Raw genomic sequence first — 72,089 nt, 5'->3', positions numbered from 1 at the left:
TATGGAATAAGTAAGCAAGCAGTATATAAATTAGTTGGAAATTAGCTCCACTTTTACCAGTTGCAGTATTAAAGTATACATTTAATTAATGCATCAATAATTATAATCCAGTAATTATATGGAATAGTTCAAATTAGGTCATTTCCAACCAGCTACATTACAATTAAGTTCACATGTACATGCATTATTAATAATATGCAAATACTATAATATAGCGGGGTCATTCCTCCACGAGTATTACTTTTAAAGCTTAAAGTACATGTGACTGATATTACATGGTTTAGTTAAGTAGGACTTTAAATGAAGAATTTACACAGAATATGTTATAACAGTAGTCGTGGTACTTTTTTCCAGAGTAAAGGAATTCAATATCTCTTCCGCCACTTCCGAGAGCAGTCAGTTAACAACAGTTAAATGTATTATATTAAGGGGATTATTAGTTTGCTCAGATGGCATGCAACTTGTTTTGACTTCCTTTAAAGCACATAGTTTCCGTAAGTGCCCTACAAAGGGTCCATGAATCATCATCTGTTCAAACGAACATTAAGGCCTCTAATCTGGAAGGACATCCCTCAACCTCAAAATTAATTTATATCACCTCCTCAAATAAATGTATCTCAAAAATATGTAGCATAATATCACAGTCTGACGAATCAATATCATCAAGTAACTGGGAATTAAATCTATCTATCACTCCTGATGCTGACTCCTGGACCCAAATCTCTACTAATATCTACTTCATGACCAAAAATGCAAATTTACAACTAATACAATATAAAATACCTCACAGGATTCACTGCACTGGTCAAAAAATATTTAAAGTGGGATTCTTTACAGACATCGGTCCACATTGCACTCAAAATATTTTCAAAGCAATTTGGGATTGTATGAATCTGCTCCGGATTCAAACTGTTCAGGATTACCAAATCTGGATTACCTGTGGTCTAAATGGGACTATCACAGTCAGTGCGTTTACATGATGGTATAATTCGAATTTTGCTTTAGTCGGACTATGCTATCTTTTGGGGGATCTGCTGTTATCCCAATATACATGGCAGTGAGTAATTCGAATCATTGGCCGAAAGCATGTCATATCCGATACGATAGGCGCCGCTGTTTTCATTACAACTCGTGGTGATACAGCCATTTCCGCTTGACCTCTTCACCACCACCAACAACAACCAACAACAACAACATCAACATTTCGAGAAAGATGGCGAACAGAGAGCAAGGCGGCTACATCCTCTACTATTCTTGCATGATGTTAATAGGAGTACAGCGAATGCAAATGGCGCTATTGGCGTTGTTTGTTTGTTTTCTGCCGCCAGGCTCCGGCAGTGACAACTTATCATCTCTTTGACTTCCGGTCACGACATGGGAGGGAGGGGAGGAGGGCGGCGGGATCTCAAGCATGCGCAAAGACGCAAAGTCCAGTTCCTAATCCAATTCACCGTTACATGCCGCGATAGTCGAATTATCAACCGGATCGGATCGAGTTATCCAGGGATGTTAATCGGATCGTAGTCGGACCGCACATAGTCGAACAAAGGTGTTTACATGAAACGGATAATTCGATGTCCGACTAAGCCAGTTATTCGAATGCATGTAAACACGGTCAATGTAGCAATGTAAAGAACAACAGATAGAATAGTGAGGGGTCACTCCAATATGCTTTCTTTGAACAGAAAATAGGACTGAACGGAACAGCAAACAAACAATATAAACATCCCCCTCCATTGTCCATAGGCAGTCCGCTCACCTGACCTGCTCAGCTCACCTACAACAAATAATCAAACATATCAAGGACTACGTCTGTGTATTCACCCCTCTTTTATGGGTTAATGCCTGTTTGGCTGTTCTTGGCTTCAGCGTGGTCTTTTGTTGCCCTGGCCTTAAGATTCTTCCACCAAAATCTTAGTTGCTCTGTTGTCCTCTTCTGGCCAAACCCCATGGTATTCACATGTTGTGTGACTTCAGCCCAAATTTCCTTCTTCATTTTACTGCTCACTTCACCACCCTTGACAGAACAAAAAAATCCTACCAATGACCTATAATGGCAATGACCTATAGAGACAGTACCTACCCCGCTTCTACCATGACTGATGACCCCCTTTTCTGGCTGCAAACACGCCTGAGCAAGCACGCTTCAACACTGCTCATTGCAAAACCAGAAGCACCATTGAGCACTTAAATGGAGTTCTGAAGAGGCGCTTTGCATGCCTTAACTACTTGAGAGTGGAACCACAGAAAGCATGCAACATTATACTTGCTTGAATTGTCCTACACAACATCGCGACCAGGCGCAAAGTCCTTCTCTGTGATGACGTCCCTGATGCACCTGAGCCCATCGGAGACACTGACCAACCTCCGGCATTCTGTCAGAATGAGGGCCGGCTGGACGACCAATAAGAGATGCAATTGTTAGACACTGTTTTTGATAAGTCCATGACTGATGATTGTGTCAGTGTGATTCATGTTTTATGAACAAAGACAGTTTAGGGGATTAATTTATGGGGCCGAAATATTTATAATTTATAATTTGCTGTACTGAAAGGTTGCTAGCCTACAGAGCCTACCTACTTTATGTACTTCTTGTTGAACAATTCAAGTGAAATTGATGAATAAATATAAATACTGTAAAATGCATGATATAAATGTTGTATTATTTAACTAACCAATTTTAGTTACCTAGTTGTATTACTGATATCCACCATGAATGTGGATTCATGGTGGATATCAGTTGCTGGGATCAGTTTAATCCAGATTTTTGGGATCAAAAAGATCCCAATCGTACCAAAAAGTTTTGAAAAACCCAAACTCAAGGTTGGATCAACAACAAGATTGGATTACGTGATCCAATCCAATTTCTGAATCCTTTTTTCATTTTGAAAAAACAATTTTCAAGATTTGATCCAACCCGATAGCCGTAATTCGATCAGATTACTTTTGAAAAAATGGCCTGGGTGTTATGTCTATGTATTGTCTTTTCTCCTATAATAAAAAACTTTTTTTTTAAAGTGTCCATGAGGAAACGTCTCAGTGAGCAATTCAATTCAATTCAGTTTATTTTGCATAGCCCAACATCACAAATTACAAATTTGCCTCAGAGGGATTTATAATCTGTACACATACAACATCCCTGTCCCAGGACCTCACATCGGGTCAGGAAAAACTTCCAAAAAATAGAAAAAAACCTTTCACAGGAAAAAAAGGGAGGAAACCTTCAGGAGAGCAACAGAGGAGGATCCCTCTCCAGGATGGACAGAAGCAATCGATGTCATGTGTACAGAAGGAAACACTACAGAGTGACATAAACATTGAATGAATATGACAGATTGTATGAATAGTTAGTATACATTCATTACTAAAAATGTAATTCCCAACATTTAATTTCTTTATTTTGAAACACATTTCGTCCCAATCAAAACTTTGTTTCTTCACCTACGTATTATTTATTTGATATTTATTATTTACTTTATATCTTCCGATCAGTACGCAGGGTTTGGTCACTTTAAAACTTAAGACAAGGATGGATTCTGTTCATCTCCAATCTTAAACCTCCTGTTATAACTTTAAATGAAGACTTTGAGTTGATATTGCACAAAACATAAATAAAACTGCAGAGAAAAAATAGTTAAATGTTGTGTTTCCATCAAGAGGGAAAAAGAAGATTGAGACCGCACCTCGAGACCATACCTCACTTCAGTGAAGATGTGTGGATGTTTTGCTGTATTTTGCAGGTGTGGATTAGATCCAGTACATCCCGGCATGACCATTGTAAATACAAGTCAATTCAAATCCAAAGTGATGACATTTGTCATATTGTGAAGCAGCTCTGTCCTGATGAGGGCTCAATGTTCTCAAAGGTTTATTTTCCTCTGTGCCGACCATGCTTCAGAAACATTTGGACTGGAACTCACTTGAGCTGTTCTTGCATCTTGTGGGGTGAAAAACAAAATCGCTATCGAGACAATTTAATAAATTTATGTTCCTTCTATTATGTGATTGAGATGAACCGTTAACGTATAATTAAATTGAAAACGAAGAGTATAGAGCTCTAGTTTATCTGCTGCATTACCATCAGTTCACATTTGTGGGCATGTGGCTTTCCCCCTCCTGGCGATTGTGTGTGACCCCATAATCATTCAAGCCTTCTTTGATCCACAAATGCAGCTAATGAGTTAACAAAAACACATATTTAGCCAGTTTTATTTTACATTCTCATCTCAGAATTCTTGGACAGGGCTGCTTTAATGCAAACACACATTCAACTCAATATTGAGTGTGGTTGTGAGTCCAACAGAGAGCAGGTGGCAGCAAGTCTTTTAGGAACAACCACTGTGACACCTAGTGGCCAACAGATAACCTCCTGGGGGTGTTACTCCAGAACTCGGGTATGGATCCTGATGTGGCCATGAGACTGCACCACAGATGCACGGCAACGCGTTACGGTACAACAGACTTCAACGGGTCAAAGCCATTCAATATGTACAATGTACGGTTATGACTAATTAACTACAGGAAGTAATTTGAGCAAAATCGGTTTTGGTCAATTTTGTGACAACCCGTCATGTTTGGTCAGAGTATCAATTTTAAGTTGTCACCAGCTCAGAAAAGAACTCACCTGAGAGAAGTTTAATAAATGACTAGAATAAGCAATAACTCTCAGATTAAACCTAAATACACAGATTAATACTTAACAACTAATCCATCATAATTCATGTTAACGGAGGTTTTAGCCCTAAATGTCATATTTTCCCTGAATTGTATGTCATGTGAAAATAGCGGTACTTTATACACTGGTGTATTTCAGGAAGTTGACTTAATTCCCTCAAGGTGTTACATGTTTTGTTTTGTGTGAGATCTTTTGATCTTTCTGTTAATATGAGGACAAAAATATTAATTAGCTAAAAAAGAGGCGTTTGATATCCCCAACAAGTGGCATTGTCATGCTTTCATTTACAACATGAGAACCACACATTTACAAAAGAATATTCATCATTATTCCAATACCAGACTTTTCTATATTCCACAACGACCCCGTGAGGAGCTACATGGTCATACAGCCACACGTGTAGGACAAAAAAGATTGAAATAAAGTGAGTGGACAATGATAACAGAAATAGAACTGAGCAATTACAAATATTAAACATTTTAAAATGTATAAAGACATGTGCAAATTAATTCAGAGTTAAGTCAATGCATGTAAAAAGCTTTAAAAGGCAGATGAAACTGTCACACAAGGAAAAAAAGATACATTTTAATGCAACAAATTATATTTATTTAAATAAATAGGGATGTTTTAAGGTATATTTTGATGTATTCTGACTGTGATGATGCAAAGATGAAGACAGCGTGTTCCTGCAGTGTTTGTGTGATTCAGTGTGTATGTGCAGCTCTGTGGTGAAAATATTCTGCTTGGTCTGAAGACATTACCACCAGACCCTCACAGTCTGCCTGATAGTCTGTTCTCACGTTCTGATTTAAACCAGTTTACCAATTCCATTATGCTAAGCCCGAACACTGGTTGGGAAATGATGAACGATTATGTGAAACACATAATCTTCCTGCTGCACCATCATTGCAATATGACAGCCAAATTTCATTCATCCTATCCAATTTCTTCCTTATTTAAGGAAAGAAAATTACTGGTCCCAGTAATCAGATATGTAGCGAGTCTGTGTGCAAGAGTTAAGCCCACTCCCATTTGGCTTTCTGCCTTGCTCTGGCTGTAGTCAAATACACACACACACACACACACACACAAATACACACACACACAGGACGACAGATACACGTGTTCCACATGCCTGACCCTCCTCAGTGCTCACATCCCCTTTCACCCATTTCAAGGACTATTATTTGGCCTTGATATATTCTCCACAACATCATCCGCTAGTGATGCCAGTTTGAAAGACAGTGTCTCTTAAGTGGTTTAGAGAGCTGCATGCACACCCAGACACACACACACACACACACACACAGACTTCAAACTCTCTCCTCCTCGTCTCTCTCTTAGCCATACAAATGTTCTTTTTCCAAACAAAAAACGAATTTTCTGAAATTAGGCTAAATTAGATAAGAATGCAATGTTGTCTTTTTGGCTATGATTATCCTCTGACAAAAAAAATATATGTAATGAGGAGACATCATTTGGAACAAATATTCCTTCTCCGTCTCTCGCTCTCTCTGTGTGGAGTAAAATCACCAGCGAACTGCTGTAAACAGCGTGTAATGTATTGCTAATACACTCTGGATGGAGGTGTTTTGAGCCTATGACTGTTTGTTCTACTCCACACATGTCCAATTTCTCTCTCCAATTGGGAATGCATTATCGGCGTAATTGAAAATTAATAGAACATCTTTTCTGTGTTTAAAAAAAATGTTTATCTCTGGGAGGGGGGGGGGATAATTTATCAGGCTTCATTGTTCCTATGTGACACCTCCAGGGCCTGTTTCTACGAGAAGCCTGAAGTACCGAGAGGCTTTCTGCATGCCCGGGCCCCGCAGCGCTTTCTCTGCTTTGTCACTAATTGTGGCCTCCTCTCCACTGAATTGTGATTCGGGTAAAAGAGCTTGTTGGCTCGATGCAATGAAGCTGCCGGTGACGCTCTCACCATTATCAAAGATACTCTTGATCTTTTCAAATGCAGGAAATAGATTTTTTTTTTCAAGCCCCTCTGTTCAATCACACAAGGGGTTTGGGGAGAAGGGGGGGGCAGTAATTTGCAATGCGTCCATTAGTTCTTCATTAAAGCAAGATTAAATTGCACCTCAAATCACATCTGCCTTTTCTAGAGTAAAGGGTGACAGTTTTAGGGCCAAAACTAATTACTAGTGCCAATGAATGAGAGAGGAAAACAGGGCTGTTTTTACATGAGATAGTGTGGCCTGTCATTATATTCAGACTAATTCCACTCTGCCTGCTCTCTTAATGAGACCCGAACGTCCTCACATCTCTCTCTCTCTCTCTGTATCTCCGCTCGCTCCAAATGTATAATTTTGATCGCACTTGGAGTTTGCATTAATTATTTTTTTTCCGCAAAACCTGCTACAAGTGCCAAATTGGTGATGTTGAATTATCATTTAGAGAGAAAGAAAGGACAGACAGAGGGAGAGTGTGACAGAGGGAGAGAGAGACAGAGGGAGAGAAGGACAGACACACAGATAGACAGACAGACAGACACACACACACAGAGGGAGAGCGAGACAGACAGACACACAGACAGACATGCAGAGGGAGAGAGAGACAGACAGACACACAGACAGACAGAGGGGGAGAGAGACAGACAGACAGACACACACAGAGGGAGAGCGAGACAGACAGACACACAGACAGACATGCAGAGGGAGAGAGAGACAGACAGACACACAGACAGACAGACAGAGGGAGAGAGAGACAGACAGACACACACAGAGGGAGAGAGAGACAGACAGATACACAGACAGACAGACAGAGGGAGAGACAGACAGACACACAGACAGACAGAGGGGGGGAGAGACAGACACACAGACAGACAGAGGGGAGAGAGACAGACAGACACGTACAGACAGAGGGAGAGAGACAGACACACACACAGCCAGAGGGGGAGAGAGACACACACACAGACAGACAGAGGGAGAGAGAGACAGACACACACAGAGGGAGAGAGAGACAGACAGATACACAGACAGACAGAGGGAGAGAGAGACAGACACACACACAGACAGAGGGGGAGAGAGACAGACACACAGACAGACAGAGGGAGAGAGAGACAGACAGACACACAGACAGACAGAGGGGGAGAGAGACAGACAGACACACACAGAGGGAGAGCGAGACAGACAGACACACAGACAGACATGCAGAGGGAGAGAGAGACAGACAGACACACAGACAGACAGACAGAGGGAGAGAGAGACAGACACACACACAGACAGAGGGGGAGAGAGACAGACAGACACACAGACAGACAGAGGGGGAGAGAGACAGACAGACACACACAGAGGGAGAGAGAGACAGACAGATACACAGACAGACAGACAGAGGGAGAGAGAGACAGACACACACACAGACAGAGGGGGAGAGAGACAGACAGACACACAGACAGACAGAGGGGGAGAGAGACAGACACACAGACAGACAGAGGGAGAGAGAGACAGACAGACACACAGACAGAGGGGGAGAGAGACAGACAGACACACAGACAGACAGAGGGGGAGAGAGACAGACAGACACACACAGAGGGAGAGAGAGACAGACACACACACAGACAGAGGGGGAGAGAGACAGACACACAGACAGAGAGAGACAGACAGACACACAGACAGAGGGGGAGAGAGACAGACACACAGACAGACAGACAGACAGACAGACACACACACACAGAGGGAGAGAGAGACAGACAGACAGACACACACACACACACACAGACAGATACACAGACCCACACATACAGACATACATGCAGACAGACACACACACACAGAGAGAGACAGACACACAGTGACAGAATAGAATAACATTGAGGAAAACTGCAAATTCTAACTTTAACTCTGCTTCAACTCCTCTTCCTCTTCTTCCTCTTCGTCTGTATGAGACATTTGTGCTCCCACATCACTGTGAATCCTTTTACTTTCAGTACATGTATTATTTCATGTTTGACATCTTTAATAAAACACACTTTGTGGCAGATACAGAAAACAAAAAGTGAATGAGTCCAGTCCTCATACTATATTTAATGAATGAAATGAAGGAAAATCATACTCTACAATAGCGATACTCACCTTTATTTGCCCGCACAATATTTCAGATACGGTTTATGAGTGGGTTTAAATCAAATTTTTTTTATAACATGACCATACCAACTCTGGAGTTACTAAGTGTTTTACAGCATAATTAAATAATCTTATTTGCAACTACAAATACAAAACAAAACTTGATGCATGAAGATTGAACTTTTTCAATAGTGTTATTTATTCTGCCTGCTACGTGAGACGTTAAAAGCAGAGTTTTTGCACAGAGAAACCCTGTAGCAAAAGAAATTGCCAAAGGTTATACATTAATTGTAAAGGTTACAGGTACTGGAACCCAAAAGCACGACAAACACAGGAATGCAGGAGGAGGCAGTTTACTGTATGTTTCAGGCAGGGTCAAAACCAGGTGGTCAGTCAAACAGGGCAACAAATCCAAAAGGGGCAGGCAAAAATCTCAAGTCGGGTGAACAAGCAAACAGGGTCGTAACAGGCAGAGCAGAACTAGTACTAGGAATTCGCTGGAAAGTTTGGCAGTGACACACAAGACAATCTGGCAGAGGACAAGTGGAAGTGAGGGAGCTAAATAGTGAGGGACTAATGAGGGGATGGGCTGCAGGTGAGAAGGGCGTGAGGACCAGGTGAAGGGAATGAGGGACTAATGAGGGGATGGGCTGCAGGTGAGAAGGGCGTGAGGACCAGGTGAAGGGAATGAGGGACAATCAGGTGAGGATGACAGGATCTGGAATGACAGGAGGATGAATTTAGCTAGGAAGGTGGGGAATTCGTGACATTAATGATGAGTGATTCAAGGTTCAACAGTTGGACTTGGTTGATTAATTGATTCTTTATTGACAAAAAAAAGTTACGCTGCAATGATTTGGATAACTGATCATTTGCATAACTGATCATTTGGATAATGAAAATGGCTAACTTTCTCTCTGTCCTTATGCAATTAAGCACCGCAGCTGCCATATTGATTTGTTAGGCTACAGTCAGCTTTGTGGTCCCTCCAGTAGTTACTTTTCTTCATGTAGAAATAAGTCACACTTTGCTATTTCTGTCAGTTAAGGACATTTGTCAATATTCTGCAAGACACACTTGAGTTAACAAACTCTTATAGATGCACAACATGGCGATACAAATGTTAACATTCCCGTTCATCGTTGTAGTTTACCAATTCAAGAATGTGTCCCTGACCATTGCATAACATTCAAGAAGCAAACTACCGTTGCACTTTTCATTGGCAAACCACCCTGGTTATCAACTGGGACGGGAATGATCACAATTGACAGTAATGCACATGGCCCGGCGCCCTCCTTCCTCTCCTCCACACCTCCTCTGCTCGGATTGACAGACGCTCCTCTCCCAGCGCTGGAGGTTGAGGGCGGTTAGATTAGAGCCGAGAGCTGAGAGCAGCCGAGTCTCACAAACAGGATTTATCATGTTGTCTCACAGTGGCAGCCCTGCCCCGGATCACATGGTGCTGATGAGCCCCGGGGCGTAACATGCTTATGGCAGATACACTACGATTTACAGAGACAGGAGAAGTGCAGAGTACACCAACTTAACATGTGTGCATTTGTTAACAGTGCACAAAGTTGAGATGTTGGCATCTTCAAATGAGTCAACAATGTTGCGAGGCTTTACCTCTGCACTGTGTATAAACCTCTTAATGCACATTACAGGCTTTTCAGAGTTGCTGGCTGATTAGCCCTCACAAGGCGATTTTTGCCATCCTTAAAATATATATATATTTTTTTACATACAGTGCATTTTTCTCCTCGCAAGGAACCAAACCTCCTTTCCTTGCAGAAAAATATATATGCACTAGCACTAATTTTTTTAAGCAGAGGAATCACCCCACTGGTTTCTGCTGAAGTGAGATTTGGCTGCAGAGACCGCGCTGGTTCCAGAAATTCAAACCTCATACCATTCCAGGCTGGGCTTATCCTAAGCTTGTTAGTATGTGTGATGCCGGGACCGATAGCACCTCTACATTACCATAACGCTGCTGAATTAACTATGATCTTCCACTGCACCGGGAGAAAAACTGGCCCACAGAAGTTTTGCAATATGCTGTGCAGGATATTATGATAACATGCTATAATAAATGTTTATAATCTACTTAGTGGAGGACCAGGGTTCAAATATGTTTCTATATTAGGCTTATTAATGCGCCCACAGATTTTCTGTTCCACCGTCGCAGTGGGAGAGTGAAATATGCACACTTAACCAGAAATGGGAAAATAAAAAGTCTCAGAGTGATGATTAATTAAAGTGAAGATTGTGAAGCGATACATCGGCCACCAGAGAGCTGCATCAAACACAAGCAGTGAGGGGGGGGGGAGGGGTTAAACCACCTGGAGAGGTTTCATTCTACTATTTTACATACATTACACATGATGAGTTTTTTTTATCTTGTATTCCAAGTGAATATTAATCATACTTTTAGGTACAATGTTTAAAATAGAAAGATATTTTGTATTTCTGCTCCAGCATTATAACTCGTCCCTGTGCAGAGACCTTTGAAATAGAGTTTAGGCAAATGTTACTCAACAAATCCTTTAGAAGGAGGTGGAGTTGAGATGCGTGAGTCATACCGTATCATTTCTAAAATCTAAGCGGCAGACCTGATCAGACAGGAAAGACACAGGTGTGTTTGGTTTCCATCAACACGCTGGTTCATTTCTTATCGTACAATATCCCTCTTATTCTTTTTCTTTAAGTAGCTTTACAGTTGGGAAGCAGCATCACGTGTAATCTGTGCTTGGTTGTTCTCTTTGTTGAATCGATGGGATGATTGGAGTGAGGGAAAAAAAGAAGAAGTTTGGCTGCACAGCGTGAGATATATGCCTATTTCCTTCTCGTCGGATAGGAGGAGAAGAGCCATGTGTTCACATGGCGGAACTCTCTGACCGGACACCTTCTTGGCCAGGCGCTCTAGAGATGCTGCATGGCATATTTCTTTAGAAATAGCCGCCACTGTGTTGAGCCACACTCACCGGCTTCTCGCTGCGGCTCCATATTCACCGCACAACATCAATCTGCTCATCTAAACCTCGGCATGACAGAGAGTTTGATGACACGGTATCCCACAAAGTCAAACTATAGTTTGCCTTATTCAAAATATGCAATAAACATTATATTCCAAAAATAATAATCTGACTTCACCTCAGGATCACTGACTGTATATAAATGAATAATCAATCCCCGCAGCAGCTAACAGTCCTCCTCTGACCTGCTCCTTTTATCTGACTGCCGGGTGAATGTATCTGCAGAGATACCATAAGGCCTGTGCACATTCCAGACGCAAGAGATGACACACTCCGAAAGTATTCGCATTATACTGCTCGTCTTATTTTGATAAACAGTAATTTGGTGTCATGGAGGACAGTACGGAGTGAATGGGACTTGTCTGTCTATCTGCCTCTCAGCCATTCACACCATTTGTCTGTTGGGTTAAGACTCTCCTCTCTCCCCCTCTCTCTCTCCATGTTGACACATATACATATCACACACCAGGATTAGCATGACGGTGACTGTAATAAACCTCTCTTTGGGAAAAAAAAAGAGAAGAAGAAAGAAAGAAAGAAAGAAAGAAAGAAAGAATGAAAGGGGGGGAAAAGCACCCTATTCTATCGTGGAGGTGCCCAGCCAGAAAATAGCATACTTAGACAACAATGGCGTGGTAAGTACCTTAGCAAGGATCAGCGCTGGCAGAGTGAAACACATTACAAAACAATGGCTGACTGCCTGCCTGCTTGGCTGCTTGGATGGCTGTCAGTAGCTGTGGGGCTGCCATGAGCTGCCATGCTGCCATGTGTCAGGGGAGAGAAAAGGAGACAGAGACACACATCATCATCTCGCTCCTCATCGCCTGTAACGGCGAGTCTAATCCCGCCTGCAGACGGATCTCCCATGATCCCCCTCTGCAAAGTGCTGTGTGGTGTTGTTCCACGACAACAACAAGGCGGTGGATGCAGTGATGACATGAAGGATATCAACGTAGAAGTGGTGTTATCTTTGTACCTCAAGTTTAAAAGGTGATTTATAGATAAAAAAGATGACACATACCATATTAGAGCAAGCTAGTAATTGTTTTGGTCATTTTAACCAAAAGGTCCCTTTTCTCTTTCCAGCTTCTGCTCAAGTGAAGATCTGACATCTGTATTTATTTTGCATCACAATAAACTGAATATCTTAGGTTGGTCCGGCAAAACAAGACATTTGTAAACGTCATCTGGACTTTTATTCTTTTCTGAGATCAATCAATCAGCCAGTAAATAGAGGTATGAAAATAATTGTTAGTTACGGTCCTAACGTAGTAATAATATATTTATAAACAATGACAGCAACCCTATTACATTTTAGTGAGTTTGGAGGACAGAATTGGATCAAATGGGGGCAGCTCCCATCATGCAGGAACAACAAAAGATTAATAACCCCAAAACAAATTAAAAGGCATAATCCTAATTTTTTTTAAAGACAAATAATCCGGCTGTTGAATTTTGCTAAAATACCACAAGGAGTATCCAGCAATTATTAACCACCATAAACATTTTACATTTACATTCCAAGATGTTGATAGGATCTAAATCAGGAAGTCAAATATATTCCAGTTGTATTATTGAGCCAATAATGAGCAAAGATTGTTTAATGCCAGTTAAAAGAGGAAAGGGGCTGCTGTAAGTGGGGGAGGAGGAGGAAGGAGGGCGTTACTCATGATATGAGAGCCAATGTTGGAGCATCTACTGGAAATCTGGCAGAAATCCTAATGTCGCTCCTGTCCCTCTTTTAATGCAAACCAAATGAGCCCGCACTGTAATAAGAAGCTTCCCAGAATTAGTTTCCGTTTGCAGAAAATTGCGAGAAACCCCCCCCCCCCCCCTAGTACTTTTATCTATGAATTTCACTCCAGCATAAGCAAAAAAAAAAGAAGGAAAAGCCAGACCCTCCTCCGACATTATTTGGATGACGTTCCATCAGTAGCAGCAGCAAGGAATAACATTGTGCGAATTCTATGCATGTTAATGATAAATAGGAATCCACCTGCTCACAGATAAAATGAGTTTAATTTCCCCCCCACCCACGCCCATGTGCTTGCCTGGCCTTTTGGAAATTACTTATGCACAGCTATTATTAAAATAGGGCCAGAGCAAATGAGAAAGAACGCTATCTCTGGAAAGAGTGGCTGGGTTTAGACTGCTGCTGCTGCGGCTGCTGCCAGGCCTCTCTGCTTCACCCAGTCAGCGTTTCTTCCTCACTCTTACACACACACACACACACACACACACACGCAACCACATGCATGGGCTAAAGCGTGCGTACACACACACCTCACCTCAGCTACGTTTTTATAGCCGCTCTGACCCTGTGTTTACTAAATTAACCCAAATCCCCTTTTTTGGGGGGGGTGTAATGGAATTTGAAAGCTTTTTGTGAAAACATCTATTTGCATGCGTGTCTTTTTTGCGCATGTGCTAATATCCACTTGTGAACCGAGTGTGAGTGTGCATGTGTGCATGTGTGTATGCGTGTGTGTGTGTGTGTGTTCCGGCATGCTTGTTTTGTATCAGAGTGTCATTTTGTTGTTGGAGGGGACTTTCCTTTGGGTGTACAATGTGCTTGTCCCCCCCGCATCTTCAGACTGGCTCAGGATGTAACAATTTAATGCTGAAGGCTTGGAAAATATAAGTCATAAGTGGTGACTAGAATATTTATCTATGCATGGACAGGAAGGAAGGCAGCGGCGGGAGGGGATGGGGGGGGGGCATTGGGAAAGGAGGGGAGAGCACGTAGTCCAGGCGTAGAGAAGGTAACAAAAAGAAAAGAAAGAGGTCAGAGCGGGAGTGTTGTTGTGCACAGTGTGCTGTATATTCTTTACCACCTCTGCTCCATTAGCAAATCAACAGATTTCTCTCATCTCTCTCTTTGGCCTTGAACACTTCCAGAACATTCATCCTTTTTATTCAGGCAGGCTGAAGGATGTTCTGATGGCGGGCTGCACAGCCTCTCTCTCCTCAACCTGAACTCCTGCCTCTTCAGCGCTGTGACTCAACAATGAGTGGAAGGGAGAGAAATAGAACAAATTAATGAAATACAACAAAATCCAAACTTGAACTCATTTGGGCCAACAAAGAAAGAAAAAAATAATCGAAACTGGAACTGGACACTCGAAGGTGACATCCTGACATTGTGTGAAATAAAAATAACAGCCCGGCGGCCAAGAGTTCACCTGCTGACAATAAAACTGTCAGAACTGTGTGGCAAAAACAATGTTTTTAAGCTTTGCGCATTTTATATGAAGAAAAAAAACAGTACAGTTGGCACATAGAAAGTCATGCTGAACACCGAATGAAAGAAATACAAGAAACACTGTGCCATTAGGCAGGGAGAAATAATACTAATTAAAGCTGCAAGCAGCGATGAGCTTCCTTCCTGCGCTGCTTGGGTGGGGTGCGGGCGGACGCCTCGAGGCGCGGCGCCGCCGGCGGCGTGGGCGTTGACGTTCGTCCGCGCGACGGTCCTCTCTGACGCCGGGGGTGTTGGTCGCGGACGCCGCTCGGGCCGAGAGGCGCACACGCACGCTCGGGCGTTGGATCGCTCGTCGTACACACTGATTTTAATTTGCTAGTCGGTGGCGCTTTGACTGAGTGAAAAACTGCTGTTGATATCCTCAGGCCGTGAATTCTGAAGCATGAGAAGTTTGGAGCAGATTTGAGCGAGTCCAGGGTTGCCAGCAGGGGCGCTGTGACAATTTGAACATATACATGCATCATGTGTATCCATGTGAAGTCTAGACCTTGTCATGTAAATTACATGTGAATGTGATTCAGCATAACCACTGAGCTCCACAGGAAGCATCATCAAGGTCTTAGGTCTATTCTGGTATATGTTGAGAGCGATCTGAATAATCTGAGCAGTGTAAAAAGTAAAAACATGTAACTTCCTAGTGCCACTAGTTGGCGCTAAGTCCAGAAAAAAATTAGCATATGGATGTCTTCAGGGTCATTATGTCATGATGTATGAGAAATATGGAGCAGATTCCATTATGTATGGCTGAGTTACAACAACGGCAATTGCGAATGTATGTTTCTTTCCCGAAAAAAATTAGCATATGGAAAAATTTGCATATGGATGTCTCCAGGGTCATTATGTCATGATGTATGAGAAATATGGAGCAGATTCCATTATGTATGGCTGAGTTACAACAACGTCAATTTTCATGGCGAATGGCGTTTCTTTCCAGAAAAAAATTAGCATATGGAAAAATTAGCATATCGATGTCTCCAGGGTCATTATGTCATGATGTATGAGAAATATGGAGCAGATTCCATTATGTATGGCTGAGTTACAACAACGGCAATTTTCATGGCGAATGGCGTTTCTTTCCAGAAAAAAAATTAGCATATGGAAAAATTAGCATATGGATGTCTCCAGGGTCATTATGTCATGATGTATGAGAAATATGGAGCAGATCCCATTATGTATGGCTGAGTTACAACAACGTCAAGTTTCATGGCGAATGGCGTTTTTTGCCGGTCTGGCAAACGCACATAGTTTAATATTTTTGAAATCTTTCAAAGATTGTTCAAGACAAAGGTCTCAAGACAATACTGGCCAAGTTTGGAAAGAATCGGGTTTAAGCTCTAGGAGGAGTTAACTGTTTTACAACCCCTAAAAACATGGAAAAAGGCCAAAAAGGCATATTTTGAGGGATTGATTGTAGCGCCCCCTAATGTTCAAATATTAAGAAAATGTCCTTGTGGACATAGGCTACAAATTTGGTGAAGATAGACCAAGTGATTTGGAAGTTAGGTGTCTTTACATATTAGACCACACCCCTTGGATGTTCATTGGTCCATATCTTCTGGAAACAATGACATATCAACAATCGTTCAAAGATTTATGATGGCATCGAACCGATAATGAACCACAGCAAGTTGTGTATGATTTGGACGAAGCGTTTCAGAGGAGTTATACAAAAAGTGTTTTTAACAAAATTCAAAATGGCGGAAAATCTAAGTAGGCGGAGCCTAGGTCTGAGAGGCTTTTTGTAGAGCAGGTCAATTCTGACCTCTGGACCAAATCTCAAGTCAATCCGTCATCGGCCATTTCTTTATGTACTAATACGAAAACTCAATAATATGAAAATTTTCACCAGTCTGCTTCTGCATGTGGAATTTAAGTCTGCTGTGCGCGGGTGCGGACAGTCGACGTTTCTTGCGGACCGAGAATAATCCTTTCAATAACAATAGGTTCACGAACAAGGTCACGAGGACCCTCGACCGAAGTCGACGAGACCCTAATAACTCTTAGAAAAACAATAGGTTCCTCTAATAAAGGATACAGTGACTTGTTTGCATATTGTCTTGGGACTTCCTGCTGTGTGCGTGCTTTCTAATGACTGCTCACTGGGGGGTGGGGGGCCCCTGGGGGATGTTAAGACTCGAATAAATGAGGTTCACTCTCCACTTCATGCACTCTCAGAGCAGCAATTATGTCAAAACAGTGTTTATAGTGGGGACGGGAGAAAGATCCCTCTCTCCTGTGCGTGACAGGTTTTCTTCATGCCCGAGAGCTGAAGTTGAAATTACTATGGCGCTTTGTGATGATGTCCCGACATAATGTTTCTAAATGATATATTGTAGTTTACAAATACTACGGTTATTATTATTAAAGAGTGTGAGGACTGAAGAAAAGCCCTCTGCAATTGTGTTGTCACTCTTCACCATTTGTTGCCTGAAGTATATAGTTTTAAAGTGAAAAGGAATATATGTGCATACACATATTCGGTATTTAAACCGGTGTGTCAAGACTAGTATTTGACTCTCGAGCAACCTGTAACTGATTTGAGAGGGTATGGAAAGTAGTTCGTTTTCCACTACTATCTATCTCAAAACCAGATTTGAGGATCTAAGTCAAAAGTCAATGATTTATTTTTTGGGTGCAATTACACGGCAGTAGCCAGGATTTTAGAAATACCGTGGCCAATGTAGTGCAACCCCCCAAGCCAACCTCTCTATGAAACCAGTGACTGGCTGCTTTCTTTTTTCTTCGTGTTTCGTATTTTCATTCTCAACATTTATTTTGCACATTTTCTTCAAGAAGAAAAAAACATGTTATTTCATGCCTTCCCTACTATGACACGAACATACTTTTAGTGAAGAGATATAAACAATCGCCTTTGTTCAAATTCATGGTTTTGGCCTGACACGTTTAATGAACGATGAAAAGTCTATGAATCTGCCTATTTAACAACGTGTATAACAAATCCCTTTTCCCTGGCAGCTACAGCCATATGTAGCCTAATTATGAACCACATAGGGGTCATTTCAAAGGTCAAACAAAAGAGAAAATAAATATTTCCAGCTATACACTTACTATATTTACACCTATGTATAGAGAATCCTCAGATTATGGCGATGGCTTGATTTAACTGAAATTGATCAGATTTTCTGAGAAATCTAGTTGGCATGTAGTTGTTTTTATCAATTTAGACGACGCCATCGTGTACCACGATATCTCGATCTATGATTTCATCACAATATCATTGCATTGAAAAACAATAAATTACTATTTAGAATTTTCACCCTAAAACCATATAAATGATCCTGTAAACTTCATAGTTAGTGACATGACCGACTGACATTGTGGCAACTATAAGGCAATTAAAATGCTCTTTTCACTTATATTTAGCAGACTATAGCTATTATAGATGTAAAGGTATGTGGACACTCGTACTCAACTAAAAGAACTAACTAACAAATTCCAAAATATTAAAATTCATGAAGCAGATTTGGTACCTGAATTGATAAACTATGAAACATCTCACCTGATGCAGTGTCCATGCATGGAATGATGTCTGGTTCTCTTGTTTTCTTACTGGTGTTTTAATCATGTTTGCAAAGCATTTGGGCTGTAGGATGTCATATTGCTCTGATCTATGAATGCATTTAAACCAAAGCATACAAGCCTGGCAACATGAAAGCTGAAAACATATTTTCCAGAAACAGAAAAGTTGTCTGATATTACGACCAATATGCTAATCAATATATGGATGGTAATAACCCCATTGTTATCGTAGACTGTACAAGTCACAGCTGTCTGCATAAATACTTTGGTTGGTTATCAGGATATTAAAAGGGTGCATTTTGCTTGATACCCCAAACCCCCTTGGGACCAGTTCTGGACCGCTCCAGAGAAAGAAGAAGTTTGCGTCTCCGTGCCGTATTGTGACAGCGCCGAGACGAGGGCCAGCCACAGCGGCGGCGTGAGAGTCTGATTGAATGGCAGCAGAGGACCGTACGTCTTTAAATTCCTCATTATCCACTAACCACGTCTGCTCCTATTCCATTACTTACTCCTCCGTATTGTCATGCTCCGGGAATTCAATGTAGTACCTTTTATTGTAGAAAATGAAAAATTTCATTTTCCCCTTCTCCCTCTCGCCCCCTCTCCGAACACTAATTTAAAATGTCTCATCTCCTTCCACGTGTTCAACAGTCTGATTGCCTCGGTGCTGAAGAAAGAGGCATAAGAGGAGGAATCCCCTCTCTTTGTGAAAAGGTGGGAGCAGAGGAGGAGGAGAGAATAGAGCGGGGATGATTCATGGAGACGAGAATCTGCAGCTTCATCAGAGTCGGTCAAGCAGGACAGCAGCTGCTGCAGACCTCCCGAACCAGCGGAGAGACCCACACTGTCAAGGACGAAAGGTCTTCTTATTCTTTCTCCTCCGGCGGACACTTTTTCCCTCTCAGCTTATTGCAACAGACCAGGGTCAAAATGAAGTCCTTCAGGTCTGCAGGAAAGGACCGTGATGAGGTGTCCCCGTGCCTGAGCAGCATGTCCATCAACATGCAACACGAGCTCACTCAGTCACACATGACACTTTCCACTTGTTACATGCATGCTGACATTTAAACGTTCACTAGGCCTTCTATCTTCACAGGGAGTGTAACAGTTTAGCTCCACGCCTTCCTTTTTGTAATAGTTGTTTTCATCCTGTCACACCATCTCGTCAATCCAACTCCCCTCACCTGCCTCTGATCTCTCCCTCGTTTGTCCCTCATTCCCTTCACCTGGTCCTCACGCCCTTCTCACCTGCAGCCCATCCCCTCATTAGTCCCTCACTATTTAGCTCCCTCACTTCCGCTTGTCCTCTGCCAGATTGTCTTGTGTTTTCGTGCCAAGTTCTCCAGCGTTATTAGAGTATATTCCTAACCTCTGATTCTCCGCCCCGCCCCTTTTTGGACTCGTTTGCTTCTTCGACTGATCTCCCGGTTTTGACCCAGCCTGTTTCCAACCAAAGACAGTAATCTTTGTTACTCCTGTCTGTCGTGCTATTGGGTCCACTCTAATGGTGCCGTGACAGGGAGGAAGCTTCAGGCAAGGAAACCATTGAATTAGGATGGTTGATATTAACTGGACTCACGTGATGATTTGCCACCTACGTGAGAATCGGGTGACAAGCGGGTCACCTGACCTAACGACACCAACGACTGTCGGAACTAAATGTCAACTTTCACTTTGGTGCAGGACCCCAACAGCGTTCTCCTGTGTTTGTGCACGTGGACCGTATCTCGCTCTTCATATGGAGCGGTTTGATAATGACGCCGGTGGGTTTGAATGGGCGTTGGTTCAAAGGCCGGTGCGTGGGTATCAGACGCAGCGGGGCACCGACCGAGCATCGGCATTGGACTGGCTGGCAGTGAGACCGGGTCGCAACATGTGATATTTAAAGGAAAACTTCCTCACGAGGAAAAGAAATAACCCTAAAAATAGTTAAGTTGGTCATCCTCATAATTTACTTTGAAGGAATTTCATATCTAAGAAACGCATTGTGTTAAAGGTACATCGAACACATGCTTTCTACCTCACTGTTCTGTTTTGTGTATTTTCACCATTTGATCTGGTTCCAGCCTCTCAAATTGGATGTTTTGATATGATTATTTAAAAAAACACTGGAATCATTAGTTTTTTCAAAATATATTTTACTGACAAAATGATAAATTGATTAAAAAACTGTTTTGCTTCAGCCTGAGTGGATTTCTTTCTCTCTTTCTACCTCTCATTATGTTATTTCCTTCTCTTGCTTGGACATTGTTTGCCATCCACAATATTTGAGGCATTTCCATCTTTGTATGTCTTGTTTTTTTATTCCTCATTTTATTCTCCTTATGTTTAATTCGGAATGGACGGTAAATAGATTTCAGGACAACGGTGTTAGTGATCAAAATCACTAACTCTTTCCCAAAGAGTGAGACGTTGCTGTTTCAGCCAAGAGTTACCAAAACAAATCTAAGGAAGTGTGATGTTTTTGACTTGAGATGAAACTTATCAAATGTGATATTCGTTTCAGGGACCCAGAATGTCGAGCAGCACCCCTGCTAATAACAACCACAAAGCTGCATCTTTATTAAAACCCCTATAACTTTTCAGATTCACTCACAGATGGATCGAAACATAAATTCACGTCAAATGCACTTTCTTATTAAAAGAAAGGCAGACAGCTCCATCAGGATGGGTGTGGAGGAGACGAACGTGACCTGTTCCATTTCCCGAAATCCAGTTACAGTCCACAGACACGGTGTAACACTGCCCTCCAGTGGAGAGCTTCAGAACTGCACACCTGGTGCATCTGCTTTGGTTTGGAGAAACATGAAAGTGACTGGTGGTTTTTTCCAGGAGCAGGTGAGTCCGTGTTTCTCTCAAGGACATGGTTGCTGTGCTCAGATTCTAACAATGCTTCCACGCTATCCAAGACATCATAATTCATAATGATGTTAAAACTGGTTCAAGAGGTCTTTGAATACATCGCGCCTGCTCTGCATTTCTTTCATGTAACCATAAATCACTAACCCGACGTGAACACATACAGAAATAAATGTACACTTTCCATCAGACATTTCAATGAGAACAGTGAATAAATACTAAATTGATACTAACGCTGAATGTATTGTGAATCAGGGTACATATATAAATTGGTTTCATAGACGTCTAAAAAGGATTATTAAAATCAGACTTTCGGTCAAGTCTCAAATGCAAAATGTTTGTTTTTTATTTCTACATTACACTACATTTAATTGATCGAGGTTTGCGGGATGAGAAGGCCGAGATAAACTATTTGAATTTCTGAAATGAAAAATCTGAAGAAAAAATACATTATTGCCCTTATGAGATGCCACCAGATATCAATGTGGGTTTTTGAATCAAGTATTTGCCAACTATAATTGAAAGTGAATTCAGACGGCAAACCTTATAGCAGCCATTTTTAGGAGGCATAATGGCATCAGAATAATCCATGTGCTCAGCGATGCGTCTCGCTCAGGGCCAAACACTTCCACAGAGGCTCTTCACCGGCCTCATGATGACCCGCGGAGGAAGCAGCCCGGGAGGCCAGAGGAACGCCTGCAGGATCTCCTGTCGTCAGTATAAAGATTAAGATGTCAGGCGTCTGAAAAGCACCGGATCAGGAGCCTGTGTTAGATGAAGGGGTTCTTTACTGCCTGTACATTAGTGCTTAATCTGCCCCAACAAGATAGAACCAAGCCTCTGATGATGGAACCAGTAATGATGGAGGAGGCAAGAGAGAGGTTGGCAGCTAAGCCTGAAGTAAGCTACTTTGGCGGGGGGGGACGCACACACGGCTGGTCACACAACCACTGGTGTGTGTCCAGTTATTTAATCAAATATGCAACACCAAGTAGCTTAAACCCTTTGGGTTTATTTTGCTTAGTTGAAGGATGAAAGACAACCGGAAGTGTTTAGGCCGTCCCGTGTTCGAGCAACGATGCTTCCACAGAGGAACAAGAATAACACGATAGAACGGAAATATGGAAATGTACAGGCGGCCACAAAGCTCCAGTCGAGAAGTCAAATGTTGACCATTGACACACACAAACAAACACACACACCAGTAGTAGCACTTTTATCATTAATATTGTATATATTCTGTATATTAAAGCATTTCCCCTCTGGGGATCAATACAAGAGAAGACATGTTAAGACGAAACTCTATATTTAGTCAGAAAATGTGGTCAAATTTAAAAAATAGGAATACATTTCCTAATATGTGGCTTCTGCCTTTATCTTATCTTCAAAAAACGAAACTCTTTTCATAATTTCCTCTTACTCAGCTTTCCCTAAAACGGCTAAAACAGACTATGAACGACTTGCTCTGAAAGCAGAACGTCATATGATCAGTTACAAGAGTCAACGTGTGTCCCGTGTGACAGTGTTGTGATGTTGTGGAGGGAACCAACCCGTTGACAGGATCCCAGGTTGGAGGCTTGTGAAGTCGCCGTGTGTTTCCCACTTTTGGACCCAACTTTGTTGTCAGTAAACTTTCGGTGTGCTGACGAAGGAAGCAGCGCTCGCTCTCCCCTGGACTTCAAACAGGCCTGGTGTGCGGTAGCTTCCATGCATGTTTAGGATCAATACCCTGCTGGAAAATGAATCCTCTTTGACACATATTACTGCGCCAGAAGCGGAAGGAGCAGCCAAATGAAGTGGGATTCCTCTGCCGAGCAGGTGTGGAGCTGATCCTGTGCTTGAAAGTCACTTGAAAACAGCCCCACATCTCAATATTTCCACCATCAATTTTTACTGGAGGTGTTCTGCACCTTTGCATTTACATCATCGCAGAATGTGGCCTCGAATATATGCAAACGAGGTCAAACGGACTCTTTGAGTGGTGCAACCTCCATGTGACACATCTGCCGTCTATACCTCCGCTTTTGGTATAGGAGGTAAAACTAATCTCCCAATGCCTCTGACATAACATTTTAGATCTGAATTCAATGCAGCTACCTGTTCTTGGCACACGCAATCGTAACACAGATGGCTATATTAACTTAGCTGTTATCTGGTATCAGCCGTTTAAAATCTAAATAATACAGAGCAGTAGAATCCTAAAACTAAGGAGATTATTGAATGAAACGTATGGTGAAAACAGGCGTCGATAAGAGCGAGTGATGGCTTTTTCAGTTACAAGTTATGCTGAATCTCACCCTCTGTGGAGAGAGAGAAAGACACACACTCACACACACTGCTGTTGTTGTTGTTGTTGTTGTTGCATGAGCACAGCGCTCTATCAAGGACCTAAGTGACACGGCATGTAGTTTTGACATTTCAAATGCTTTATTGATTCAACAGATTTTTCTACTACAAAAAAAAAATGAATGTGTCGGGATACAACTGGAACATCTGCATTGTGCGAAGCTCGAGTCAAAGAACTGCAGGTCAGGCTGTTTAGGATTTAACGAGCCAGAGAGAGAGCGCACACAATGGCACAAGGCAGTAAACATAAGGCAGTATCTTCTTCAACAGATCAAAGTCTCAATTTAAGATGAACACTAAACAGATATTAAAGCCTGAAGCAACTGACGGTCAGACGTGCTGAACAACGTGAAAACCCTCGGAATGGGGAGATGAAGGCAGACTTTATAATATCGGCTGTCACTGATCTGCTCTTCTCTTGAAATAAACTAATAATCACCAGGTAAAATCATAAAATGTGATCACAAAAGTTGTGAAAGTATTTACCCAAATTATAACTTCCACCAATTGTTGATGAACATTTCCACACACTGAACGCAACAGTTGCTCACAGGCCTTAGATCTACGACAAGGACTAAGACATTTCAAAGTAAAATCACGTTTTTTTCCCCCCCCAACAATAAAAAGGTACAACAACTGGGAACATTCAATCAGCTTGAGACAGTCCATCATTAATGCTTTCATGGGACAAACATCCAGATTTCACAGTCACATTTTACAAATATTCAGGCACCTTTTGGACTTTCGGGTTATTATTTTGGGCCGACTCCTTTCTCCTTCTTAAACTGGGCAATCTGATTGAAAATGTCCAGCAGGTTCGATGGGAGGTCTTTGTTCGCCCTTCCTTCTGGCACTGAGGTCAAACTGCTCTGTTTGTTGTGATTTACAGCACCGTCAGCTCTTTTACTGCCTCCTGCGTCGGACCGGCTGCTGTCCTCCACTGCTTTGCCCTTTCTGTTGTCTAGCGCTCTCCTGGCCTCTTCTACCTCTTGCATTTCTTCCCACCCTCCGCACTCATAGCTTCCGCCATCGAAGGAGTTCCTCTTAGAAGAGTCATGTCTCTCTACTTGTTTGGATGCAGAACCCGAGTCTCCGAAATATTCAGATTTGAAAGTGGATGTCCGGGAATACCCGGACTCCGCGGAGGAGCAGGATACCTTCCGCTTTCTGTTCTCGCCCGAGCTACTTCTCCTCTTGGAGTCGCTGTTTCTCCTGTCTTTCCCGTTGTCCCTACTCGTGCTCCTCACCTCCTCTCTTTCTGGGTTTCTGCCCTTGTTCCTGCTCTCCTCTCTGTCCCTACCCTTCCTTTGTCTGCGTGAGGAGTCAGACTCTTCATCCTCTGAAGCTGCAGACAAAGAGTACAGTTGAGAGATGCGTCTATCGTCAGCATCCCTCACCATGACCTCGGCCTCATCACTCTCTCCAAAATACGGGCCTCCTTTCTGGGTGAGAAAGCTGGCGGAGGTGTTGGGCGGAGCGGGATACCACTCCACCTCATCCTCCTCTTTCGCCTTCCGGTCTTTCTCGCTCTTACCCTCCTCACTCCTGCGATGTCGCTTACTTCCCCGCTCTGACCTCCTCTTCTTTTTCTTCTTTTTGGACCTCCTGCGAGAGGAGGAAGACGACATGGAGGAGTTCCTGGAGGAAGTGTCGGATGACGAAGAGGTCGATCTCTTCCGTTTTTTCTTCATCCTGTAAAAAAAGAAATTCACTGAACATTTCATTCTCATGTTAAAAAAAAAAAAAAAAAAAAATGCCGCTTTGAAGTTTTGAAATGACTTTCATGGCTTCATCTGCAGTATATTTGATATTTTCCACACTTTTTAAAGATCAGAGTCAACTCACCTCTTCTCCTCTTTTAAGATCTTACGCAATTTCTCAGCACTGATCTGGCTGGTCGTAGCTTTCTCCTGCTCCTTAGCCACCGCTTCTTCTCGCAGGCGGATCGATTTCTTTATGGTCGCCGGGCAAAGCAAGACACGACAACGGCAGGCAAAAGTCCACAAAGACGCAATCAAACACGCCATGCCCCAAGACAAGCAACGGAGACCCCGGAATCGATCGGTATTCAGCCATTCGTTCATTTATTCAGCCGTTAGTGTTGGAGTAAATATTATGGGGAGGCGGCAAGAAGAACGTCAGCGATCACACACACCAGATGACAGAATGATCGAGAAAAATACAGAGGGTCACATATTTACCGCAGAAAAAGTGGCGCGATCCAAGAGAACGGCGGTTGGCAGAGAAATGGATGGAGAGAAGTACAGGCAGAGATGTGCAGAGAAAACAAACAGCATGTGTTCCCCATACAGACAGAGAAGGTTTCAACGTTACCGTGTTTGGATCGGGGACACGGCACACACAAGTGTCCAGTGGAGGAGTCGTTGTCAATGTGCCGTTTATTTATTTTCACACCCGCAAGGCAGGTGACAAGACCAAGGCAGTTGGAGGGTCAAAGGGCAGAGTCCCAGGGTCGCGGACACACACACACACACACCAAAGCACTTCATCAGTATTACAAACCAAACAGGGTCGCGAACATTTATGCGTTCAGGCACGGAATTTGGATCGAGAGGATGTCGTTCAGAGCATCTTTGAATTTCTTTTTACAAAGTAGAGCTCATGGACAGCCCTCCACGGCGCTCGGGTCCAGATACTGTTCAGCCCCTCCACAACCCCAGCACCCCCACAGATGTTTTCACCTCTTTGACTGGTTTGTTTCCAGTTTGTATAAAGATATATTGGGTAAATGTTGGCTCACTAGAAGAGATTAGTCATCGCGAATGTAACTCCAAATATGTCATCTCGAATTCAAACCTGCTACAACGGGTTTTCTCTTTTGGGTGCAGCGGAGAGGGATGCATTTGTTGTGAAATCAATATTATATCTTTATCTTTAAGGTTGACATGGTGAACTTTTTAGTAAACAGTTGTCCATTTATTAAACCAGCAGATGGAGCAACATTGACCTTCATTTGCCGTCATGTTTCTGGACACCTGGCGAATGTGAGTCCAACATTCACTCTCCTTCTATCTTTGTTGTGGCTTTTTTTACCCACTAATGTGGGAACTAGCCGTCTCTTTGTTGCTTAGATTTGCTTCATGAACAAAAAGACAGGATCAAACATCCTCGTAAAACATCTCGATATGCATTTGCCTCATCAGTTTTTTTTTTCTCCAAGACCTAGTTAATTGATTATCGACTTTAAAAAGCTTTGGTATGGTCAGTATGGCTGCAGTTCTATCATAGCTTAAGCTGTAAGTACACACACTGCTTTCCCCTCCAACCCCAGGTGTGTGTGTGTGTGTGTGTGTGGCCTGCTCACCTGTATGGTGTCTGTGATCTTGTGCAGGGCCTCCTGCGCCTCAGGGTTAGAGTCATCCAGAGACAGAGCTCTCCTGTACAGTCCCTCTGCTGTTACGAGTTTCTCATGCTCCTCAAGCCTAAAGAGACACAAACACAATAGACCACTGAGAAATAAATCATGAACAACAAAATTCACAAATGCACGACTATTTCAGATATTTTATTTCAGTAATAAGCTAAATCCGTTGATGCTGATTTATTGGTTCCTAAACAGCATTCCTGTCATTCTGTTTATTCGATGCTGACTCAGCACAGACGTGTTCAAAATGTTTGAGGATTGTCCCGTCTCCTTAGTAAAAATAAATTAAAGATTAAAAAGGTAAATACTGCAAGGTAGAACATGTCCATGAACACTATATCTAGAGGCAGCAAAGCAGGCGTCGTCTCTAAAGTGCTGTGTAAGCGCTTACTGTTTCCCTCTCTCCACCAGCGTCTGGCAGAGGTACTTCTTGGCGTTGCGGTGATCTGGACAGCTCTTCAGGGCCAGTTCAAAGTCGGTTATCGCCTTCATGATGCTGCCTTTGTTAGCATACCTACGAATATACAATGATGGAAACGCACATCTCAAAAGAAAATTCAATCATTTCCTATCACAGCGGGGATACAATCATGCTCTGATAAGTATTTATTCCCATTTTTTTGGTATGATTTCTACTGGGCTTCGTGGTATTTCTAACTTCATTTCTAAACACTTTACGATTGAATTAAGAGATTATAAAGTCTATGTTGCTGTCTAAATGTGCAAAAAAAGACAATTATGTAAATACATATTTAAACTGCCATTTCTTGCATAATTGATCTGTTATGTAGTTCATAAAGGAGATCCCTTTCTGTTGTCGCTGGCACCAAGTGAACGACATCTTGTTATTGCAACATAGGCCAGTAAATGATGACGGGGACGACTGTGGCATCTAGAATGTTGTTCTTCATCAAGTCTTCTGAATGAATTGATGCATACTCTGTCTACTTTTACATCCAGTTTAGAACAAAAATTCCATTTACCATTTTTTTTATAAAACAACTGAAACTTTAAAAATCATTCACCTGAATAGAAATAGAGTGCTTGTGAAACTCATGCAGATATAAAACGCCTGAATGTCTTATTCTTCAAAAGCTTCCATAGGAAGTGGGCCCCGTTTAAGACCAAACCAGTTGCTCAGCATTAACACATCCAGAGCAGGTCGCAGCACATGAAATGAGAAATGGACTCACAGAGCTCCACGAGCCACCAGTGCTTCTACATTATCAGTGTCCATGTCCAAGGCTTTGTTGTATTCGTTCATGGCTTCCACATGGCGACCATGTTTGAAGTGGCCCACACCGGCACGCACACTGAAACCACAAAGACAGACGCGGAACAGGAATATCAAGTCAGAAGAAGCTCGAGGAGGAAAGACTAAATACAAAGAGGATGTTGTGTACGATACACAAATGAAATATTGTTTCATTACCACTTCAAAGCCCATGATGCGGACTGTTCCTTCCTGAGGGCAGAGGCAAAATCTTCCGCTCGAAAAAGTTTACTGTGGAGAAAAGAGGTACCGGTAAGAACTCTGTTGACACTCAATGCGGCGTCTCTCAGCCGGGTCGGCTTCCTTTTGCTAAAGGGTACCACTCTGTACCAGCCTACGTCGAAGGATAATCCTTTATACTAGATATTTCCATTCGTTGTCAACTGACGCATGATGCCACGTGAACCAAAGCCATCAAAAATGACATTAGAATATTACTTCTAAAAAAACACATAGGTTTGAAGTATTCCAACACAAACACGGGGTGTGTGCGCCAGTCAGGACACATTTTGAGTTGACCTTTTGTCACCCGCTTTAAAAGCGCTGCAATGGAAGAGGAGCGACTAATTCTGTAATTAGAAATGAGGAGTTATCTATATGCCATACCTCCTCATTTCTCGACAAAACCCTAAACACAGTAGCAGCTGGCTCGAGGGATATTGCCAGTGAGCAGACCGTCTCCGACTTGCTGTTTATTTTCTGTAGATATCATAATAATTTTTTCTTATTCTGTGGAAAAAGTACAAATGCCAGAAGATAGTCAGTACTATTCACCCATCATTTAAGTGCTCACGTCTCCAATCTGATCCCCAGCGCACGGCTGATAGGTTTGAAGTTTGTTGAGGCAAAGTAACACAAGTAAGGATGCGGTGTTCCTCTCTGCAGCCGGCCACAACACTACACGGCATTTTCAAGCAGGGAACTGACGCTGTGTGAATCCTGTCATGCTGTGGATTCAGTGCGCTTGAGGCAAACAGCCACAGTAGTGCCACTGATTTTTTTCAGAATTTAACATTCATTTGTATATTCTACTGTCCATTTTCTTTACAATATGTATATATTTTCAAATTATGGGGATTTGTTTACAGCTCTAAATCAATTCATCAATTACGACGATTAATGTTCCAGCACTTGGATATATCTATCAAGTGCTTACTTACAATTGTCTGCACATTATGTAACTTGCCTTGACATTTGCTATTTAGAGAGGCAACAATAATTTGACAACTGCTACTTTGCTTAGACTTCTCATTTTCAAAAAAGTAAGACATAGAGAACACAAGTTAACAGGTCTCAGTCTAAAAATAAGTAACAATCCTCCAAACTCCAATAAAGAAATGTTGGTCCTTAAATAAATCAGTTAGTTGACTTTTTGTATTACCTTTGGAGTCCTCTCATCATTGATGGTGGTTGGGTGTCACTAACGCCCACCTTTTCCAGCAGGTAGGCCACTACATTGGGATTGTGGTAGCCATGGCAACTCTTCAGTATACACTCGTACGTCTTCCTGGAGTCAGCGGCTGCAGAAAGGCTACGACTAAGAAAAGGGGAGAGGAGGCGAGGAGTTAGCATCGCAAAAACACTTTGGGCCTTGTGCAGGCTGCCAGCCCGAATACATTTGTTCTGTGCACATCCAGATGTATTTGGAATATAAAACTGTATCCAGATCAATTATATAGTCAGGAAAGCAACAAATAATTAACAAATTGGATCCAAACCCTATTTGGAGCTGGTTTGAAATGTGATTCCACTTTGATTTCTACGTATGTGTTTTCTAGACACTGGCCGCTCAAAACAGACCTCAAAGTGTCTTTTTTGTGTCAGTTGCTAGCAGCAGAGCTTAATGGAGAACAACAGTCCGTGGACAGACTATGATGTGCTCCAAGGGCTTAATTTTCTGTTTTGGTGATCACTTAAACGGTGACGTTTAATGAGTCACTAATTCAGTTTATCTGCATTAAATAATGAAGTGCAACAACAGGCAAGTTAGTTTCAAACAAGTTGTTTCAAACAGATATTCAACATAGTATCACTCACAACGATTTCAAGCGTACATTTTTCATGTGGTGTATTTACCTGTAGTGTATGGGCAGCTCCTCCCGAGGAACGACACCCAGTTTGACGTGCACAAAGTTGGGCAAAAGAGAGGCCTGGATGACAGAGACTGTGATTTTCTCCTGGTAGCGGTCAATATCTTTCACTGCAGCTACAGAACGAGAACGTTGACAACTCAGAAGACGTGAACACTATTATAGCCTTTGGTTATAATGCATTATAAACATATACATAATGTATTATAGTCTACTCATAGCACTGCACATTGATAGTTATAAACACTCATATATGAGATATGCAAATTATTTATAACAATCATATTAATAAAAACAACATGACTCAAGTATAATAGTTCATAATTGCATAATTGTTTTTGCAAAGATTATACTGTATTATAAATTACAAAATAACTGTTCATTACAATGTAATCATAAGTTACTAACTATTGGTCATTGGGTGCTTTAAGTGAAGTAATAACGTTCCTGAGGTATACGTCGATAAACGATATTGCAAGCTGGTTATAGGTTACTCTCATACTTTAATGTAATGATTCTCCAAAATATTCACTCTATAGATACAAGTTATTCCAACTATATATAATACCTGTAGCTGTATATAATACTTGAGGAAGGACTGACAATGGCAAAAACACGCCGAATAGTCTGGCTATCAGAGAAAGTCTGTACAGAGGTGGTTATTTAAGACAAAGCAACTAGAAACTAACCTCTGATGAAGTCCCCGATCTGGAAGTAGGACAGAGGATCATCATGGCTGCCAGTAGAGGGAATTTCTTTGATGTGACAAAGAGCCTGTAGGTAGAAAAGAAAAAGGAAATTCAACCAGTATAGTTGCACAATTTACGACAGTAATTATAGTTACACGAACTACATGCGTCATGACTTAAAACCTCAACTTCTGCAGCGCATTCAAGTTAGCAAGACCATTAAGACAATTACAGGCTTCTGCATGCACAATGTTTGACTGATTGGTTTTGAACTGCTACCAGGTTTATGACACGGCTCAAGGGCATTCAAATGATATAGCTTGTTGACATACCGACAACTCTAGGTCCTCTATATCTCTCTTCAGTCCTCCTGCTGTGCAGAGCAGAGTGAGAAAGAAGCCATAGTCTCGAATGTTGTTGATCCTTCCCACCACAATGTCTCCTCTTTCCAAGTCCCTGTACAACATGGTTCTTCTTTCTTCATACGACACTTCCATGAATAACTCCATTGGTGGCATGATGGCATATGGCTCTGGGAAAGTAGAACAAAAAAGTGAATCAAACATTTCGCATATGAACATAGAATTCTCTATATTATGGTATATCCACATTAAGTTAGTGAGATTTCAAAACACACTTTTCTCACTAAATCCAATACCGTGCGCTAAACAAAGACTGAAGCTGCTGCTCTGCCAACGTGCTGCTCACGCTACATGTGGACAGAGACCTAAACGCACCTGCAGCGTCGTCCGCCTCCTCATGTTCCTCTTCTTGAGGAGTGGTGGTCTTCCACGATGGACAGAACAGGATGTCAGCCTTCCGGGCAATGAACTGCTCCACAAGGGGGCTGTCCTGCCCATCACTCTTGCTGCACACAAAACACACATGTTTAGCGAGGCTTAACCGTTTGTCAAACTAAGTGTTGTGTCCAAAACTCCTGGCAAACAGGTGCATAGAAAGAGGAAATCGGGTAAAAAAATAATAATTCTTGCACATAGTCAATGCTGACTTTATTAAAGATACAACTTTTCGGTAATATACCTTCATCGAGAGGCACAGGCTGCTACAACCAATCAAAAGGGGCTTCAAATATCAGTCAATAACACTATCTCTGACTTATAAAAGCATTCTTAAAACGGGACTAGAGCTGAAACAATAGATCAGTAGTAGATTAGGCAAACCAAAAATCAATCAACAACGATGTTGATAAATGTATGAATTATAGCCAGTTTGAAGTTTCGTTCTCTGATTTATACAATAGTAAACTAAATCAAAGAATAAGGCTTTAAATTGCTGGTCAGGCAAAACAAGTGATTTGAAGTCGTCAACTTGGATTTATGGAACTTGTGACTCAATTGTGCACTTTCTACTGATTTAAGATTTAAGTTTATTGACCACAAAGCGACACATGTTAATTGCAAAAGTAAAAAGTAATATAAACAATTTATCAAGATCCATGCAATACAAATCAAAAACTAGAAATATTTTTAAAAAGAAAAGAAAGATAAGATATCATACCCGACAATAATTCCTCAAAGCTCTTAATTAAAACAAAAGCACAAAAAAACAAAAATCTAACTTGTTTAAATACCTTTCACACGAGACTTTGCACAGGTCAGACACCACAGCTTGGAAGTCTGGGTTTTCTGTTTGTTCACATTTCAGTTTGTTGAAAAACGATTCTCCATGATAGGTCAGACACTGCCTCAACAAGTCTCTGTCCATTCTGTATGTACAGGACTGCAGTCACATTATTCTACAAGTGAGAAAATAGAGAAGCCACTGAGGGCCGTTGGCTATGTCTGAAACGTTTTAGCATTAATAGAGAAAACGTGCTATTGGTATGGCGGTGGAGACGTGCTTTGTTCCATCAAGAGGGCACGTCGTATGCGTCAACTCGGATTTGTAAGTGCTAAAGGTCCATTAAATACACTTTAATGGCTGTAAGTTAGCTCGATAACAACGTTGCTCTGCGTCGTTTAGCTAGGCACCAACATAAAGCTAGTTAGTCATGCTAAAGCACTAGCGAGTTGAAATTATCTTCGTAACAAATAATATTCCAATAGTTTAACACATACAAGGTACCTCTGTTTCCTAAAACAACACGACTATCATTTCAATTCCATAAAGTCTCGACCACTCTGTTGTGCATCGCGCATTACTATCACACATGGACGAGTGAGCATGCGCGAGGTGTTACACTAAAACCCGTCGGGAGAAACAAATCCCACCTCGGAACTAAAGTGGACAAATCCGAACATTAATAAAACAAAATGTAATGTGTTGAAACTTTATTAAGCTATATTCAGAAATGAATCTAAATTGTATTACAAATTAATTAATTTGAGAACTAATTGTGATTAAATCAAAATATCCTACCACAATTTAGTCCGACAGAGCCTTTATGAGCCAATGCAGGAAGACATACTCAGATCTTTACTTACATAAACATAATAATACTACAGTGTACACATTATCTGTAACGACAGCCACATTCGTACCATGTGATTTGTGGGCCGCAGTCTGGAGTATCTAAATATAATGTAGAATAGGAAATTTTGAATAAACAAAATAACGAGACAGCAGATGAAGAAAATAATTGCATGGGTAAAAAAACCTGTTTGACAACCTTGAAGAGGATTTACAGTAATGTCTTTGTTAAGAGCACATTGAGTGCAGCGGCATTTCAATTGTTAAACTCATGTAAATGAAGATCATTTCTCCTCCATTTAAATTATAGTTACTTGATACCAGCTTATAAAAAAAGTGGAGTATTGATGCATCACCTAAATTATATGAATGTCTTCCCAGGCACCAATGACATGTCACTCCAGACCAGTGGGAGGAGTAATCCAAACTCTGCGACAAACACTCATTTGCAAATCACTCATCTCGTCTGTACCTGGAACTCATAATGGAAAGGAAAATCCTTTCTTTGATATTTATATATATATATTGATTGGATGTGGACAAGGTAAACTATTTGAGTAATACTTTTATGGCTTTGATTGTTTACATTTTACTTCAGTTCTGACAAAAAATAACTTGACTTTGGTGCAACAAAGATGTTGCACAACACCATGTTTAACAACTTATTCATCTGGTCTTTGTCCTTGCTTATGTGAGTGCTTGTGTGTGGGTGGCGATACAGTGAAGAGAACAATCATTATTACACAATGGGTGGTTTTTTGATCATGTCAACCACTTGAAAATACAGCTCTCTACCATGATAGCAAGCTGGATAGCTTTTTGAAGTCCTTATTTAAAATTATCCTGATAATGGAATTTCAACTAAATCAACTTATTTAATTAAATTTGTATCTTAAACAATGATATAATCTCCAATTGTCCCATTGAGTTGGAACCCAAATTGTGGTAGTTGCAGCCAAAGTAGTGCTGGCAGCCAACCATAGTTATAGTTGCAACTGTAGTTGTGGTTCTTTACAAGAGCAGTTACAAAACGTGGTCCCGAGGGGCCATGGGGGGAAGCTAGTTCTGTCACTGTGTATACCTCTGCATGTATATCAGAGCAGATCAAAGTCTGATGTATACGGTCAGGAACAGTACATTTTAGAATTAGATCGAATTTGTGATATATTATGCTTTCTTGAGTTATTGCTGTATAGACATCAATTGCCAATTACAGGCTTTCAGATGTGGGAAGTTAATGAGGATCTCACACTGCCTCTGCAAGCTGTTCCAGGCCGAGGTGTTACAATCTTAGTCCGCTGTAAATCAGAGTTCTCAAGCTGCTGCAAAAACATGAAACCAAAGTAATTTAACCACACCTGTATCAACATGGCATGCATTCAAGTTGTCTGAGCTTGCTAAACATCCTTTGGCTTGAATGTCCACATTAAAATATTGTTCCATATAAGCTCTGTTTGTTTACTTTTATATAGTTTTTTTTTCTTTGATAAGGATGCGTACCTTTCTAGAGTATTACCTCGTCTGCTCCCTTACAAGTTTTTTTTACAGGAGTTGCCTAATTCCTCTTTCTACCCACACCCGGTCCCCTGTCTGAAGCAGATGGGGTTTATAGTTAGATTAGAAAGTGCAGTTTTCATATCGTCTTTCCATAATATTAAAATGTTCTTTCAAATTATCAATTACAGGTTTTTTTTCCGTAATTGAGAAATGTGTTCATTCTCGCTAAACCTATGGAACCCATTGAGGGGTGGAGGTTCAAGAAAAACCCTGTGTTTCATTATCTGGTATCTATGATCTGGAATATGCAAATTATGTTTCTGCATCAACAGCCATATTTGTTTCAACTGGTTCGGGATAGTCGCTACACTCTTGTGCCATTTTGTCAACTTCCTCATTGAAATGTGCATTATCCGTTTATGCTTAAGTGTGGCTGTGTATATGTCTCATAACAACGCTTTACTTTTTCCTAAACTCAGCTATTATTTTCTAATAATCTGAATGTGCTAAAGGATTGCCCTTGTAGTTCCAAACCTTTGAGTTACCACATCTCCAAATCGTAATTAAAGCAATAACAACTATCTGTAATTATGGTGCTTTCTTTTATTTATTTATTTAGTGTCCATCCAGGCCCAGCTTGCATTATGGCCAATACTTCAGCTTTGGAATCACTGTTTCTGGGGCTCAGGGGGGTGGGGGGTCGTCCTGTAACCACAAGGTACCCAGTTTCATCCCCGCTCTCCCCGTAGTCGCGTGTTGAAGTGGCCTTTGAGCAAGACAGTTGCTCCCCCAGCACCACCACAACAACTCCAAGTACCACTACATCACTCGCAACTACGACACCAACAAGCAACACTACAACCCCAACTATCACAACAACGCCCTCCACAACTACAACATCTCTGAGTGCCACTACAACTCCTCCAAATACAACTACTACATCAGTAACTTCATCAACCTCGAGCACCACCACAACAATACCATATACCACTACATCAACCATAACTAAAACACCAACATAGCACATTTAAACCTCCGAAATTGGGACACGAGAAAATACATCCGCCTCTAGAACCCCAACAACAACACCACCAAGAACTACCACACCAACACCAATCACCACTGCATCACTCGCAACTACAACACCACCAAGCACCACTAAACCAACAACTATATCAACAAAACCCACCACAACACCTCTGAGCTCCCCACAAACACTTCCAATGACAACTAACCAACCCATAGTGTCACCACAACACCAATCACAACTACATCACCCACATGTACAACACCAACAAACACTACAAGACCCCCAATTATCACACCAACACCCACGACAAGTACAGCACCTCCTCAAAAGACTACGACAGCTAGTTCCTCCACACCAACATCAAGTACCTTTACCCAACTACCACAGCCCCTAGTACCACCCAACACAAAACCCCACTACATCATATGCAACTTTAGCACCACTACAACTCCAACCTCCCCACAAGCAACTACATCACACTCTTGCACCACCACAACAACACCAAGTGCCACTACTACAACATCACGACTACACACCACCACAACAAGACCAAGCACGACTACACCAACAGACATATTAAGAGTGCTTTTATCAATAAAATATTTTGACCACCTTATCAGTCATGTTTGAAAAGTTCTGAGCATATGCGTTAGCATAACCCAGCGCCAGAGCTTAAAAAGAAAGTCTCAAAAGTACAACAATTGTTATCAGGAGAAATAAAAAAATCTTTAACATTTAAAAAACTAAAATCATCACAAAACAGGACCAAACTAAATTAAACTAAAGCAAGTCTCTTCACATCAGAACGTGTCTCTTATAAAACGTTAGACATAATCGGTATATCAAGACAAATAAGAAACTTAAAAAGGGTACAATTCCCGGGAACGGGCACTCGGTAGAGCGCATACCTTCTCATATCACAAGATTGGGTTTTGAATTATGAACATATTGGCATTAGTTGCATGCCAATTGGATAAAAATTGACCACGCTATGGTAAAAAGAAGATTTTGACCTTTTCATGACCTTGACCTTTGACCCGATCGATCCCAAAATCTAATCAAATGGTCCCCGGATAATAACCAATCATCCCACCAAATTTCATGCGAATCGGTTTAATACTTTTTTAGTTATGTGAGTAACACGCATACAAATAAATAAATAAATAAATACACGGCGATCAAAACATAACCTTCCGCATTTTCAATGCGAAGGTAATGGAGGGGAAATTAACCAAAGCTAAATAATGTTGTGGTCAGCCATTCCGAACCTGCATGTATATTTCAGTTGATGAGATATGAGATAATGATTTATGTGATAAATTATACATCAAATATTATAAACATCCAGATTAACAAAATAAATTATGAATGGAGGGAGGCAGGGCCACCATCTGGACGATTGAGGGAATATTTGTTGAGCAGCATTTGCGCACAACTTCCAATCATTAGTTAATATTCCACGATGTACCAGCTGACTGGAATTTGTGAAAAGATGAGTTTTATACTATTTCATTATTATTGCTATTATTATAAATATTATTGATAATTATTGTTATAATAGCAAATAATAATGATGATTCTAGGGTTTCAGTCCTTTGGACCCCCTAATGAGGGACTCATCTTGCTTAGAATGTGAATTGTCAGCCTTTGAGAAAAGAGTCATTTTACTGTTGAAAAACATTCAAACCAAGACACAAATATACAAATCATGACCCACGAGAAAATGATTAATACAGCAGTAATCGCTTATTACTCTATAAAAACCCTGGATTGTTAGTTTAATGCAGCATGGTCTACGGTCACTGAATAATGTTATTAGTGATTTAGTTGTGCATTATTTAATTAGATTAATTAGATTAAATAAAATAATGTCATATTCATTGATTGTGTTGTTACTGTGTTTTAATTCATGTATAATGATTCCTTCTGTACACATTACATCTTTTACACCTGTCCATCCTGGAGAGGGATCCTCCTCTGTTGCTCTCCTGAAGGTTTCTTCCCTTGTTTCCCTGTGAAGTGAGGTTTTGGGACTGGGATGTCTATATGTACAGATTGTAAAGCACTCTGAGACAAATTTGTAGCCTGTGAAAACGGGCTTTACAAATAAACTGAATTGAATTGAATTGTGTATCTGGGACATATCTGTTTTTTCAGGATCTATAGCCTTTATCACCAAAGCCTTGTTACTGCCTCCATAGCTGAGGGAGGAGTAATTCACAAGTGCCACATGCATCACAGACAGCATACTTGTCTATTCCCTGAGTCGTGAGGAGTAACAGCAATCATCATGGAAAGACACATCCTTTATTGGATATTTTTGTTTGGATATTTATATTCTACGGCACAAAGTAACTATACACAAATTATATTTTTTAAATAATATGGGTGATTGTTAATTTACTTTATTTATTGTACTTTACTTATTGTACTTTACTTATTGTATCAGAGTAGACATCAGAAGTGTTAAGTACTCATAAGATAAGGATTTAGTAAGGTCTATGTTCTTGAGTCATGTTCGATAATGCTAAAATGAATACACTTATTATTAATTGTATTGTTATGAATATATGTATTCATAATATTATTATTGATACCTCTTTCCTTATGAACCAATAATAGTTGGAGTGATAATGTGTTTATTTATTTTTAGAAATTGTAAAATTCTCATAATAAAAAAACTAATACAATTCTAAACATGCTTATAATTATTTTTAAATTAAAAACAACAACGACTGAATAGTTTTCACAACAACCAAAAAACGCTGTTCATAGTACTCAGGCACGTGCACAGACATTTTGGGGGGCAGGTGCTCAAACCAAAAAAAAGGGCACCCAATGCCAAAAAAAAATTCTGCCAGAGTTGAAGCATTAGCAGTAATACACTGATGATGCTGTCCTCCACCTGCATCTCCTCTGGCAGCATCAGACCGCTAGCTTACATTTTCTTTATGAATAAAGATGAATTATTATATAGCAACAACAGTACAAGCGTTCTGATTGGCTAATGGGCGTCATGCCAGCCACATATTGCCCTCCTCGCTGGTCTGATACGGATCCGTATTGCCCTCTTACGTCATTTTCAAAATGAGCGAGATTGATAGACATCAACAGCCAAGAGCAGTGGTCCTCAAACTAAGGCCCGCGGGCCGGATACGGCCCGCCTCCACATTTGGCCCGGCCCTCTGAACAAGAGAGGCCGTATGATTTTATTTTCAGTCTGGCCACGCAAATCCTAGACTAGCCCTTGCAATAGAATGGAATAAAAACTATCTCTCTCTCTTCTCTCTTTCTCTCTCTCTCTCTCTCTCTCTCTCTCTCTCTCTTTCTCTCTCTTTCTCTCTCCCTCTCTCTCTTCTCTCTCTCCCTCTCTCTTTTCTCCCTCTCCCTCTCTCTCTCTTTTCTCTCTTCTCTCTCTCTCCTCTTTCTCCCTCTCTCTACTCTCTAATCATAACTAACGTCAGTAAACAGCTGGACGAGGCTTTGAAATCACCGAGTTTTTGTTTGTTTATTTTTTTAGGAAACGTCGGACCAGTTGTGACGTCATGTTTTCAGCAGCGCTAATGTTGTGGTTGATTTTTCACAAAACAACGTTAGGGGACAAACACCGTCAGGACCTGTGTGTCTGGTGCTGCGGGTCAGAGAAGGAGGTGCACCCGTTCGGTGGCGCGAGAAGCACTGCGCGGAGGAGGAAGTGGAGGAGGAGGAGGAGGAGGGAGGGGCGCGGCGGGGGGAGGGAGAGGGGGCTCGTGAGTGCTGCGGAGCGGGTCGGGGTGAAATTCTCACAAGAACTCAAATAAATGCCCCGTCGGATATTAAAACACATTTGGGGGGACTTGATGACAGAAAGAGTAACTTTTATTCTTAAATACGGATGAATAAAAAAATGTGTCTCCAGCAAAAAGGGCACTTTTCTCATCCAGGGCAAAAGGGCTGGTGCTTGAGCACCACTAGGGGTCTATCTGTGCACGTGCCTGATAGTACTGATTCATTTCCAAGATGACATTTATTGCCTGACTGATCTTCTGTCAAGGACGTTGGAGATTAAAAACAAGAGCGTGCATATCAAGCATCAGGTGTCACTGTTTCACTTTTTAAATGTTACCAAAAAGCTAGACGATACGTTTGAAAGTTATTTGCAGTATTAATTTAATAGCTTTGCAACATTGACATTTTAATATTGCAAAACATATTTTCATTCCAAATTAAGCTGTTTGAAACAAAAGAAAAAAGCACATGTATAACACATGTATGAATCATTCCTTATAAGTTAAACAAAACATGATGTATGGAAATAGTGAGGTATTAGATTTGATTGTTGAACATTTTTGAAAAACTGAAATTCTTGTTGTTACTCATACTGAATAATTCACTGCAATTACAGCCACAACAACATCTGCAGCGCCCACAACAACTGCAGCGCCCACAACAACTGAAGCACCCACAACAACTGCAGCGCCCACAACAACTGCTGCACCCACAACAACTGCCACACCCACAACAACTGCAGCGCCCACAACAACTGCAGCGGCCACAACAACTGCAGCGCCAACAACAACAGCCACACCCACAACAACTGCAGCACCCACAACAACTGCTGCACCCACAACAACTGCAGCACCCACAACAACTGCAGCGCCCACAACAACTGCATCACCTACAACAACTGTGGCACCCACAACAACTGCAGCGCCCACAACAACTGCAGCGCCCACAACAACTGCAGCACCCACAACAACTGCAGCGCCCACAACAACTGCAGCACCCACAACAACTGCAGCGCCCACAACAACTGCCGCGCCCACAACAACTGCAGCACCCACAACAACTGCAGCGCCCACAACAACTGCATCACCCACAACAACTGCGGCACCCACAACAACTGCAGCGCCCACAACAACTGCAGCGCCCACAACAACTGCAGCACCCACAACAACTGCAGCGCCCACAACAACTGCATCACCTACAACAACTGTGGCACCCACAACAACTGCAGCACCCACAACAACTGCCGCCCACAACAACTGCGGCACCCACAACAACTGCAGCGCCCACAACAACTGCGGCACCCACAACAACTGCAGCGCCCACAACAATGGCAGCGCCCACAACAACTGCTGCACCCACAACAACTGCAGCACCCACAACAACTGCAGCACCCACAACAACTGCAGCGCCCACAACAACTGCAGCGCCTACAACAACTGCAGCGCCCACAACAACTGCTGCACCCACAACAACTGCAGCACCCACAACAACTGCAGCACCCACAACAACTGCAGCGCCCACAACAACTGCAGCGCCTACAACAACTGCGGCACCCACAACAACTGTGGCGCCCACAACTGCGGCACCCACAACAACTGCGGCACCCACAACAACTGTGGCGCCCACAACAACTGCAGCACCCACAACAACTGCGGCACCCACAACAACTGCAGCGCCCACAACAACTGCAGCGCCTACAACAACTGCGGCACCCACAACAACTGCGGCACCCACAACAACTGTGGCGCCCACAACAACTGCGGCACCCACAACAACTGCGGCACCCACAACAACTGCGGCACCCACAACAACTGTGGCGCCCACAACAACTGCCGCACCAACAACAACTGCGGCACCCACAACAACTGCCGCGCCCACAACAACTGCATCACCTACAACAACTGCAGCACCCACAACAACTGCAGCGCCCACAACAACTGCATCACCTACAACAACTGCAGCACCCACAACAACTGCAGCGCCCACAACAACTGCCGCACCCACAACAACTGCATCACCTACAACAACTGCATCACCTACAACAACTGCATCACCCACAACAACTGCAGCGCCCACAACAACTGTAGCGTCCACAACAACTGCATCACCTACAACAACTGCAGCGCCCACAACAACTGCTGCACCCACAACAACTGCAGCACCCACAACAACTGCAGCACCCACAACAACTGCAGCGCCCACAACAACTGCTGCACCCACAACAACTGCAGCACCCACAACAACTGCAGCGCCCACAACAACTGCTGCACCCACAACAACTGCAGCGCCCACAACAACTGTGGCACCCACAACAACTGCCGCACCCACAACAACTGCAGCGCCTACAACAACTGCCGCACCAACAACAACTGCGGCACCCACAACAACTGCATCACCTACAACAACTGCAGCACCCACAACAACTGCAGCGCCCACAACAACTGCCGCGCCCACAACAACTGCCGTGCCCACAACAACTGCATCACCTACAACAACTGCAGCACCCACAACAACTGCGGCACCCACAACAACTGCCGCGCCCACAACAACTGCAGCGCCCACAACAACTGCAGCGCCCACAACAACTGCCGCGCCCACAACAACTGCAGCGCCCACAACAACTGCAGCACCCACAACAACTGCAGCGCCCACAACAACTGCAGCGCCCACAACAACTGCAGCACCCACAACAACTGCCGCGCCCACAACAACTGCATCACCTACAACAACTGCAGCACCCACAACAACTGTAGCGTCCACAACAACTGCATCACCTACAACAACTGCAGCACCCACAACAACTGCAGCGTCCACAACAACTGCTGCACCCACAACAACTGCAGCACCCACAACAACTGCAGCGTCCACAACAACTGCTGCACCCACAACAACTGCAGCGCCCACAACAACTGCAGCGCCCACAACAACTGCTGCACCCACAACAACTGCAGTGCCCACAACAACTGCCGCGCCCACAACAACTGCATCACCTACAACAACTGCAGCACCCACAACAACTGCAGCACCCACAACAACTGCAGCACCCACAACAACTGCTGCACCCACAACAACTGCAGTGCCCACAACAACTGCTGCACCCACAACAACTGCAGCGCCCACAACAACTGTGGCACCCACAACAACTGCAGCGCCCACAACAACTGCAGCGCCCACAACAACTGCAGCGCCCACAACAACTGCAGCACCCACAACAACTGCAGCGCCCACAACAACTGCCGCGCCCACAACAACTGCATCACCTACAACAACTGCAGCACCCACAACAACTGCAGCACCCACAACAACTGCAGCGCCCACAACAACTGCAGCCCACAACAACTGCAGCGCCCACAACAACTGCAGCGCCCACAACAACTGCAGCGCCCACAACAACTGCAGCACCCACAACAACTGCAGCGCCCACAACAACTGCCACACCTATAACAACTGCAGCAGCCACAACAACTGCAGCGCCCACAACAACTGCAGCACCCACAACAACTGCAGCGCCCACAACAACTGCAGCACCCACAACAACTGCAGCACCCACAACAACTGCAGCACCCACAACAACTGCAGCGCCCACAACAACTGCTGCACCCACAACAACTTCCACACCCACAACAACTGCCGCACCCACAACAACTCCCATGCCGACAACAACTGCCATGCCGACAACAACTCCAGTACCAACAACAACTGCAGCACCTACAACAACTTTGTTTACCACTACAACTGCTGAACCCACAACAACTGCAGCGCCCACAACAACTGCAGCACAACAACTGCATCACCCACAACAACTGCAGCACCCACAACAACTGCAGCGCACAACAATTGCAGCCCACAACAACTGACAGCACCCACAACAACTGCAGCACACAACAACTGCAGACACCCACAACAACTACAGCGCCCAACAACAATGCAGCGAAACACAACAACTGCAGCACCCACAACAACTGCATGCCACAACAACTGCACCCCACAACATTTGCAACTGATACAACTGTAGCAACAACTGCAGCCCCACAACAACTGCATGCAACAACAACAGCCACAACAACACCTGTTGCAACAACTGCAGCCTCCCCACACAACACCTGCCCCCACAACAACTGCAGCACAGCCTCCAACAACTGCAACACCTGTTGCAACAACTGCAGCCTCCCACAACACACCTGTTGCCCACAACAACTGTTACAACAACACCTGCCACAACAACAACAACACCGACAACAACTGCAGCGCCCACAACAACTGCAACACCCACAACAACACCTGCAGCCACAACAACTGCAGCCTCCACAACAACTGCACCTGTTGCAACAACAGCCTCCACAACAACTGCACCCACAACAACTGCAGCCCCACAACACCTGTTGCAACAACGATAGCCTCCCCAACAACTGCAGCGCCCACAACAACTGCAGCCAACACCTGACAACACCTGCCCCCACGACAACACCTGTTGCAACAACGACAGCCTCCCCCACGACAACACCTGTTGCAACAACACCTACCCCCACAACAACACCTGCCCCCCCCACAACACCTGCAGCCCACGACAACACCTGCCCCAACAACACCTGCAGCAACAACGCCTCCCCACAACACCTGTTGCAACAACGACAGCCTCCACAATGACACCTGTTGCAACAACAACATCGTCCCCCACAACAACTGCAGCCCCACACGACAACCTGTTGCAACAACGACAGCCTCCCCCACGACAACACCTGTTGCAACAACGACAGCCTCCCCCACGACAACACCTGTTGCAACAACGACAGCCTCCCCCACGACAACACCTGTTGCAACAACGACAGCCTCCCCCACGACAACACCTGCCCCCACAACAACACCTGTTGCAACAACGACAGCCTCCCCCACGACAACACCTGTTGCAACAACGACAGCCTCCCCCACAACAACACCTGTTGCAACAACGACACCTTCCCCCACAACAACACCTGTTGCAACAACGACAGCCTCCCCCACGACAACACCTGTTGCAACCACAACAACACCTCCCCCACGACACCTGTGCCCACAACAACGACACCTCCCCGACAACACCTGTTGCCCCGACAACAATGCCTGCAACAACGACAGCCTCCCCCACGACAACACCTGTTGCAACAACGACAGCCCCCACGACAACACCTGCCCCCACGACAACACCTGTTGCAACAACGACAGCACCCTACGACACCTGTTGCAACAACGACAGCCTCCCCAACGACGACACCTGTTGCAACAACGACAGCCTCCCCCACGACGACACCTGTTGCAACAACGACAGCCTCCCCCACGACAACACCTGCCCCACAACAACACCTGTTGCAACAACGACAGCCTCCCCCACGACAACACCTGCCCCCACGACAACACCTGCACCATCTACAACACCTGTTGCAACAACACCTGCTCCCCACGACACCTGCTGCCCACAATCCCAACAACGACAGCCTCCCAACAACACCTGCCCACAACACCTGTTGCACAACACCGACAGCCCCACAACGACAGCACCTCGACCTCCCCCACGACAACACCTGTTGCAACAACGACAGCCTCCCCCACGACAACACCTGCCCCCACGACACCTGTTGCAACAACGACAGCCTCCCCCACGACAACACCTGCCCCACGACAACACCTGTTGCAACAACGACAGCCTCCCCCACGACAACACCTGCCCCCACAACAACACCTGTTGCAACAACGACAGCCTCCCCCACGACAACACCTGCCCCCACGACAACACCTGTTGCAACAACGACACTTGCCCCCACAACAACACCTGCCCCACGACACACTGCAACATAGCAACAACGACAACCTGTTGCAACAACAACAACACCTGCCCCAACAACAACACCTGTTGCAACAACAACACCTACCCCAACAACAACACCTGTTGCAACAACGACACCTTCCCCCACGACAACACCTGTTGCAACAACGACAGCCTCCCCCACCACAACTGTTGCCCCACAACAACTGCCACAACAACTCCACAACAACTGCAGCCCACAACAACTGCCCCCACAACAACTGCTGTTGCAACAACTGCAGCCCACACAACAACACCTGACAACAACTGCCTCCACAACAACGCCCAACAACTGCCCCACAACAACTGCCGCCCACAAACCACAACAACTGCACCCACAACAACTGCAGCACCCACAACTGCAGCAGCGCCCACAACAACTGCCACCCCACAACAACAACTGCAGCGCCGACAACAACTGCCATGCCCACAACAACTGCGGCACCCACAACAACTGCAGCACCCACAACTGCAGCGCCCACAACAACTGCCATGCCCACAACAACTGCAGCGCCAACAACAACTGCGGCACCCACAACAACTGCAGCACCCACAACAACTGCAGCACCCACCACAACTGCAGCACCCACAACAACTGCCATGCCCACAACAACTGCAGCACCCACAACAACTGCCATGCCCACAACAACTGCGGCACCCACAACAACTGCAGCGCCCACAACAACTGCAGCGCCCACAACAACTGCAGCAAACAACTGCCCCACGACAACAACTGCTGCCCACAACAACTGCAGCAACCACAACAACTGCGCCACAACAACAACTGCCCCACACAACAACTGCCCGACAACAACTGCAGCACCCACAACAACTCCGGCACCACAACAACTGCCCCCACAACAACTCCAGTGCCAACAACAACTGCACCCACAACAACTCCCAACAACAACTGCACAACAACAACTGCACCTACAACAACTGCCACCACAACAACCCAGCACCCACAACAACTGCAGCACCGACAACAACTGCCACAACAACTGCAGCCCACAACAACTGCAATCCACAACAACTCCAGCACCTACAACAACAACTGCAGCCACAACAACTCCAGCACCTACAACAACAGCGCACACAACAACTCCAGTACCAACAACAACTGCAGCACCTACAACAACTCCAGTGCCAACAACAACTGCAGCGCCTACAACAACTCCAACACCGACAACAACTCCAGTACCAACAACAACTGCAGCGCCCACAACAACAACTGCAGCGCCCACACAACAACTGCGGCACCACAACAACTGCAGCGCCGACAACAACTGCTGCCCCACAACAACAACTGCACACACAACAACTCCAACACCTACAACAACTCCAGTGCCAACAACAACTGCCGCACCCACAACAACTCCCATGCCGACAACAACTGCACAACAACTGTACAACAACTGCACCCACAACAACACAACAACTGCACCCACAACAACAACTGCAGCACCCACAACAACTGCAGCACCACAACAACACAACACCTACAACAACTGCTCCTACAACAACCTGCCCACAACAACAACTCCAACAACCGCCCACAACAACTGCCACACAACAACTGACAACAACTACAACAACAGCTCCATAACAACACCACAACTGCCGACAACAACTGCACAACACTGCAGCACAACAACAACTGCAGCTACCCACAACAACTGCAACAACAACTGCTCCCACACAACAACTGCCCCACAACAACTCCCATGCCGACAACAACTGCAATGCCGACAACAACTGCAGCACCCACAACAACTGCCCACACAACACCTACAACAACTCCAGTGCCAACAACAACTGCAACAACAACTGCAGCACCCACAACAACTCCAACACCGACAACAACTCCAGTACCAACAACAACTGCAGCACCTACAACAACTCCAGTGCCAACAACAACTGCAGCGCCCACAACAACTGCAGCACCCACAACAACTGCCACGCCCACAACAACTGCCACCAACAACAACTGCATGCCCACAACAACTGCGGCACCACAACAACTGCAACAACAACAACTGCCACCACAACAACTGCACCCACAACAACTGCAGCACCCACAACAACTGCCATGCCCACAACAACTGCAGCACCCACAACAACTGCCATGTCGACAACTGCCATGCCGACAACAACTGCAGCACCCACAACAACTGCCGCCCATACAACAACTGCAGCGCCTACAACAACTGCAGCGCCCACAACAACTGCCGCGCCCACAACAACTGCAGCGCCTACAACAACTGCAGCACCCACAACAACTGCAGCGCCCACAACAACTGCAGCGCCCACAACAACTGCGGCACCCACAACAACTGCCGCGCCCACAACAACTGCAGCGCCTACAACAACTGCTGCACCCACAACAACTGCGGCAGCCACAACAACTGCAGCACCCACAACAACTCCTGCTCCCACGACAACTGCAGCCCCCACCTGCCCCCAACCACCTGCCCCCACAACAACACCTGCCCCCACAACAACACCTGCTCCCACGACAACAACTGCGGCACCTACAACAACTGCAGCTCCCACAACAACTGCTGCACGCCCACAACAACTGCGCACGACAACAACCACAACAACGCACCTGCCCAACAACACCTGCCCCACGACAACACCTGCCCCCCACAACAACACCTGCCCCCACGACAACACCCGCCCCACAACACCTGCCCCCACAACAACACCTGCCCCACAACAACACCTGCTCCCAACACAACACCTGCTCCCACAACAACACCTGCCCCCACGACAACACCTGCTCCCACAACAACGCCCGCTCCCACGACAACACCTGCCCCCATGACAACACCTGCTCCCACAACAACACCTGCCCCCACAACAACACCTGCCCACGACAACACCTGCTCCCACGACAACACCTGCTCCCACGACAACACCTGCCCCCACAACACCTGCTGTCACGACGACACCTGCCCCCACGACAACACCTGCCCCCCCAACAACACCTGCCCCCACGACACAACACCTGCTCACAACACCTGCCCCACAACAACACCTTGCTCCCAACAACTGCTGCCCCACAACAACGCCTGCTCCCCCACAACACCTGCTCCCACGACAACACCTGCCCCCACAACACCTGCTCCCACGACAACACCTGCCCCCACGACAACACCTGCCCCCACGACAACACCTGCCCCCACGACAACACCTGCTCCCACGACAACACCTGCTCCCACGACAACACCTGCCCCCACAACAACACCTGCTCCCACGACAACACCTGCCCCCACCACGACACCTGCCCCCACCACGACACCTGCTCCCACAACAACACCTGCACCCACGACAACACCTGCTCCCACGACAACACCTGCCCCCACGACAACACCTGCTCCCACGACAACACCTGCTCCCACAACAACACCTGCTCCCATGACAACACCTGCCCCCACGACAACACCTGCTCCCACGACATCTGCCCCCACGACAACACCTGCCCCCACAACACCTGCTCCCACGACAACACCTGCCCCCACAACAACACCTGCTCCCACAACAACACCTGCTCCCACGACGACACCTGCCCCCACGACAACACCTGCCCCCACGACAACACCTGCTCCCACAACAACGCCTGCTCCCACGACAACACCTGCCCCCACGACAACACCTGCTCCCACAACAACACCTGCTCCCATGACGACACCTGCCCCCACGACAACACCTGCTCCCACAACAACACCTGCCCCCACGACAACACCTGTTGCAACGACAACACCTGCCCCACAACAACACCTGTTGCAACGACAACACCTGCCCCCACAACAACACCTGTTCCAATGACAACACCTGCCCCCACAACAACACCTGCTCCCACGACGACACCTGTTGCAACGACAACACTTGGCCCCACAACACCTGCTCCCACGACGACACCTGTTGCAACGACAACACTTGGCCCCACAACAACACCTGCTCCCACGACGACACCTGTTGCAACGACAACACCTGCCCCCACAACAACACCTGTTGCAACGACAACACCTGTTGCAACGACAACACTTGACCCCACAACAACACCTGCTCCCACGACGACACCTGTTGCAACGACAACACTTGGCCCCACAACAACACCTGCTCCCACGACGACACCTGTTGCAACGACAACACTTGACCCCACAACAACACCTGCTCCCACGACAACACCTGTTGCAACGACAACACCTGCACCCACAACAACACCTGTTCCAACGACAACACCTGCCCCCACAACAACACCTGCTCCCACGACGACACCTGTTGCAACGACAACACTTGGCCCCACAACAACACCTGCTCCCACGACGACACCTGTTGCAACGACAACACTTGGCCCCACAACAACACCTGCTCCCACGACAACACTTGCCCCCACAACAACACCTGTTGCAACGACAACACCTGCCCCCACAACACCTGTTGCAACGACAACACCTGTTGCAATGACAACACTTGACCCCACAACAACACCTGCTCCCACGACGACACCTGTTGCAACGACAACACTTGGCCCCACAACAACACCTGCTCCCACGACGACACCTGTTGCAACGACAACACTTGACCCCACAACAACACCTGCTCCCACGACGACACCTGTTGCAACGACAACACTTGACCCCACAACAACACCTGCTCCCACGCCTGTTGCAACGACAACAACAACACCTGTTGCAACGACAACACCTACCACAACAACACCTGCCCCCACAACAACACCTGTTGCAACGACAACACTTGCCCCCACAACAACACCTGTTGCAACGACAACACCTGCCCCCACAACAACACCTGCCCCCACGACAACACCTGTTGCAACGACAACACTTGCCCCCACAACAACACCTGTTGCAACGACGACACCTGCCCCCACAACGACACCTGTACATCAAGGTTATTAACATTTTTACTTGCTATAATCGGGTGCAGCCCTGGTTTCCTTTTTGCAATTCATATTTGTTGCAAACACTTTTATAACTGGAAATAGTTATACTTCAGTTGGTTCCTGGCTTGACACCACCTTTATTTTGAATTTAGTGTTTTAGAGTTGCCATTCACCCCTATAATACACCCCACTAATACTTACTTTCTTACTGAATCTTTGGATGTATCTTGAAGGAGGCTTTGGGGGCAAGACTGTGAACATATGAAAACTAGTTTTACCCATTTCTTTTTAGTAAATGTTTTAAAATGTAAGTAGGGAAATTAATCTCCACATGCTATGTTTTTTTATACCCACAGATGTTGCATTACTGGCCCTACAGATGAAGATATCTCTCGTTGGAGATGTTAGCAATGAAATCATCATCAAACATGTCGAAGAGGTATGTAAAACAGAATGTGTAAATTCGATGTTTTGTGAAGGCTTTTCAAGCTAAATGTATGTATGTAACATATACACATGATTAAGGCTGGGCGAGGGGAATGAGATGAATATCCTGATGTGTATTTTCTTTTTTTCTCTCACTTCAGTTTTTTAGAAAGCAGCTCAAGAATGGAACAGTTTACAAGATCAACGTGACAAACATTCAAAGGGTTAAAGTTCTCCAATAGAAGCTTCATGTGAATGTTTAAAGAGAGCAATTTAAGGTTAAGCTTGTAGAATTATTTCAACTTAAAGTCAATTGACTGTTTACATCAATTGTCTATTCCTATCTGTAAAGAGTCTTTCGACAGTTTTAGCATAATACCTCAAATATTGTTGTACTCTCCTGCAACAGTTTGGGACCGGGTTGCTTTTTTTTACAATTAAACTCGGAGAAATATAATGTTTTTTAAAAGGACCGGATACACCCGTCTGTGCTTAAAGTTCACTTTATCGCTGCAGACGAGCCTCACGCGCCGAACCCGCTGGGCTGGAAGCGCATTTCAGGGACAAAGTATGGGTCTTAAAACATATTCAACCTACTCAATCAACTCAATCTGTCACTTTAGGGGGAAATGACAACTTTTTTCAAGATGGCCGATAAGGTCGCCACAATGGTGGGGACGGCGAGTGAACAGGGGAATATTTGGCCTTAAAAGTACATTTCAGGCAACAACTCTGCCGGTAATATGGATCAAAATCAAGGCAGAATAGCCAGAGATCGCCAACAAAAGCTCTGAAAACCCTGCTTCCATTTCCAACGTCATATCTTTTTGATTTCTGCAATGACAGCGACCAAAACTAAGTTATGGAGCAGACCGGACATAACTAACACATGTCGGGTCACCGGCCTGTTGCAGATAAACAAGCTCAGGGCTCCCACTAATTCGGTGTAATGGTGAGATGTATTTTTATGCACTTAATGCCGGTCATATAATTTTATTACGTCAGATTTATTGCCGGTCCTTGAAAATATTGTCTGACACGAAACCGGTCCGTGGCTCAAAAAAGGTTTGGGACCGCTGCTCTACTGTGTATACAACCAATAGCTCAAAAGTACCACCCTAAAAGTTGTGTTTATTTTTCAAACAGAGAGGCTATGATTTGAGATTCAATCCCATCTTCTGCATCTTTATTGTCAAACTCCTTGGTCAACATGAGGATTTTTACTACATAATCCCTGAAAGGTATTCCCAAGAGTTGAATGTGCATTGAGTGTGCAAAGTCAAATGAGAAGCTCAAACCAAGCAATATGATCTGTCAAACAGGTTTTAACGGTGTAAATAATTTCCATTCTCTGTAACTGGAGCAGCAGCTACCAGGAAACACTCCACCCTGTCACAATGAATCAGGAAACGTCTCACATACACATTTGTATGACAACCATTGAACCGTGAAAAGGAGAAATGAATGGTCTGTCAGAGGTTGCTGATCAAATGCACATGTTCATTGAATATAAATATGTTTACATTGTGCCATCAATAATGAATTATTGAATGTATCTTCACCATATGAAAGCACTACTTGTTTGTTGTGTGCTATAAAACAATGCCTTGCAATATTTCAATCCAATAAAGGAATTCTATCAGACATTCTCTGTGGAAGTTCATTTTAAATTTTTGTTTTGTTATGTTGATGAAATGGGTTTGAGTTATTAATTAACGATTAACACTGAATTTAGGCCAGTATGTATCAGTCATTTCTTATTCCTTTACTGCAAGGGTTTGCATCATTTTAGTTGGGCTTTACTTTCAGACTACATGGGCATTAAATACTTTCTGGTTTTGCTTTGTTGTAACACTATATTCATGTCTTTTTTTTTTATGAATAAAGAGACATATTCAAAGAACGTATTTGTTGTATTCTTTCTTAAATCCTTAAAGAAACTTGTTAAACAGGTTTGAAGCTGTGACATCAAATTACACCAAAACCCAGCTCCTGTCCCAGTGAAACAGAATCATTACAAAACATTTGTCTTCTCGGCAAATGCTTATGGAAAAGTAGTCCGGCTTTCAGGTTTTTGCCTAAATCCTCTTCGTCAGACGTCAACCAGATGACTTTGTTGATTGATTGATTGATTGATTGATTGATTGATTGATTGATTGATAGATATATTTATTTGTCGTTTGCCAGAGTACAGGTACAAAAGCATCGAAATTACAAGAAAGGGTGGATGAAAGATTACAGCATAACATGAGGGAAGAAGAAGGCGAGAAAAAACACCAACCCCCCGACTATGCCCCGAGAGGGGTACAGTGTGGGAGCAGGAAAAAAACACCTTAGCACATAAGCACATACATTTAGACATAACTTGCAACGAGTAGGAAGGGGGGAGGGGAGGTAATCCAACAACTGGGTGATCTAAGCCCATCCATTGGGGGCAGAAGGTAACCAGCACCGACAAGCAGCCAGCCGTGTCCGGGCGCCAACTCAGCAGCGCCCGCACAGCCCCGCCCAGTCACACTGGGGTTAAAAGCAAGGCGGATGGGGGAGGGGGGTAGTGAATGCAATCAGTATTATTGAAAGTTCGTGTGCGTGTTCTGGTATGTCGCCCTCCCAGGCCACAACAGACAAAGTTCTCAGTCCGCAAGATGGTTTGCCGTTGCCATGGAGATAGCCTTGAAAGGTCCTGGGAGAAAGACAACCACAGGTGTCTGTGGATAGGGGAAGGAATGAGAGAGTCTCGCTTCAGTGATCTTCGGGGGAGTTGTTGTTCCAGTCACGGCCTTGGGCCCGTCCTGGTAGAGGGAGCCGAAAGCAGATAAGATTGGGATTGTTTGGTCTTCCAGTAGCTGCAATTCAATTTGCGCACCCACTATTCCTCCAATTTCCTCCCGTTTGCCAATAGGATTTCAAATCGATCCAATTTCATTTGCAGAGCCGTCAGCTTCTCCACGATGTTGTCATTCTGACGGTTTAATGCCAAAGTCTGAGTGCCAACAACTCTGCCCAACGTCAATCATGTCGGGCAGCCTTAGGGGCTTTTAACGGCTGTCTCCGTTTCCTTAATTTCCCGATAAGCCAGGGCAGCGCCAAATCCAAACAGCAGAAATCCTGTAATCAAAGTTCCGAATAGGTAGATGTCTTCAGCGTCCTCCACGGAGAGTGGTGCTAGGCACAAGACCCGCCACTTCCCCCACGCGTCCATCGTGTATCCAGCAACATTCGTCCCAGCAGGACAGGCAGGTTCCCCCGAACCCGAGCTTCTCGTCGAGAAGATGGTGTCAATTGCGTTTAAGGACCAGTTGATTACGTCCATGGTTTTTAGTTCGAAGAGCGATGCGGAGAGAGTCTCTCAAGTATAGAGACAGACAAGACATGACGAGAGAAGCCAAGCAGGGAGGGGAAGGTCATGGGGAGGAGAGGGGGAGAAAAGTGCGACCGCCTTCGTCGAGAGCCAGAGAGCGTGAACTTTCAGCAGCCCGATGTCTTGTTCATCGGGCTGCTGAAAGTTCAGTTTAGTTTAGAATCAAAACATGATACCAGTATTTATTCTTTATAGTCAACATCATGCCTCTTAATTATATTAATACTGATTATATTGAACCACCAAAGGCAGAAACATGTTACATTTGTTTGATTTTGTATTTCTTGTATTTAATTTCTTGTTCTACATTTTTGGGGATTGAGGGAGAAACCTTAGGTTCAGGAGAAACCCCTTTTATGAATATGAAAATGTGCGAATGTTTCATTGTTTCTTTGTGCATTAAGACCACACATCAAGATCCCTATTAGCAAACCGCCTTGTACAAACCTCTTGGTTCACTGGACCCTCCTTCCTGCTCTAGCCATCTACACAGGAAACGCAAACAAGTGAGACTTTCGAGTTAATCGAATCTGAAAGAGACTCAGGAATCCAACACTGAAACCAAACCAGCAAGTGCAAAGGCTGGCACACATCCAACTTACCTCATACTCCAGAGCAAATGGACCAAGCAAGGAATGTTCCATGCCTCCATGCAGCACAAAGGAAGGTTTTTGCAAAAGACCTGACAGCTCTCCGAGTCAATAAAATGGTCTCCAAAAGCAGTGTGTTGCTGAAAGTCAGTCCAACCTTGGAGGAAAATCTCATCTGCGTTGGAGGCAGACAAAAGCACTCCAACCTCGCAACTGCAGAAAAACCCCCACCTGGAGACTTCTCGGACATGGACCTGTACACAAAGCAATGGAGACAAGTCCAAGCTCTTGCCAACCAGTTTTAGACCCGTTGGAGCCGTGAATACTTACCAGCCTTACAAAACAGACAGAAGTGGACATTGCCACATAGAAACCTTCAAATTGGAGATCTAGTTCTGCTCAGGAACAAGCAGGATGCCTGCAATTGCTGGCCTATGGCAAGGATTATCGCCCACGTTCCCTGGAAAAGATGGACATGTGAGAAAGGTTGAAGTGAAGAAAAACTGATCAAGGCAGTGTAACAACCTTTCTTAGACCAATTACAGAGACTGTTCTAAGAGTGGAATGTTTCTCCACGCTGCAACTTTGTAGTGACTTCACATAGGTGCGGCGTGGAGTGTGTCGCCTTCAGGCTTTTTCTATATTTGTTTCGTTCTTGTATTAATTTCAGAAGATAATTAATATCAATACGATTTGTTTGTTTCCGGTTAAATCACATCGGGTTAAACTACCTCCGGTTTGGTCACTTTGGGTTGAGCAGCAGCAGAGGACAGCATGCTTCACTGAGAAGCATCAAAGAGGCAATGCCTTTTTACCAATGCATGTTAAAAGAGGAAAGAGTAAAGTACATTTCAGAATCGTACTACGACTGTCTTCCTTGAACGTTGGTTTAACTTGATGTTGAGTCAGAGTTTGGACACTCTTCACAGGAACATTATAACAATATTTTCCTTTTTCGAATTGAATTTGATCTCTTAGCCTCTGAGATGTAGTCGGAGATTTACCATCAATTAGATTCAGGATTATGACAAATAGGCATTTATTACGCTTATTGATGCGCAGTCTTACATGGATGTTGTATAACTCTCACAAAGCTAATATTCCCATTTGAAAAGCTGCAACAGGTGAATTCAGGTCATTGTCGTTTAAAAAATACAATTCATTGATTATCCAAATAGTTTTAGATCGACATATACTTTATAAATGATATCTCTCCCTAACCTCTTCTTAGTATCTTACCTGCCCCTGGCTATAGAGCGCTGCCTGATTGTACAGGGGACCTGGGTGCATGAGGGCCAGGGGTTCTAGGTCGACTGAATGGATGGACCCTGGAGGCCACGAAGGTGAAGGTGGAGGTGGTGTTCAATCACCAACCATATCACGGAGGATGTCCAACAGGTCGTCATGGTCGTCCCGGTCTAGTGTTAATAAACTCTCCAATACAATTAATTGACTAACCAAATAGTTCTAGATCGACATATCATCTATGGACTAATCCTTTCAGCTCTAAATTATATCTCTCCCTAACCTAAAAATCTGAATTAAAATGAATATGCTGTTATTTAGGCCACAACATGTCTTCTGGTATAAAATTAAAAGGGAACAGTATTAAGTATATGGAAGCTAAAATATGACGCTGCTGTCAGGCTGCACAACTTGCGGTAGATCACTAAAACACTTAAACACACTCAACACTTTATGCTGGACACTGACAATTCACTTTAATCACTACCTTGTACATACATTTTGTATTCCTCTGTATATTTATCATTGTATTTTGTGTTTTATTTTTTACTACTGCTCTAATGAGCACCCGCTGCTGTGATCCTGCAATTTCCCTACTGTGGAACTAATCTAATCTAATAGCACTACAGTACTATTCATTAATTTTTCTATATGAAAAAGAGAATGTTTCTTAAAGTTAAATATTTTAATACATTTGGAGTGGGTGAGGCTATAGTGGATTTCATATTTACATTGTGTTGTGTGTTTAGACCACAAAACAGGAGATTTCATTTTATGATTTTTGCTGGTGAAGATATGGCACAAAAAGTGGATGTTACAGTACTTTCCAGTGAGGGTGAGGCAACCTGTCCAATGACAAAATATGGATATGCTATGTACAATAATTAACAAACCAATTATGGAATTATTCAAATGGATTCTGGATTACTGAGTCTAATTTGGAGCAAAGTACTCATTAGAAATAATTTTCTTAATACAAGACCGTAATAGATATGAACAAATTACACCATTTAACACATTTCCAAAGCATCAAGTAGTCGGCCTCTCTTCAGCAACAAAGGGTTCCACACTGCGAATATAAAAAGGAAAACGACAAAGAAATATCTTTGTGAAAAATAAAGTGCTGCTAAAGAAAGATAACATTCCTCAAAAAAAAGAAAAACGCATTTATAAAAAAAAGAAATGTTGAACGAGTGATAGAGCAGACACCGACGGCGACTCGACCAGTTCGACTACATAGTTTATTTTCACCAGCTACTGAATACAGTGCAGCACACCCAAAGACAGAGAACTGGCAATACTGCAGAAGTCTAGGCACACAGCGAGCCTTGCAGCAAAGTGATATGCGTCCAGCTCCTTTGGACACTAAGGAACGATGGAGGTTTGACCCAAGACAGACGAGCACTTTCAGGATATTGAAAGCCTTCCAAAAGGCCGAGATTCCCTTTGGTCCCCGTTATGTCTTTTTGGTTGTTGTTGTTCTAGTTCTTTGAAATTTTTCTGAAGATGCTTCCTAGTCTTCGGACTGCTCTACAGGTATTATCGGCTCAGAAATAGTTAAAGTGAAGATCATCCGTTGACAGAAGCGTTCAGTCTGGATCAGGCCGACCTGACCTTAAACCGCTCCTCAGGGATGAGGCTGTAAAGGCTGAAGACTGAAGGCAGAGGAGGCTCTATTGTTTCAGAGGGGACCACGATCTCACGGATGTTACGTTTCTGCGAGACAGATTTATTTTTGGTTTTAGTAGCTGCGGATTGTGAATGCATACTTATCTCTTGCCACGGTAAAATGGATGCTATATTTATTCTACTCCGCTGCCAGGTTTTAGCACTCTGTTCCTCTCGCACAGATCCGTGTCAATATTCCTTTCATCAATTTTACTGCTAAAAAGGTAGTAGGGCCTAAAAATACATAAATGGTGGATTCATTTCTTGATATATCACTATCTTTGGGGACATAAATCTAAAACATTTTCTCTAAAAAAAGTATTTTATCTAACAATAAAAAAGTAAAATGTTGTCGAGCAAGAATAAAATAAACAACACCGTATAATGTGTGGAGCGCGAACTTCATACGGGAGATTTGAATCCTCAGATCAGTGCACTGATCGTCTGTGTATTCAGTAACTTCAAAAAGGTACAAATAAGTTATTTTACATCAGTGGCGTATTGGGACCATTTAGTTTTTTTAGGGCAGTGCCCCATCTGGTGGGGAGAGGCCGAGCTGTGCAGCATCTCCATTGCCACCGACTCTACAGTGATACCGCTTTACAGCATGATTTCGCACAGTGAACTGATCTCTACAGCAGCGGGGCGCCGAAACCAGATAGTGACGAACTGACTGTATGGTAACAGGCTACAAAGAACAGAGCAGAAGCACATACGAGTGAAAACAAAACGATTAGAAAAAAGGTAGTTTGGTTGATGCATAAACTCCTTTTCCTTCTTTAAAATATTTAAAAAACGCTCCCCTCTCCACACCGGGCGACATGGTGCCATTGAGTTGTTGGTTCTTTGTGTGACCTGAGAGGGGCAGCAGAGGATGTCATGTAGGAGAATAACACGAGGCTGTTTCTTTTGGTAAAACTGCCCGACATGTGGTGACGGTGTGAGAATTATAATTAGATCTCGTCAAACGTCGGACCATTGGTCTCCGACACTTTGAAGAAGGTGAAGACGAAGAACAGGAGCAGCAGGACAGCAAAGATGATGAACACGTAGGGGCCGCACAGCTCCTGTGCAGAGATTAAGGAGAGAGACACAATAAATCCTTAATTAATCTGACAAACTATTCAAATCTTAAAGCACCGAATGTGCCAAAATGCCGTCAAACATGTTTATTGCGTTGCGGCAGTAAGCGTCTCATCTTCCTGTACGTCATTGTGGTCCACCGCTTTGGTGCATTACGAGCCAATGAACAATGATGGATTGTGAATATATGCCATGATTAATTGCAGTAATCTGGGAAGATGTATCCAAATGTGAGGAAGGGGAAAATATATATATTTCATTACATTTATATGAGTGATAATTATATGTATATCTTCACATTTAATGATAATCCTCTAAAAATAGTTTTGTAAATTAAACTAAACTTGAGAATTGTGTCTTACTTCTGTATAACTAGTACCAAATTATGAAACACTCTCCAGGAAACCTAAGAATACAAAAGTACCCGATAACAGCGCCCTAATGTTTTCTCTTTCAACCCACCTCTACACACTGGAAGCCCATTCCTACTATGAAGTTAGCAGTCCAGCTGGAGAAACCAGCCAGAGCAAAGGCAGAGCGCCGGGCTCCCTGTGAGAACAACTCTGCTATGATGAACCAGGGGATGGAACACGGTCCCATCTCAAAGAATGATACGAAGGAGAAGATGGCCACGATGCTCAAATACAACATCCTGACATCCTACGAGCTGGTCCTAGAACAGAGGACAAGAGGGAGGTTACACACTGGTACTTACTGGGTGGGAACAACCTGACAACCACATTAGCGAAACCTACTGTTAAGAGAGACGCGTACGTGAACCGAATTCTGTCGCCTCGGGTGAGAGACGGAAAGAAAAGGCACGCCGCAGTCTTCTCGGGTAGGGGAAACCGGGGGAGGAGAGGAGCGGGGAGGGGGGGGGAACGGGAACGAGACGGGAGAGGAGAGATGGAGAGGAGGGGGAAAGGTTTGAGGTGCGAGCCGGCTCACACCGGGTACTTTATTGAGGGGAAATAATCGTGCTCTAATGACAGACGTGTAGATAACTGTCGTAAAAGCCCGTCGGCGACGCCCAGGCGCAGCGCGTCACCGCGCGCTGCTAACCTGTCGCACTGGAGAGGACGCGAGTCCACGGGTCACGATGCCCGGCCTCTCTTCTGACGAACGGCCCCGGTCACGGTCCCTCACCTTGCGCTTCGAGGGGGAACGGGAAACTCGAGCGAGGGCGAAGACCGAGTTAAGGGGGAGAGGAGGCGGAGATCAGTAACTCCCTCTATATGATTCCGCGATCGTTCGGGCCTGATGAATGACGCGCGTGCACATAGACAGTGGTAGCTGTTATTCTCGGCACGCGGCACCCCGGATGATGTCAGATCGATCTCCGCGGAGAGAAATGCTGGGTATTAAATTATCTAGTCTCCTCCCAAACACGCTCGAGGGTACAAGGCTCGTAGAGCGGCTGGCGGGACACTTATTAATATTCTTATTCTTAGGACAAACTCCGCGACGAGGACTCAAGTGTTACGAGTCCCTCTCTTGGTCCCGGAGCCAACCACGGCTCGGCCGAGAGCCGGAGGTCTACCAGCTGCAGCGATTTCTCTCGTCAGTACAAAATGTCAGTGGAGAGTGTGAGGGCTCAGAATGGTCCCTGTTGGGACTGAGGTCAGTAGGGGTAGCCGTGCAGACTCACCTCGGAGGCTGCGGGGTCCGCTCTCTCGGGTCTCCGCCTTCCGTCTCCTCGGGTGGGTCGACCGGTGAAGAAATAGGTCTCACAAACAAAGTAAGTCCACAAACCGAATGTAAAGTTTAAGACTGCAAGGCAGCCAAGTATTTTATTCAAAAAAAGAAAGAAGAAAGAAACAAAGTACAATTACAAGTCAGTTCCCTCACGGAAGCCTGACGCTAAAACACAACCACTAAAAACCTATTTTTTCTGACCTCTCAAAAACTCTCAAAAAACTCTCTTTTCCTTTTCCCTGTCCGTCACCTTTATACCCTCGGCTCCTCCCACTTTTACCGGATATCCGTCCCTCTTTGGGGTGCTGATGGGGGGTTCATCCCCCCCCCCCTCTCTTCCTGAGAGGTTCTGGAGAGACTCTCTGTCCCACTTCAAAGAGGGGGACCGTTGTCTTCTCTTATCTCTCAGGCACTTAGGGTACCCGCTTTATGATCCTTTCAGACCTGGTGAGACTTCCCGATGCCAGTGACATCAAACACACTCTAACCGGGGGTCAGGATACGGAACATATTGGGAGACATATATCACATTATCATATCAATGACCATTGATCTACAGGCAGGTTAACACACATGAATCCAGGCTCGTGTTTATTCACTTTCGTAGTAACATCCTCTCTGGCCCATTTGGTCAGGATTTGGGCTCCTGAACACACAATCACCCAGGTCTTCATCTGAATATCACAAGAGGTGCCATGGTCCTGTCGTGTCGAGCCAGTTGTAAACGCCTCCGCTGACCCCTCAGGACCTGTGTTCTGTCACACCTGGCCCTCTGCTTCTCGTCCCAGCGATGGCCTCGATGCTTTCATCTGATTTTACAGCCACTCTCCCTGTCGGCCGGCATGATGGATTCCTTGTTGCTTTCCTATTGTCGTAGTCTAATGGAACTGGGGTCCCCTTTGATCTGTTTTATTACCCACATTCCGCATTTACTTTTCCCGGCCTGGTCTCTTCTCGCTAATCCCAGAAAAATTTGCATTCATTTGTCCCACTTCTAACACCCTCTTTTGTGAATTTTGATAAACCAAGCCTCTTTAACATTCCAATTACTTTTATGCAAATGGCACTTAATCTGTTTCCCTTATTATCAGTATCTGTGTTAACCCGACTACTCCTCACACCCTCTCTCGGATTAGCCACAGATACTTAACATCACAACCTGAATTATGCCTCAACCAAACCCCTACATGTTCATAAAAAACCAAAATACAACATAAACCATTGAAAACCTTGAAATCAGTAACATAAAATGAATACCTCAATACAAGTCATATCACATTTCCCCCCCCCCCCCCCCCATGTTACTCACGCTCAATCACCTTGGTACTCCTCCATTGTCCCAGTGTCTCTTCCGCATCGTTGTCACCATATAATCCACATAGTCCAGAAATCAGGACCGCCAAATGTCTATGAGTTATGATTACCCATCAAGTCCAATATTCCGTTCGTAGACAAACTGTCCTGACCCGCTGTGCAATGTACAGCCGGGTCTCTTCATCGAACCCTCTGCACAGAGTGCAATTGAGTTCCTTCGGGGGAACCCTCTGTACGAATTACAGTTGAGTCCCCCCGGTCGAACAGTTCAGTTCGAAAAGGTCAGCACCGGGACGCGTCTGCCCCGGTCCTGCTTGTGGAAAAACAATGTGGGTGGAGCCCACACTGTTGTAGTATTGACCCTGGTTGTCAACGTCGGGTCCCCCGTATGGAGCCTCATACTGCTCGATCTCTGCTGCTCCCCTGCGGTCCTGGTAGTGCCACGTCCGTGGGCTCTGCTTCCAAGAGGCAGGTCAGCTCGGGGGATTCTCGAAACGCCGTTGGCCTTGGTGGGATCTGTGACAGTCTGTCTTGATCCCCAGGTAGAGGTCGGAACGTCACTGCATGCGCTGCTCGGTCTTCAGGAAGACGGATCACTGGTTCTGGTCACAGGATGCACATGCAGGGCTTCTCTCGATCTTTCAGATCCAGGCTTCGCTGTGTGGATGACGCGAACAGACCTGGACCTGCTTGACATTGGGATTCATGGTGCACCCATTCTGGGCGGAGGGTGTGAACTTGTCAAAGTACCGATGGGTGATGTGAGGTTAAAACAATAAACACAAAAGGTAATAATAAAGAATATATCAAAGAAAAACAGAAAGCTAGTTATAGAAACCTTCTGTTGGACTAATTAATGCAAATTTTTTTTTTTGGTAAATAAATTTTTATTATTAATATATAAAATCGAAATAATAATAAAAAATTAAAATATTAAAAATTAAAATACTTAAAAAATCAAAATATTAAAATTTAAAATAATAAAGAAATTAAAATATTAAAATTTAAAATCAAACATTACTATATCAAAGAAAACCAGAAAGCTCGCCATAGAAAACTTCTGTTGGACTAATGAATATATATAATCTCTTTTTTTTTTTTTTAAGTTTAATAAAATTAAAATAATAAATAAAAATCAGAAGACATTTTTTTTTTTGTGTGTGTGGAAATAATAAAAAAATATTAAAATATTAAAAATCAAAATAATAATAAAAAATTTATAATATTAAAAATTTAAATTTAAAAATTAAACTTAACCATTTAAACAGTCAGGGCCCTTTTAAGGCCAGGTTTGGCATGAGCAAATGATTCTGTACGCGACTTCCAATTCACGGTGCTCTCCTATTAGATAGCCGCGCCAGCATCAATGATTTACTGAAATTCTATTAAACGACATAACGTGAAATGTGACGGAAAAACTAACAAAAAGAAAAATATAGCGGGACATGCACTGGTTCAAAAGTAAACTCCCCCCAGGTGACAAGGTCACCCTGTGAGAGAAACAAAAAAAGATAAAAGGTCAAACGGGCGCAAAAGTAAACTCCCCTCAGGTGACAAGGTCACCCTGTGAGAGAAACAAAAAGGTCAACAGGTCGCCCGTCCCCAAAATTCAAAACAAAAGAGTTACCCGTCTAAACATTTACCATTAACTGGCTAAAAGTGATAAAAATTAAAAACAAAACAAAAATCCACACATTCAGTCGATCAGTCAGTTCGTTAAAATGTCTTAAAAACCTGTCAAAAATTGTTGTTTTACCTGTCATCAGGAGATCCTGTTTAAGAGAACCGCCATTCCCTAACACCCTCTCCTTCTCCTTGCCCCCTCTCTGCGCCCCTCGTCCTGTTCTTAAGGAACATCTGTGGGAGGCGCTCTCCTGTTTGTTTAGCACCAAGTTCAAATCTCACCTTCCTGGTCTGCACGAGCCGATTCCTCGGGCTCGCACCTGTTGAATGTAGTGCACTTGCTAGAGCCACTACGCCATATTTTAACATACGGAACAGTATGATAATGGTGTGTTTGATGACATAACATATCCCCTTCAGAATTTTAGCCGTGATGTATCGGGCTAAGGGTAACAAACCTAATTTATGCAGCAGACCAATTATGGCAACCAATATCACCATAATCAGAACAGGTATCAGATATTTCCGCCACCAGAAATATCCTGGGAGGTCAAAACAATAAACAAAACTGAATAAAAGTATCAAAGAAAAATAGGACGCTCGTCCTTAAATCGTCTATCAAAGTTATTTTTGAGTCGTTACAACATAACGCCCCATTACTGTTCTTAGGCCAAACGTGGTAACGCAGGGCCCATAAAAAATCAGGCGACAGGAGGGGAGGCCCTCTCTGGCCAAACCCACAGGGGGTTTGGCTGCCTTTGAGAGACAATTTCAGGTTACCCAGGCTTTTGCCTTCCCAGATTTTGTCCCCCGAGCAGCTGAGCATCCACATGGCTTGTGTTGTGTGTGTGGTCAGGTCACCGATGTCAAGTTCAAGTTCAGGATTGATGGGATAAGGACTTGCTATTCCAAATTAGTTTTGGATGTGTCTGTTAGACAATATCTTAAGTCGCTACAGCGTAGCTTTTCTTAAACCCATCGATCACGGCACATTGCTGACATCGTGATCTGACCTGTGTTGTGTGTGTGTTCAGAGCAGGGATGCCGATCATGTTTCAGAACCTTTAGAATCTTCTCATGACCCACATGCCCTAGTCCTTCGTGCACTTCAGTGACCACCTGATAGGCATCGTCAGGCGGCACCTCAGTGAATGCGTCTTCTCCCTTCCATCCCGGTGGAAATTTCAGGGAGAGTTTGGCCTCCTTGAGTCATGTCTGGGCCATTAGGTTAACTTGTCTATTACCATCATGATCGTAATCTCTAACGTCGGTGTGACTATTAACATGATTCCAATCTAGGTATATAGAACAAGTTATTTCTGCTATCCGACTCCACAAATGCGCGTGGGCGAGTGGTTCGCCTTTTACATTTGCAAAATCTCTTCATGTCCAGTACTCCAATTCCTGAGTACCTGTTTTGTGACAGTAATCTCTGTGGTTACAAGTCTTGGTTTAGAAGTGTTGTTCTTCTTAGCTGCTAAGAGGCCTTCCAAAAAGGCATTCCCACTTCAGCTGTCTGTGCCGTGCCTGCGCACCGGCTTGTTCTTTTTATTAGTGTCTCTTTTTATTTAATTTGTTTTGGTTTCACGATCTGTCAGTTTTATTTTGAACGTTAGTAGTTATGTCGCAACTGATTAAAACGGTCAAAAATATAATTTGCAATCAATGGATCAACCTGAACAAAAACACTTCATAAGAATGAAGTCAATAAATCAAATCAAAGTCAATTAATCAAATCAAACTCGATAAATCAAATTAAAGTCAATAATGTCAAATTAAACTCGATAAATCAAATCAAACTCAATAAATCAAATTAAAGTCAATCAATCAACTTCAAGTCAATAGATCAAATCAAACTCGATAGATCAAATTAAAGTCAATAAATCAAATTAAAGTCGATAAATCAAATTAAAGTCGATAAATCAAATTAAAGTCAATAAATCAAATTAAACTCAATAAATCAAATTAAAGTCAATAAATCAAATTAAACTCGATAAATCAAATTAAAGTCAATGAATCAAATTAAACTCAATAAATCAAATCAAAGTCAATAATGTCAAATTAAACTCGATAAATCAAATCAAACTCAATAAATCAAATTAAAGTCAATCAATCAACTTCAAGTCAATAGATCAAATCAAACTCGATAGATCAAATTAAAGTCAATAAATCAAATTAAAGTCGATAAATCAAATTAAAGTCGATAAATCAAATTAAAGTCAATAAATCAAATTAAACTCAATAAATCAAATTAAAGTCAATAAATCAAATTAAACTCGATAAATCAAATTAAAGTCAATAAATCAAATTAAACTCAATAAATCAAATCAAACTCAATGCATCAAATTAAACTCGATAAATCAAATTAAAGTCCTTCGGTTATTTTAATGTAAACTATCAACTAAATTAAAGTCAATAATGTGTGTTCAATCGAACACTCACCTCCTAGGAGGATCACACCTGTTCAAGGTCGTCCAACTCGCTTCGGAAATAAAAGGAGGATATGTTATCCTATTCTAGGTTCCTGTTATATTTTCCTGTTTAACTAGGACGTCTGAGTGTCCATAAACTGCTATATTCGGTGAGGTCGTGAGGATGAGGCATGATGCATTTGACAAGAGCCTGTTTGGGAAGAGGGGGGGAAACAATGAAAACAAAGCTCCAGCATGTAACACACTGCAGCCTCTTATAGGGATTTAGTCAGATATTTATTTCCACATGTCCTGGGGGAACACAAGGATTGTTTATCCAACACTGCCAGATTTATCATAGATGGTCAAAACAACACTGCCGTTATTACAGTATTATTCGCGCCACCCTGCACATCAATATGCACAATAAAGGAAGAGGGAGACCAGTGTCTGAGCGATACAACTGTGGTCGGAGTGGGACGTCACTTACAGCCGTGGTGACGATGTATACGGCCCTCTTTCTCCTCTCAGCCTCCGCTTGAACCGCGCACCTCTCTTCCAAATAAAAAGGCTGTGATCCCACGCACACCTCTTGGAATATGTTTGAGGAGAAATCCCAGAAGGATTTCGACCCCTATCGTGTTTAGGGTAATCGTTACAGCCGCAGTCTGGTTAGAACGGCGTCACTATAGACAATCACACACACACACATCAGCCGGAATAAATGGTGATACGCTCACTCTTTTTATTCGCGGTTAATTATTTAAACACACATGCCAAGCGACGGCTATCTCCAAGCGGGGAGCCTCACTCATCGGCTTGTGTTTAAAGTTTTGTAATTAAACTCAATTAATTACAAGTACTAGGAGAGTTGTTGTGCCTTTTTTCGTCTCTTCAGTTCCTCGGCCTTTATCGCACCAAGGCATCAGCTCAGCTGGGCTTTCTCTGTGTGCCAATAACGCATTTTTAGGGTTAAACTGGGTTTTAGACGGGAGACGAGCGTAGAAATTTACGCCCTCGCCAAGCGGGTTTTTCCAACGAGCTAGGTAACTCTTCAACCTATTGCGCACTGATTTATTTACTTTATGCTAACTTCCTTTAAAACGCCCTCTCGTGAAGTACTTCTAGTTCTAAAGGATTTCCTCCTCTCCGGAACTACCAAAACGCTGAAAATCGATCGGTACCGCGTTAAATGGACGGTTCCTTTTCCAGGGAAAAGGACGGCCAGATTACGGGCTTCGATTGCCCCGATAAACAGGTGGAGTGCCTCGGTGATGAGGGCAGAGGGGAGATAATGGGTGTTCCCCGGCACGGGGGACGAGCATACAGGTAGTCCGAGTGCTCGCCGGGTAATCACCGGTTACCTTCTCTGGCTAAGTAAATAAATCAATTCAGTTCGTTTTCACTGGTTTCATACAGTTTTTCGTCGGGGAGGGTTTGTGTGTTTTAACCTGAGAGAGAAGAATCCGCTCCTTGTGCTTGAAGTTGAGAAACCCAGATTTCAATATCTAATCCTTGGTTTCTATTTAATTAACCGCGTATTGATTAATTAAGTTATCAAACACAAGCCTATCTACCTCTCAGGTCCCTGTTCGGGCGCCATGTTAAGAGAGACGCGTACGTGAACCGAATTCTGTCGCCTCGGGTGAGAGACGGGAAGAAAAGGCACGCCTGCAGTCTTCTCGGGTAGGGGAAACCGGGGGGGGAGAGGAGCGGGGAGAAACGAGACGGGAGAGGAGAGATGGAGAGGAGGGGGAAAGGTTTGAGGTGCGAGTCGGCTCACACCGGGTACTTTATTGAGGGAAATAATCGTGCTCTAATGACAGACGTGTAGAAAACTGTCGTAAAAGCCCGTCGGCGACGCCCAGGCGCAGCGCGTCACCGCGCGCGGCTAACCTGTCGCACTGGAGAGGACACGGGTCCACGCGGGTCACGATGCCCGGCCTCTCTTCTGACGAACGGCCCGGTCACGGTCCCTCACCTTGCGCTCGAGGGGAACGAAACTCGAGCGAGGGCCGAGTTAAGGGGAGAGGAGGCGGAGATCAGTAACTCCTCTATATGATTCCGCGATCGTTCGGGCCTGATGAATGACGCGTGCACATAGACAGTGGTAGCTGTTATTCTCGGCACGCGGCACCCCGGATGATGTCAGATCGATCTCCGCGGAGAGAAATGCTGGGTATTTAATTATCTAGTCCCCTCCCAAACACGCTCGAGGGTACAAGGCTCGTAAAGCGGCTGGCGGGACACTTATTAATATTCTTATTCTTAGGACAAACTCCGCGACGAGGACTCAAGTGTTACGAGTCCCTCTCTTGGTCCCGGAGCCAACCACGGCTCGGCCGAGAGACGGAGGTCTACCAGCTGCAGCGATTTCTCTCGTCAGTACAAAATGTCAGTGGAGAGTGTGAGGGCTCAGAATGGTCCCTGGGGGACTGAGGTCAGTAGGGGTAGCCGTGCAGACTCACCTCGGAGGCTGCGGGGTCCGCTCTCTCGGGTCTCCGCCTTCCGTCTCCTCGGGTGGGTCGACCGGTGAAGAAATAGGTCTCACAAACAAAGTAGGTCCACAAACCGAATGTAAAGTTTAAGACTGCAAGGCAGCCAAGTATTTTATTCAAAAAAGGAAGAAAGAAATAAACAAAGTACAGTTATAAGTCAGTTCCCTCTCGGAAGCCTGACTCTAAAACACAACCACTAAAAACCTCTTTTTTCTGACCTCTCAAAAACCCTCAAAAACTCTCCTTCAGCCTGTTCGTCACCTTTATACCCTCGGCTCCTCCCACTTTTACCGGATATCCGTCCCTCTTTGGGGTGCTGATGGGGGGTTCATCCCCCCCCCCCTCTCTTCCTGAGAGGTTCTGGAGAGACTCTCTGTCCCACTTCAAAGAGGGGGACCGTTGTCTTCTCTTATCTCTCAGGCATTTAGGGTACCCGCTTTATGATCCTTTCAGACCTGGTGAGACTTCCCGATGCCAGTGACATCAAACACACTCTAACCGGGGGTCAGGATACGGAACATATTGGGAGACATATATCACATTATCATATCAATGACCATTGATCTACAGGCAGGTTAACACACATGAATCCAGGCTTGTGTTTATTCACTTTCGTAGTAACATCCTCTCTGGCCCATTTGGTCAGGATTTGGGCTCCTGAACACACAATCAACCAGGTCTTCATTTGAGTCTCACAAGAGGTGCCATGGTCCTGTCGTGTCGAGCCGGTTGTAAACGCCTCCGCTGACCCCTCAGGACCTGTGTTCTGTCACACCTGGCCCTCTGCTTCTCGTCCCAGCGATGGCCTCGATGCTTTCATCTGATTTTACAGCCACTCTCCCTGTCGGCCGGCATGATGGATTCCTTGTTGCTTTCCTATTGTTGTAGTCTAATGGAACTGGGGTCCCCTTTGATCTGTTTTATTACTCAGATTCCGCATTTACTTTTCCCGGCCTGGTCTATTCTCGCTAATCCCAGAAAAAGTCGCATTTATTTGTCCCACTTCTAACACTACCAACAAAGCCAAAGCTATATAGTCATCAAGATGGCAGATCCAGCAGCCCCAGCAGGTGCAGAGCCCGGCGTCCTGCACGCTGGACAACAAACAGCTGCATGGAAAAATAAACAAGAAGGGAAGGAACAAGGTTCGTGCAGAGCTAAAAAGATGCAATCCTTTATCAACCTATACGTAGTTCAACAAAGATGCTACATTTGCTTCTTGGGCAAAACTACTTAACCGTGTTAACACAATAACCATCTTACGCCTCAGATATGTCCACAAACAACAATAAAGGATTTTGAAAATGACTTGTGAAAATCTCTCTACAACTTAAAAGTGCCAACGTGTAAGATTTAGGGCAGTCTCTCAGCAGAAGTGGAATATAATATTTAATTCGTGAAATCTTAACATCTTCGCTTAGAAAGAGCCCTCAAAGAGAGCTCTTCATGGAGTCAACCGTGTAGCAGACAAAAACAAACCCTGGCACTCGAGAGAGCCTTTTGACTTTTGACTGTACTTGAAGGCCACCGTAGTTCCTCGACACGCTTGAAAAACTGCAGTAACGTCAATGCAGCTTTGGAAAGGGAAGAGCGGTTTTCAGCTGACCAGTTCGATGAAATTCTACACACTGTCTCTTTAATCATTTTAAGCCCTTTAATGATCTGTACTGTATTGAGGACTTTCCTTTTCGAAACCTTAAAAATGTTAACTGTACTCACCGATAGCACAGTGAAAGCTGTGTTCACGACACCGGCTCCAATAGTGGCATAGAAAGGCTGCTCAACTCCGGCTTTCTCAAAGAGATAAGATAGATGAGATAAGATAAGATATATACTTTAATAATCCCCAAGGGGAAATTAGTTCTCTGCATTTAACCCATCCTTAGTTATTAAGGAGCAGTGGGCTGCAGCGATGCGCCCGGGGAGCAACTGGGGGTTCAGTGCCTTGCTCAAGGACACTTCGACTTGCAACTAATGGGGAGAGCGGGGATCGAACCGACAACCTTGGGGTTGCAGGACGACCCTCTTACCCCACTGAGCTACAGCCGCCCCCAGATACGAGTGGAGTAGTCGAAGACCTGGCAAGCAAGACAAACACAGATTTAATATGAGGGAATCTCATTTTGTGCTGAGCACGTCAGGGAAAAGTGACGTTTCTCTGAGGTTCCTGAGTGCTTGTCTTCAGAATCACGATGGCGGTCCTCGCGGTGAACAGTAGGACAAGGTCGAAGCGTGGACACTCACAGTGTTGATGCCGGACAGCTGCAGGACGAAAGCGATCAGGAAGGGCTGGCGGTAGAGTGGCGAGCGGAAAAGCTCCAGGATGGTCACCGTCTTCTCCCTCCCTGGCTTTTTAGCACTGATTTGGTTGTCGCAGCTATATTATCGCTTTTATTTTGTGTAATAAATGCCAAATCGATACATTTATTTAATTGCAAATGTTCTGACAGTTAGAATCGTCATTTCCTCAGCCATTATCTGGGATTTGTCAGTCTCCACCTCAGTGCCTTTTTTCTGCATAATGACTGAAGGTTATTGAAATGCTTCTCCACATTGGCCCCACTGGATGGATAATATTATTGGATGGATTCACATTATATAATAATAATCAAAGATGCAAACAATGGAGAAAAAGCATTTGTTTTCCCTGGCTTTATATTTCCAATACAGCAAAAGCTTTTGATTGTCATCGCAAATTCATCTTATAGCTCAGATCAATGGACAAAGGCCCTGTCGCACAAGTAAAGGTCAATCAAGATGTCTCTTACTTCATAAGGGAACCGGACAGGGAGACTCACTGTCTTGCCATATCTTTGCTATGTAACATCTTGCTGTGAGGCAATAGTGCTCGCCACCACACCACCATGCAGCCCTTGAACACAATGTAAAAAAAGCCTTTAGAAAAATTAAATAAACTTTTTGCAGATTAGATACAATTATTTATGATCCTGCCGCAGTTTCTCCACCTGTTTCAGAGATTACAATTACCGATTCTTACAGCATCTTTTAAATGTTGAATATATTAATAAATATTGTTACATAAAACAATGAAAGGAAAATTAACCAAAGCTAAATCATGTTGTGGTCAGCCATTCCGAACCTGCATGTATATTTCAGTTGATGAGATATGAGATAATGATTTATGTGATAAATTATACATCAAATATTATAAACATCCAGATTAACAAAATAAATTATGAATGGAGGGAGGCAGTGCCACCATCTGGACGATTGAGGGAATATTTGTTGAGCAGCATTTGCGCACAATTTCCAATCATTAGTTAATATTCCACGATGTACCAGCTCACTGGAATTTGTGAAAAGATGAGTTTTATACTATTTCATTATTATTGCTATTATTATAAATATTATTGATAATTATTATTATAATAGCAAATAATAATGATGATTCTAGGGTTTCAGTCCTTTGGACCCCCTAATGAGGGACTCATCTTGCTTAGAATGT

General features: G+C 44.0%; 2 protein-coding genes across 2 annotated transcripts; both read right to left on the bottom strand.

The window, feature by feature from the left end:
• Positions 1–23,855: 23,855 nt before the first annotated feature.
• Positions 23,856–33,402, bottom strand: ttc14 (tetratricopeptide repeat domain 14). Its single transcript, XM_056415220.1, has 12 exons — positions 32,825–33,402; positions 31,971–32,101; positions 31,566–31,765; positions 31,234–31,318; positions 30,531–30,660; positions 29,836–29,991; positions 28,614–28,685; positions 28,375–28,494; positions 27,573–27,695; positions 27,122–27,239; positions 25,642–25,748; positions 23,856–25,488 (listed from the first exon to the last, which is right to left on the bottom strand). The coding sequence occupies exons 1-12, from the start codon at positions 32,956–32,958 to the stop codon at positions 24,549–24,551; spliced, it is 2,316 nt and encodes a 771-aa protein (XP_056271195.1). The 5' UTR covers positions 32,959–33,402; the 3' UTR covers positions 23,856–24,548.
• Positions 33,403–58,952: 25,550 nt separating this feature from the next.
• LOC130194183 (solute carrier family 2, facilitated glucose transporter member 1-like) lies at positions 58,953–71,432 on the bottom strand. Its single transcript, XM_056415075.1, is given in 9 exon segments — positions 58,953–59,066; positions 59,545–59,734; positions 67,044–67,059; positions 69,643–69,684; positions 69,687–69,732; positions 70,343–70,425; positions 70,680–70,701; positions 70,868–70,982; positions 71,422–71,432. Coding segments are annotated over 9 exon segments (639 nt in total).
• Positions 71,433–72,089: the final 657 nt, after the last annotated feature.

This window comes from Pseudoliparis swirei, chromosome 5 (assembly GCF_029220125.1).
Source record: "Pseudoliparis swirei isolate HS2019 ecotype Mariana Trench chromosome 5, NWPU_hadal_v1, whole genome shotgun sequence".
Classification (NCBI taxonomy): Eukaryota; Metazoa; Chordata; class Actinopteri; order Perciformes; family Liparidae; genus Pseudoliparis; species Pseudoliparis swirei.
The sequence above is the reverse complement of the archived record's forward strand: the minus strand, read 5'-3'. Positions and strand labels throughout refer to the sequence as shown.

What these genes read in the sequence shown, in the direction of transcription:
- ttc14 (XM_056415220.1), bottom strand. Translation starts at nt 32,958, where the DNA reads ATGGACAGAGACTTGTTGAGGCAGTGTCTGACCTATCATGGAGAATCG. An exon ending in TAGAGGACCTAGAGTTGTCG is followed by an intron (nt 31,319 to 31,565) that starts GTATGTCAACAA and finishes TTCTACCTACAG; the next exon opens with GCTCTTTGTCACATCAAAGA. An exon ending in GAGCTGCCCATACACTACAG is followed by an intron (nt 29,992 to 30,530) that starts GTAAATACACCA and finishes CCCTTTTCTTAG; the next exon opens with TCGTAGCCTTTCTGCAGCCG.